General features: G+C 35.7%; 1 protein-coding gene and 1 long non-coding RNA gene across 3 annotated transcripts; one reads left to right on the top strand and one right to left on the bottom strand.

The window, feature by feature from the left end:
* Positions 1-16,580: 16,580 nt before the first annotated feature.
* On the top strand, positions 16,581-26,030 carry LOC128548691 (cholinesterase 1-like). Of its 2 annotated transcripts, none has more exons than XM_053524047.1 (3): positions 16,581-16,825; positions 21,862-23,436; positions 24,073-26,030. In XM_053524047.1, the coding sequence occupies exons 1-3, from the start codon at positions 16,770-16,772 to the stop codon at positions 24,317-24,319; spliced, it is 1,878 nt and encodes a 625-aa protein (XP_053380022.1). In that variant the 5' UTR covers positions 16,581-16,769; the 3' UTR covers positions 24,320-26,030. The 2 variants fall into 2 exon arrangements, with proteins under 2 accessions (XP_053380022.1, XP_053380023.1); XM_053524048.1 differs by having other exon boundaries at positions 16,581-16,838.
* A 25,549-nt stretch (positions 26,031-51,579) lies between these two features.
* Positions 51,580-53,146, bottom strand: LOC128549020 (uncharacterized). The gene is made up of 3 exons (XR_008367421.1): positions 53,054-53,146; positions 52,434-52,509; positions 51,580-52,184 (listed from the first exon to the last, which is right to left on the bottom strand). It is a non-coding gene; the product is annotated as an uncharacterized LOC128549020 (long non-coding RNA).
* Positions 53,147-72,089: the final 18,943 nt, after the last annotated feature.

The raw sequence follows: 72,089 nt of genomic DNA, 5'->3' as shown, positions 1-72,089 counted from the left end.
TTAGACAAGAAGATTTTTTAAAGTTTTTTCCTATATAAGCCTCTTTTCACCCCAGGGGCATAATTTGAACAATTTTTATAGAGGACCATAAGATGATGTCACATGCTAAATATCAAGGCTCTAAGCCTTGCGGTTTTAGACAAGAAGATTTGTAAAGTTTTTCCTTTCGGTTGCCACGACAACCAGAGTTCTGCATCGATTTCAATTTTTTTTTAAAATTTGGAAAGAGGGCCACCCAAGGATCATTCCTGTGAAGTTTGGTGTAATTCTGCTCAGAGGTTTTCAAGAAGAAGATTTTTTTAGAAATTGTTGACGGACGCACGACGCACGACCCACGACGGACATTGAGCGGTCACAAAAGCTCACCATGAGCCTTGGGCTCAGGTGAGCTAAAAAGGGAAACATGTCAAATAGGAGAAAAACACGAAATCCTACAGCAGAGTATGCATAGATGTGTAAATAATTTAACTCTCATAATATATAGACATACTATAACGTATATGTAACATAGAAGAAAGAAACAAACAAACATCTGAATGTTGAGATGGCACTGTCAATAGCAAATAAAATCTGTAAAAAGATCCATTGGAAGCAAAGAATGCAACCAAGAAGAATAATAGCAGGCTCGGTTTGATTGAGTCTGTTCATTAGGGGTAATGAAATGTGCAACACCTCAAGCCCTCTAGCACTGGTCTAAGCGGAACTCTGTCACACGTACGTTGAATGGACTCCGTGATCCCAAAAGACCAGAAAATATAACAACACTGAATCCCCGCTGGGGTATAAACCTGTAAGTACACACTAAAAGGTGACAAGGTTGTACCAGTCGTGTGTTATTACCCGCCGCCAGGAGGCGGTGATTTATTGGTATGCTAAATTCGTATGACGTCATCAGTAACCGCGTACATAGCATGTAAACAAATAATCAGCTGTTCCGTGAGCTGATAACCTTTGATAGAGATGAGTAAATTGAAATGTGTTTACATTACTTCTGTTATGATTCTGGTTAGGAAAGTGTGGTTAGTTTGCATAAACTATAGATATTAGATTTTTAGGATATAATTAAATATATTTAGATTGCCATGACCTGCAGAAGACCCCATTTATTTTTGAGATCATTAAAAGGAAATTCATTATGACTGTTCTGAATATACATTTCTGGCGGCGGAAAACTTTTGACTTGTCCCTGTATAGCAAACACTATATATTTAAACTGTCGCTTAACGTATGTCTGGCAGATTATGGAGCTATGCATTCCATGAAGATGTACATTATGGTACGTGCTGAAGCAAATGTTACTTGTGAGGTGTGCGTCAGTTTGTAGCGAACTGAAGCAATCTTTAGTAGGCATTGATCATTTACTAAGTTTTAACACATTTTTTCTGGTCATCAGCAAGGCTATGTGTATACTCATTTCAAAAGTGTCAGCAGTAACATCAGTTTGATTTAATACACTAGAAAAAGTAGCATCCATATTGATCAACATATGAAAATTTTATATACTTATATATTTAATATTATCTAAAATAAATGGTCTGTCGGAAGACATATTTGAATATGTACCATTGTAAAATATGAAAACATTACTTAGAAACAAACATCATTTTAAAATTAGCAGTTAAAAGTGTTAATTCAAATCGCAAACATCCATAGAGGATTAGTAATCCAAACCGGTATACACTTGCTACTAGTATCCAAACCGTTACATTCATGTTTTCACAACACTATACGTTTTGAGTCCTTTTTAAGTTTAGGTGCTATGTACGTATCACAGATTATGCATGCTTATACTAGAGATTATCTTATAGTACATATTCATCCATTTAGTCCAAATACTTTGATTCTATAGATAATAAAAATGAAATTTGGAAACATCTGACGCGAAAATGAACAATTTCCATGAGTTTATAAGATATATTTACGCTAAATACGATTCCAATCGACATGTCAGTCCGGTGATTACATTTTTGGACATTACCAGTGTTAGTGAACAGAGTGTGGTAAGGAAACATAGCAAAACGTATTAAATATCTGTAAGAACTTACATGACCTTCCGTTGTTTTTTTGCTTTGACAAATCCAAACACACGGCTACCGTTGAAGTTACCATACAGTGTAAACCGTAATATCATAAATGCGTCCGTGTGTGAAAAATAAAGCGTTTTGTATTTAAACAACAAGTATTTATTGTCCGCCCACTGAGCTCAATAGGGGGATCACAGATCTATTGGATCACAGGGTCTTGGGTTTGATCCTTGGATGAAGTGTATGTTCTCCGTGATGACTGATGAAAGGCCTTGTGTTTAAAAATTATTCGTCATCCACACTGGCACCAAACCAGAAAGAAAATGCCTCTGTACATATTATACCCTACCCCTAGGTATTCTATAAGAACCATGGTCATGAACGGGAAAGTGAACTAACCCATTTCGATCGTATATTTCCCACCTAAAACGCGCAGTTCGGTGAATGGGTACCTAGCATATTGAACAAGCGGTAATTTATCTTCCATCGTAAACCAGTCACATTGTCTCAATATTTCATATTGCAGAGAAACTCAACATATTTTATGCTTTCATCAACGTTACAGAAAAAACTTGCGTGAACTCCCCTAATGAACATCTGGTCTAGAGGTTACAGTTTGGCGAAACGTAAACAAACAAAAAACAGAATTCAAAATATTCAAAGTTTTACAATAAAACCTTATTTTTTATTTTGAATTTCAAGTCATTTGTTGGTATACACCTGTACTGTTTATTTATTTATTTATTTCATATTTCACACTTACGCTGCATATAAAAATCTTAGCGTACATGTGTAGTTAAATGACGACTGACATACATTTTCACATCAGACAGTCAGAATGGTTTTGTAATCTAGACCGGAACTTCACCAGGGAAGTTCAACCGAGTTTTTTGTGTAACGTTAAAAAAAACTATAAACTACGCGTTGTTTCTCTAAGATAAGAAATATTGAAGAAATGTGACCGGTACACAATGGAAGATAAATTACCACTCGTTCAATATCCATAGTACACATTTACCGACCTGTGCTTTTTAGGTATGAAATGCGCGATTGAAATGGGTAAGTATATTGCCCGTTCATGACCCCGGTTCTTATAGAATACCTACGGGTAGGGTATAACATGTACAGAGGTAGGCATCTTCTTTCTGGTCTGGTGCCAGTGGTCCTCCACCTCTGATCCATGTGGGGAAATTGGCAGTTTCTTTCGGAGAACAGGTTAGTACTGTAAATGAATCCAGGAAAACAGGTTAAGTTAACTTCCGCTTTTACATAACTAAAGTACCTTTGACAAGTGCGGTAAACCCCCAAACAAACCAACAAAAGCATGTATTTAATCACAGTTCGAGTGATATCCTGCTAGTACAATGGATTTCTAATTTGTATAGATATTTTAGGCTATGATAGTTACACTTTGAATGAAAGAAAAATTAAAGTATAGTGAGTGTATGGGGGAAGTAGTGGGAATGGTGGGAGTGGGGATTTTCCATATTTCATAGAGGCAGACTTGTTTATTTCCAAATTTGAATGGATGCATGTCACACGAACTATATAGTTCATGTCCTGAAATTTACCCCCTAAAATTGCTTGTTTATGTAATGATGCAGAAAGTTTTTAAATAATAAAATTCATGTAAATGTCTTTTTGAAGCACAGAACACAAGGACACAACAAATCAGCAGACCTGGTTTGATTGAGTCGGTTCATGAGAGGTGAAGAAATTTACAACACCCGTCACGTCCCCACATACTGGCTTTAATAAAAATGAATGTACGTCATGATCCCAAATGACTAGAAAATATAACAACACTGAGTCAAAGTACAAAGATAACAACACTGAGTCAAAGTACAAAGATAACAACACTGAGTCAAAGTACAAAGAGACCTTTTACAGCCGTCACAAGGCACTTAAAGACAGCTGTTGTGATTGTTAATAAAATCTGTGAAAAAAGTCCTTTGGAAGCACAGAACGCAACCAAGCTACACAATAGCAGATTCTGTCTGATTAAATCTGTTCAGGAGAGGTAATTAAACGTGCAACAGCCCTCAGAATTCTGTTGTAATAAAAATGGATGACCTTCATGATATCAAAGCACCAGAAAATATAACAGTACTGAGTTTAATTTTAAAAAATGAAAAACTATTACTGTGAATTCATGTTGCCCTAAACGTATCATTTTCTGCATCGGTTATTACACTATCATGTTTTGTTGTTTTCCTGTGTTGGCTTTTGGAAATTAAAGTTAAACCCTTACAGGTTAAGAGCGTTCTATGTTAAGTGAAACACTTTTTTTTTTGAAAAATTGAAGTACGTGAAGAGCTATGGTACGGTCTCTACAACCTCGAGTGAAGATTTATCAGCTGACAATCGCTTAGACCACGTGATTTATTATAGCTTTCCATTTTATAAAACATGCTTAATTCCAATAAAAAGCTGCACAAAACGGTAAATGTATTTAGTTGTTTAACTAGTATTTGACAAAATAGCCATGATTTGCCCGTGCAATCCATATCTGTTCACGAACACGTGGTATATGAAAGTAAAATACTTACACAATTTAAAAACGGCTCTTGATTAAAGCAGCATATGTACTGACGACTTGATAACTGTGACGCAGTTGGATTGTATACAAACTCAGGACTTAGTTCTAGTGACTGTAACAAAAAACAGACGATTTGAAAATATCAGTGTTGAAAATGACAAGTCAATACAGAAGCGTGAAATTGAACGCTTACCGCAAAATACAAGAAAGCAGAATTTTTTGGGCAACAAAGTGGCGCAAAAGCCAGACTGAAATACTTTTGGGGGATCAAGGACTTGTACCTGAAAATCTTCATATTAAATCTGCTATGACCTTCAAGGTTTGTTGTAGAATGCAGAAGAAAGGACAGGAACCCGTATCCCCATAATACACTATACAATTTGTCAGCATCGATTCAACGAACTTTTAGGGAAAACTATGGACGCCATGATGTCAAACTTCTTGATACCAAGGACAACCAGTTTGCAGAATTCCGAAGATCTTTAGATGGTCGCATGAAGGAGCTGACTTGTCAAGGTAGGTGAAGTTTATTTATAGCATTATTATCATTCACTCATAGCCGAAACTTGATTTATTCGCCCCCGCTGAGTTTGACGTTGTCCGTCACGTTCACTCCAGTCCGTACCGTCCGCCCGAAGACATACCGCTATATCAGAAACGGTTTGGGGGAGTGATTGTGTGGGGGTTAAAGTGCAAAACTCAACCCCGAGGTTGCGGGTTCGAACCCTACTGGGATAATCTTTCACAGTTGAACATATTCCTGTAGCTGAAGTTTTCAAAAAAAAAGAGTAATAAGACAGCCAACACAATAATGCATCGCTTCAATCAAAGAGCACAACTTTCCACCAAAGTAAAGTAATGTAGTATAAACATTTTCACAACACACTAATAATATGGCAGTCACTGTAATATTGTACGAATAATACAAGAGCTCACACTATCAAAGCACGGCCAAAGTAAAAGCAACATAGCTAACGTTTTGGTTACTTTCTTCCCGTTACAATGCGAAATGTTAAAACAAATACTAAATTTTCATCGCAGTTCTCACCAATTCTGAATACTCCTTCATTGCATATCAACAAACGATCTCTACAGTATGCTAATCGCTAATAATTTATCTCAAAAATCCGTAAAGAGAGAGCACTCTAAGGTGACTAGTGGTACAAACTTATTGACATAAGATTTGTGCAAGATACTCTTATAAATAACCAAAAATTATTGTGCAGAAGGTAGCAAACCGTTGCAACACTTTCAGATAAATGCAGAAAATTTACATTATTTTTTCCAAAACCTAACTTTAATTTTCATCCACATCATCATTTTTCAGTGACACATATATTTATTTATTTTTTTTGTTGTGTTAATTTAACGTCGCACCCGCACAATAATATTAAATATGGAGACTTTCCAGCTTTGATGGTGGAGGAAGACCCCAGGTGCCTTTATTTCATCACGAGCGGGGAACCAGGTAGAACCAACGACCTTCCGTAAGCCAGCTTGATAGCAGTGTCATATATACATTCATTTCAAACATGACGGAAATGAACATGTTTAAAATTTTCAACTAAATTAAGGGCGAGTAGCTTTAAAAACCAAAATTATTTAAACATATACATGTACTTATCTTTTTCTTGAAAAACATATCCATCACATGGTCTACATTTAAGCAAATCAAGGCTTTTGTGCTAATCACAACATCACGCGATTCAAAATCAATCTAATTACAACATCTTTCTACCGTTGTTTTCTCTGATTGTGCTAAAAACTAATAGCATCATCTGAAAAAGAATAGGTAAAAGACGACCGAGCTAAAACTACTGAAGCATTTACGCTGGATAAAATATGCAAACCATTTATTTACTAGTTCATCAGTATATTTATATACTTTATAAGTTTATATATAAGTTTATATATATATATATATGTTTATATATATATAAACTTGACAATGAAAAGACTCGGCACAAGATGGAAGTCTATAAATCAAATAAATAAAATGACTTCACATGCCTTTCCAACTGTATTTAATTATAAAAATACAAACTAGTTTCGCCTATCGGCTCATCAGTGTACATACAATGTAACGTGACGTTACTATGGTAATGACGCGACGTCAATATAAAGGGACGTAATTCTGACGTTATTTTCTCAAAGGGGCGTTATAAACGTTGTTATTTATTTATTCAGTATATAACTGTTACTGTAGGCTGTTAAGTTTTGGTTTAAAGCATTTTATAAAATAATTTTCTTTCGCTAACCTAGCTGAAGTACTATCTACTTTCATTTTAAAAAATGGGAACATTTGAAACTTTGGATCTTTATTACTGCAAATATCTATATGATTGATCGCGGCCGAGGCCGCGATCATATTGAATAGGTAAAGTATATGCGCGCTGGGGAAAATATTTCATGATGGACCTGTGAATTCTTTACTTATGGGTGAAACAGGTCTCATAAGCGTAAATACGACTAGTAAATCCTCAAGTAATAAGTAAGTAGACTCGCCCAGTTTAATCAATCTAGACGCATAATCTAACTCTATACATAGAGCGCCTACTTCACCTGATTTACATTCGGAACATTTTCACGCGTTTCAGGCTTTATCGTATGTTTAACATTGGATTTTTGAACCGTCCAAAGATGTTGGAAATGTTTGTCTCATTGTTTATTTTTTTAACAAGATTTAGCTTACCAAAAGGTTCCTTCTAGCGCATATAAAATATTCTTTTTAAGGGATATTGTTTTAGCATAATGTTACAAATGTTTAATAATGCAATGAGAAAAATATGTGCTGTCATTATTGGTGCAAACTTAATTAAGAACTAATCTAAGTATTAACAGTTTTATCATAACCCAAAATTGTTTTTTTAATATAAGCAAGTGCAGTACATATTCTGCTATTTGGAAGCATTTGTCTTGCAGTCTGTGTTCCGGATATTTTCATCACGCGACTACACCAGCGAGTACCTGCACACTTAACACAAAGAAATTTAATACATGCACTTACGATTCGAAAAACAAATCAGGAAGAGTAAAAAAAGTACGCAAAAGAAAGCACCTGCAAATCCGAAACGTTAGAAGCTAAAAAAATCACGTGACCAGGGACAATTTCATTACGTAAATTTTTTTTTGGCGGGAGTCTATTTTTAGATGATGCGTTTTCATATTCATTTCATTAATCTCGATTCTTTACTATAATATATTCAATTGAGGAGTTACATGATTTAAATTTTATTATTGTGTCTTGTTGTTATGTTATTTTAGTAGTTGTATTGCACTATAAAGACTGAAATAAAGATTGATTATGCGTAAACATATATTGGGCTAGAGGCTATTTGTAATGAATATGCGTGAGTCCAAGATGGCGGCGCCCTACGGGAAATCGGATTTCTTTGATGATACCCTGGCATCCATTACATGCTCAGTCAAGTGTGACATATTCACCATAAGTGTTCCTTCTCTTGAGAAGGAACAATAAAACTGTTACTGCTTTCATTGTCTACCACTTCTTTTCTACCCTTGCCTGAAAAAACAGTAATGAGTTTGTACACTGTTCAGACAATTGTGCTCTGTTGAAATTTAACCAAACATAAGTTTACCTGCATAAACAGAAAGCATGATATGTCACCATGCGCGGATCCAGAGAGGTCCGGACCCCCTCTGGAAAATCTTTAAAAAAGGAAAGAAGACAAGAAGGAAAGAAAATGTTTTTCGAAAAAGGCAACATTAGGACTGCATGTAAAGTATATGCGGCTACTGCTACATACGACCCCGACATAATTCATATTATTTATCTAAAAGAAACTAAGAATTTTACCTTCAAGAAAGCTTGATTTTATCATTTTCCCAAATTTAACAGGTTAGTCCGTAATACTGTCCCAGAATGCAAAAAATGAAGTGCTAAATTTCAAAATTATCAGGGTGTGTGTGTGTGTGGGGGGGGGGGGGGGGGGGGGGGCAGGGGATCCGACCCCCTCTGAGAAAATTGGCTGTGTCCGTGCATGGTCACTATACCTGTCCAGTACTGGACATTATGGTAAACGCTTCTTTCCTGCACAAATGACAATTTCGCAACTTCTGTCCGGTTTGTACAAATGTCTGGCCGCGATAAACCATTTGAACTTGTTACTTAGTGGACATTTGTTAGTTAAGTCTCGTATTTGTTGTGCGGGTATTTTCTGTCTATCATATTATCCCATTTGCCGAATATAATATTCTTGAGGTTAGCATGATTAAAAAAGTTCTGTGTCAAAAAGCTAATTGCACAATAAGACTGAAATAAACGGAAATTTTCATCCGTAAAAAATGCTAGAGGCCAAATTTGGAAGAATATGCGATCACAAATGCCTCCCTACGTGTTTTATATACCCTGGCATTCTATAACATGTCGTGAACGGAATATTCAACCCTGTTTCCAATCGCGAGAAGGTCATACTAAAACGACTGCTTCATTGGTAAATCTTTCTACTGCTGAACAAACAAAGTGAGTTGTACTGTCCAATTGTGTCGTTGAATTTAATACCAACATAATTTATCATAAAAAAACGCATGATATAGTAATTCACCGTACCAAGAAGACCGCTGAACTTCCCTGGAAATCCGTTCTAGAAAAAAAAGATATGAAATGTTTTCGAAAAATGGCAACATTTACTACAGTAAGTTCGCTACAATGTGAAAACGCCGCAATAATTCATATATTATTAAAAAATAAGAACAGACTTCAGACACTGTACATTTTCCAAATTTAATCAGTATCAGATGAATTCTCATAATTGCAATTAGTGAAAGTTGTGAATTTGAAAATTTTATGTTGTTGGTTGGGGTTGGGCGAATGTGGCGCACTGGGGATCGACCCTCTAGACGATGGCTGTGGGAATGGTCAATACCTGTTCCTGTACTGACAAGATAAAATCGTTTTTCTCGCCAAATGAGAATTTGCATCGTCCGTTGACAGTGTACTGGCTGCGATAAACATTATGCTTGTTAATATGAATTTGTCCCTAGTTCGAATGGTCTCGTTTAGTGTTGAGATAGTTACGTTAATACCGGGTTAATGCACTTTGCACCGTATGCAGGTATTAAAAATATACGGCTAGGATCACATACGATAAAACATTTTCCCTAAGATAATGCCAGTGGACCCAACTGTAGTTTATGCAAACATATAAACGAAAGCAATTACTACAACATTAACGGCAAAAGATTTTACGTAAATGAAAATATGTCCTGTGATGTAAAAAATGTACTGTATGTAATCACCTGCAACGGATGCAAAGAATATTATATTGGCCAAGCTGGCGATAAATTAAGAACAAGAAGAACTATCCACGCACAACAAATACGAGACCCTTCAACTAGACAAATTCCACTAAGTAATCATATAGATATTTGCAGTAATAAAGATCCAAAGTTTCAAATGTTCTCATTTTTTAAAATGAAAGTAGATAGTACTTCAGCTGGGTTAGCGAAAGGAAATTATTTTATAAAATGCTTTAAACCAAAACTTAACAGCCTACAGTAACAGTTATATTCTGAATAATTAAATAACAACGTTTATTACGCCCCTTTGAGAAAATAACGTCAGAATTACGTCCCTTTATATTGACGTCGTGTCATTACCATAGTAACGTCACGTTACATTGTATGTACACTGATGAGCCGATAGGCGAAACTAGTTTGTAATTTTATAATTAAATACAGCTGGAAAGGCATGTGAAGTCATTTTATTTATTTGATTAAAATATATATATATATATGTATATATATATATATATATATAACCAGTTTACCCACTTATTAAGTTTCATTCAATAGCATGTTGTTTTTATTTTCGTGGTGAATTTATATTAAACAATATTAACAAATAAAATAACACATTAAGCAAGAAGCACCTGCATAGTCAGAAAGAAAAAACAAATAAACGCATTTGACCTGACACTACCAAAATCATCACTGTGGTTACACGAACCAAATCACAAAGGATTATGTAGTTCGTCACGTGCAATTTTGCTATATCACTAACGATATTCAAAATGTTAAATTGTTGTGCCCCCCCCCCCCCATGAGTGGTGGGGGCATATAGATTTGGTCTTGTCCGTGCATCCGTGCGTCCGTCCGTCTGTCCGTCCGTCCGTGCGTCCGTGCCCGCGAAATGATGGTTAAGTGACTGCATAACGGTACTTTCTCTTTGATGTCATTCATTCCGTTCTGTTTATGTGACTATTTTTCTTTTTATGTGACTGTTAGAACAATAGAGAGAACAGTTGGGGAGTCACATAAAGACCGTTTCGTTAGAACGTCCGTCCGTCCGTCCGTCCGAAGTTCGTGACGCACCTAGCTCGAAAAGTATTTGATATAAATTGATGAAACCTTGCATGAGTCTTTATCATGATATGAACTTGCGCACCTCCTATTTTTCGTCTGGCTCCGCCTCCTATTTTCAGTTATGGCCCCTGAAATAGTCAAAAATGCACATTTTTACCTTCTGACACGCCTAGCTCAAAAAGTATTTGATATAGATTCATGAAACCTTGCATGAGTCTTAATCATGATATAAACTTGCGCACCTCCTATTTTTCGTCTGGCTCCGCCCCCTATTTTCAGAGTTATGGCCCCTGAAATAGTCAAAAATGCACATTTTTACCTTGTGACACGCCTAGCTCAAAAAGTATTTGATATAGATTCATGAAACCTTGCATGAGTCTTAATCATGATATGAACTTGCGCACCTCCTATTTTTCATCTGGCTCCACGCCCCTATTTTCAGAGTTATGGCCCCTGAAATAGTCAAAAATGCACATTTTCACCTTGTGACAGCCTAGCTCAAAAAGTATTTGATATGATTCATGAAACCTTGCATCAGTCTTAATCATGATATGAACTTGCGCACCTCCTATTTTTCATCTGGCTCCGTCCCCTATTTTCAGAGTTATGGCCCCTGAAATAGTCAAACATGCACATTTTCACCTTGTGACACGCCTAGCTCAAAAAATATTTGATATAGATTCATGAAACCTTGCATGAGTCTTAATCATGATATGAACTTGCGCACCTCCTATTTTTCATCTGGCTCCGCCCCTATTTTCAGAGTTATGGCCCCTGAAATAGTCAAAAATGCACATTTTTACCTTGTGACACCTAGCTCAAAAAGTATTTGATATAGATTCATGAAACCTTGCATGAGTCTTAATCATGATATGAACTTGCGCACTCCTATTTTTCATTCGGTCTGCCCCCCTATTTTCAGAGTTATGGCCCCTGAAATAGTCAAAAATGCACATTTTCACCTTGTGACATGCCTAGCTCAAAAAATTTGATATAGATTCAATGAAACCCTTGATGAGTCTTAATCATGATATGAACTTGCGCATCTCCTATTTTTCATCTGGCTCGCCCCTACTCAGAGTTATGACCCCTGAAATAGTCAAGAATGCACATTTTCACCTTGTGACATGCCTAGCTCAAAAAGTATTTGATATAGATTCATGAAACCTTGCATGAGTCTTAATCATGATATGAACTTGCGCACCTCCTATTTTTTATTTGGGTCCAGAGTTATGGCCCCTGAAATAGTCAAAAATGTACATTTTCACCTTGTGACACACCTAGCTCAAAAAGTATTTAATATAAATGGTTGAAAACTTGCATAAGTCTTTATTATGATATAAACTTCCACACTTTTAATTTTTTGGCTGGCTCCACCCCCTTTTTTTATAGTTATGGCCTCTGAAATAGTAAAAAATGCACTTTTTCACCTAATTATGTGCCTAGCTCAAAAAGTATTTAGATGTAAATTCAGGAAACCTTGCTGGAGTCTTTATCGTGATGTGACCTTGCACACTTGGCATTCTTCTTAAGAATCTTAGCTCTTATTACAGAGTTCTGGCCCTTGAAATAGCCAAAATAGTGGATTTTTGTTTGTGATGCTCATAGCTCAAAATTAATGAATCCTTTGCATAAAATGTTTGTTGAGGCTTTACCCCATTAAGACTGCAAACATTTGAATTATTGCCCCTTATTTGTGACATATGTACCAGTGGGGGCACACCCTGTGTCCTACAGACACATTCTAGTTTCAAATTCTTCAGCGATCATTATCACTAATAGCCTAGCCAAAATTAAAACTTTAAACAATATGAAATGTCTCATTTTTTGGAAACAGTATGTTGATAAATTCTAAGACATTTCCGTTACATTCGCCTAAATTTCAAACTCAAAATATTCACTTTGACAAAATATTACGGAATGTATATATACAAAAAATGTAATCAGTCTTTACCTTAGCGAAATTGCCACCTTTTTTGTTGAGTATCAGATTGAATGTCCCTTTCTGCTGTCCAAAAGCTGAATATTCATCTGATAAGGCTTTGTCAATTTTTATTATGAGAATAAACAAATAATCAAAATACTTGTTATGCTGTGAAATATTCAACCTCGAGTGAAGATTTATCATTAGACCACGATAATCCGTAAATAGCCAATCAGTCTAAGGAATCTTGGTCAGATACAGAAAATATCTGTGGTTTGCTGCCCAGCATGTTGTCTCATTATCACTGACAAGCTAACTGACCACAGTGAATTATGGCCCAACTGGAGGCTGATATAATGTTGAGCATCTTGGTAAATTGTAATCTAAAAATCTGTAACACATTAACTTTCTATGTTTTTTTTTCTGGATCAAAACTTGAAACCCTTTTATTGGACATGCTAGACAGAAGGAAGGGAAGGGGAGCATCAGACCAGGGCTTGGGGGAGTGTGTAGTTTGCCCCCAACAAGTTTAATGTTAATATTATGTAAGCTCAGCATCTAACTTGCTTATACTAATTTCGTCTGTGGATGTACTTAATTGTATTATAAGTTTGAACCCATACTTCAAGACTCATATTTGTGTCCTCCCCGATCCCCATGATAATAGGACCCCCGCCCTCCTTGTTGAAATGGCTTCTACGTGGGTATGTATGTAATTAACATATTACATATTTATACATGTACAAATTGTATACATGTAATTGTTAGGTTTTATTAATTTATTTTAGCTTGATTGTAAAGAAAGCTTGTAGCTTATTATAAGTCACTCGCGAGTCCGCTTCCTGGAAGAAAAAACAGTACTTGTGTCTTTTGATGAGATGCGATCAGCACCTTTTGAGGGTTCAAACTCGCACCTCACGGATCAGCGGCTGACACCTTATCCCCTACACCACCGCATGTTTGATGTCATGCTTACTGATTTACATATGAGAATATTATAAAACTGTAAACACATAAATTATTGTTCAAGCAAGGTCAGAAGTTCAAAAATATGTACTTCAAATAATTTTAACTCTAAATCATTATGCTAGCCGCAATTGTAGTGGCAATTGTTTAAGCCTCTGCGACCATTGCAGATCAAGATCATGATCTGCAATGTTTGCAATTCAGTCAGTAAGTTTTCAATTAATACCCCTATAAACTATAAATGGTACTGTCCAAATTGAAAGATGGACAAGTTTATATTGTAGAAACTTAGCAAGGTACATTTGTAAGAGTTATTTAAAGCTTCAAAAGATTCGAATAAAAATTTTAAGAAATCATGATCATTAATTCTACAGTTGAATATAGAAAAAAATTGTGTTTTGTGTTTGCTAAATTTAAAACATACTTTAATTATCATTGTTACTTATTTTTACTTTTTTATTCTAAAAACATGAAAAGCCGTTTTTTTATATTGTTTTTGAGGTCAGAATGTTAAAATTAATGTCGACCAGGAGACTCAAAAACACCGAATTCATTTCTTTCCCTTCTGACGTTATACATGTATAAAAAACATTATAAGATATGTACATCCTTCTTATAATGCCTATTCAAATGTATTTGATATCAATATATATATTTTGTTACAGAAACTCTACATATTATAATTAAAAACTATAACTATTTAGGGCCTTTGATTGTTAGCAATGTTTTTCCTATATTTGACATTGAAAAAAAACTGAAATTAAAATATAACAAAATTTAGAATGATAATTTAAAATTATACTTTGATTTTGACACCCTATTTTTAAGCATCAGAATCATTTATTAGCAATAACTGTTTATGCAAAAACAATCTTCAAATAAAGAAACCATGAGATAATTGTTGCTTAACTGATGTGTAAATTATGCCCATAGGTCTTCTTTAGCATTGTTTAGCTTCTGCTATTGTGCTTGTAATTCTTATCAGCCCCACTTTATCCCTCAGATTGCTGACCACCAGCTAGCTGGTCACAGTATATTAGATCAAAGGGTGTGTAGAGTAATTATAACTGTATTCCTGCTGAGGTGTTACTGCTCAGAGCTGAGCAGTTTCTTGCCAAGATTCCTCTGACTGCAATCGCAAAGCAGACTTGTACCCGTCTATATTTCATATACAACGGTAGCGTTGTATGTATATATCGGGGGAAACTTGGGCAAAAAACGCGTGAATTTCGTGTCAGTTTACCATCTAACAATACAGGCTAACGCCGGAGTTAAATGACCTTGCAATATTCTTACCAGTTATCAATGAGATAAAAAAGATAAGATTGACTTGGAGGTAAATTCAGTTGACAACGTCTAAATATTAATATCTTAAAAATGAGCCCTTGTAATTGGATATCAATAAAAGGGTTCACATGACTGAAATACAATACTGGAAATACTATGCATATAAAAATCAAATTGAATTACAAGAAACTCCATATTTGTAGTGTAGAACCAACTGGGTAAATACGTAATTTACACATTCACTGAAACGTTTCCAACAGTTGTAACTTTTTATGTTCACTTGTTATAAAATAGACATGTCAGCACGATCCTTACATTTGCAAACAACTGGATCCAGTTGTTTGAAACTTAAACAGGCGATTGAGCTAACGGTCGATTAACTTTATAAGTATATTAGTTTAACAGCTTAATGCAGGGGTCGTGGGTTCGAGCATCATTGGGGCCACGACCATGACTTTTAATATGACACCAGTACTGGTTTTCGCAGGAAATGGACTCGAGAGTGGTTACAATAAGCTTAAAGATTTCATCACAATCGAGCTAAAACAAATTAGTATAAACTAAACTAAACTAAACTAATAGCCCGTTAAAGTTTCGAACTGGGCCCTGTGAGATAGTAGAACAACTACATCATTCTTACAAGAAAGGCACGATATAGTAAAAAGTTTTCATAGTACTACGAGCATCTACGCACTAACAATATCATGATAAACAAAATTAATAAATAAATAAACACCGACACTGGTTCCTGTTTTTATAAGAATAAAAAATGAATATAACCATAATTATTTTGTCACTTTATACCGATTGTTGAAAAAGGATTTCTAATAGAATCTGATAATTTGTATGTGTTTATGTATATTACCAGTAAGCACTAGTCCTTACTTAAAATACCAGATTACTTCAAACAACAGTAATTTTTTTATCCAACATGTTTACCTCCGATTTGCTGTCAGCCTTTTTTGCAGTTTCGGAACCTGGCTATCTTCTTGAATCAACGTATCTGTCATCGTGTTTTGCCAACATGCAAACTCCTCACAAAAAGTAATTGTTCAGCAGTTCAGTTTTGAGTATTTTTGAGAAATCCATATTTAACTGTTTAGCATTTTCGATTGCAACTGACACAAAGTGTTAATGAACGTCAAATTTTAGTAAATCCGGTATTTGAGTAAAACTGAATTTATACAAAATATCCTGCATTCTTTCATATGCCCTACTGACAAATAAGCGCTAACGGTACAATGATAATATCACTGTTATAAAAACACGTTAATCCTAATTTCTATAGAACGCGTGGGACAGTTTTCAATAATTGCAGTTTTTATATCACGTGGTCTAAGTCGGATAGACAACTCGTGCCGTTGTCTACGGGATATATACAACTCGCTTTGCTCGTTGTATATATCCCGTAGACAACGGCACGAGTTGTCTATCCTATACGTAAACGATCACTTACATAGTGCATTGGAAACATGAGAAAATCTTGAATTGCAAGAAGAAAACGCGGTAAAGTAACTATCCGGGAACTGGAGCAGGTGATGGATACGTGAATAATTTCATTCGCGGGTAAACCGTATAGATTATGAATAAAGGGTTATATTTAGTACAGCCTGTTCACAGTATTAACTTAGCGTGAAGGTTATTTGAATCTGTGTGAAGGCAAATCATCCATTATACATTCGAATCTTATCATTTTAACCAGTTTATGCGTATCTGTGCAAAGTTGGACTTAAAGCTTGTGGCCGTGGTTTGCATACTGAGGTAATGCAATCAGGTATATTTATATTATTTTATAACAACTTATTAAAATCTTTAATCAATCTATAAGACTGTTAACCATTATTTGCACGAAAGTATGAGATTGTAGAGAACCATATCACTAGCGGATTTTGGAGGGGGGCGCACCCGGCGCGCGCCCCCTCTAAAATCGCCGGAGCTTAGGTAATTTGTCTTAGGTCTGGGTAAAATAAGTTCAAAATATACATTTTTCTCGCTCGCTACGCTCGCATAGATAATTTATCTTTTGTTCTGGGTAAAAAATATCGGACAAAGTTTGCACGAGCTCCTATAAAGTTCTTTACAATTTTATGTTAAATAGTCCTAGGTAAACCCTCCCCAAAATAATCCTCAGAAATCGGCTTAGAAATTCCGAAATACTTGTGCAATTGATAAAATGTGACTATAGTTTGCATGCATGTTATTTGTGTTAATTTTGTCACAAAACCAGTCACTTGTCAATACAAAATGAAGTACGTCAGAACACCCACAATGCACCAGATGGATCCTTTGTTTTCAAAATTTTCCGTGGGAACATGCCCCCGGACATCACCCCCCCCCCCCCACCCCCCTACTTGCCATACACTACAAAGAGTTTACGCCCCCTCTAACACCAAATCCTGTGTCCGCCCCTGCATATCAAAATTCGTTCTGAAATTAAGGTACTATTGCACGTTTGATAACCGGGAGTAATAGCGTAACGTGATTTATCCGGATACAGTTCAATAAAATCTGGACTCAGTATACAGAAACGAAAATTGTTTTATATATTAATGGCAGCCCGTGAGTAAATTTATTTAAATGGCAAAGTTTTTAATCTTACTAAAGAAAAAATATCATTTTAAAACATTTGACACATAAAATGAGTCCACATAAATTAGCGTGTAATGAGCAGATCTCTTTATAGTCATGAGGAAATATCTAAAAATAAAAATTAGCACACAGATATATTCATTACGAAAAGTGTGAGGTACAAATTGTGCAAATAAGTCTAGTCAAAATAAATCAAGCACACGACCCTACCTTCTTTATTTACGTATATTCTGGAGTTTTGAAAAATAAGTGTTTAATCAAATTCTACTTTGTAGAAAATGATGATCCGAACGTCATGGAGTACCTTAAACGAGGGTTTCAATCTAAGATTGCAGACCAGCTACAACACTTTTATATTCGACTTTTTTTATAACACAGTGCGGCCAAAAGTCGTATCCAAAACGCGATTTGAAATACAGACTTCTTAGCCTTACATTTCAGGAAAAAAGATTTAAACAATGCCAAATCATAGAAAGAAAGAGTTATTTAAAATGTATAGAACCTTTATATTACTCTACAAAGCAGTTGTCAGTAAATAGATATATCTATTTAGTTCCGAAAAAATGCCTGCATAATGGAGTCGCACTTCCGGACAGTTTAGCGCCTTTAAAAAACTCACCATTTTCAAAGAACTGTTACTTAGATTCGTTTTGATTCATTTTCAAAAGTCTATACTTTTCGGTTCCAAACACAAGGTCAAGTCTTTGCCTTATCTTGTTGTCACTTGTAAAGGTCATCCTATTGAGTCTAAGGACACGGTTAAATATCTAGGTGCAAACCTTGACCAGAGTTTGTCATTTGAGTCTATGGTTATGTCTGTAATTAAGAAGGCCAATGCAAGATTGAAGTTTCTTTATGGAATACGTAATTTTTCTTACCCAGCATTCCAAGAAGTTATTGGTTATGACCCTTATACAGTGTCATTTTGACTACGCATCATCTGTTTGGTTTTATTCTGTTACGCAAGAATTCAGGAACAAATTGCAGGTCAGGCAGAATAAAGTTAAGATTTGCTATTTATCTTGATTCCAGGAGCAGTTTTCTAGCCGGGATTGGTTACCTGTGGCCTGTAGAGTTGACTATAACTTAAGGTATCTTCTAATACTGCCCCATCTTGTATGATAGAACAGTTTAACTCTGCTGCTTCGGTTCACAATTATAATACTATAGGTTTATAGTAATATCCGCATCATCCAATGATGATCTATCTCGTACTTTCACTGACAGTAGTCGTTTCCTGTGTACCCAAAGTAATGGGTTTTTGTAAAACGTCATTCACTTACCTTGGGTGTTCATTATGGAATAAGCTTCCACAACATATTTAGTATTTAGTTTTAAGTCCTGTGTAAAGAAGTACTTGTTGGACTAAGCCTTTCCTTCTATCTTTTTTTTTTTTTTTTTTTTTTTTTTTTCATTTTCTAGTCATGTTTTGATTATAGATAGATTTATCATTTTAATATTGTAGTGATTATCTAAATTCTTTGATACATGAAAAAGTCCATGTCTAGCATTTGATAGTGCACCATACTTTTTCCCTGCCTACCTACCTACCTACCTTAGATACGTAGATAGAGCCTTGGTCTACGGATCGCGGGGTCGTGAGTTCGATCCTCGGGCGGGGCGTATGTTCTCCGTGACGATTTGATAAATGACATTGTGTCTGAAATCATTCGTCTTCCACCTCTGATTCATGTGGGGAAGTTGGCAGTTACTTGTGGAGAAAAGGTGTGTACTGGTACAGAATCCAGGAACACTGGTTAGGTTAACTGCCCGCCGTTACATGACTGAACTACTGTTGAGAAACGGCGTTAAACCAAACACAAACAAACAAAAAAAAACAACATACCTACCTACCTTATAATGTTTTTATGCCCCCGAAGGGAGACAAATTAGTTTTCAACTGTCCGTCCGTTCGTCACAACGTTAACTTTTTGCATGAAGGCAACGTTAACTTTTTGCATGAAGGCACTTTACTCGCGAACCACTGCACCCAGGACCTTCAAACTTCACATGCTGATAGTACTTATTGAGTACACGACCCCTATTGACTTTGAATGCCATTTGTAAAACGTGCATATTTAACAGTTGTTTGAAAATGGTGAGTTTTTAAAGGCGTTTAATTGTCCGGAAGTGTGGCTCCTATATGCAGTCTTTTTCTGGAATTCAATGTTTACATCAGTATACTAAAGAAATGAAATGATTATTTTCGAATTTCATGCGAAATGAACGACAAAATAGGATCGTTCATACCGAAAAAAATAGTTTCATTTCTTATACATGTATTTTCGTTATAATTTCCTTCCCATTTGTAAACAAGTTAATATTATAAATTGCACATATTTTGTGGCATTTAACATTAAAATCAGCTTCCCGGCCAATTTGTTCACCACACGGAACAACTGCGACGTCATCTAAGGAACGTTCTCCCTGACTGTACGCGGACATCGTCAAAACAGCGGTCGGTTATCACTAAGCAGCGATGATGTAAATTTCGCGCCTTTCCTTTTGCTGTTCATACGAAATGAACGTCATAATTTTCAATGGAAAAGAATAGGGCGAATGAGAATATTGACATTTGTTTCGTAGAATAATATACATGTTTTACATGCTGATCATTTTTCATGAACAGCTCTTTTTTTCTATGATTTGGTATTGTTTGATTACGTAATGCTAGGCGTTAACTAAGCGGAATGTAGTGTTCAGCAATGTTGTATTTGTTTTTATTTCTTTACAAATGACAATTATGTTTAAAGGGGAACAACTTTCTTTGCCCCTGAAGTTGGGGCATATTAAAATCGCACTGTCCGTCCATCCGCGCGTACGTGCGTCCATGTGTAGGCTACGTCCGTGTATGCGTCCGTTTAAATTCTTGTCCAGGCTTTAACTCTGCTATCCATAAAGTGATTTTAAAATAATGTAGCACAAATGTTCACCATAATGAGACGACATGTCTTGCATAAGACCCAGACCCTAACTCCAAGGTCAAGGTCACACTCAGATGTCAAAGGTTAACAGGGTCTGTTTCGTATTCGGTCCATAGCTCTGCCATCCATGAAGGGATTTTAAAATAACTTGTCATAAATGTTTACCATAATAAGACAATATGCCATGCGCAAGACCCAGACCCCTAGCTCTAAGGTCAAGGTCACACTTAGAAGTCAAAGGTTAACAGGTTTCCTGTTCATAACTCTGCCATTCGTCAAGGGATTTTGAGATTACTTGGCATAAATGTTTCTCGTAATGAGACAACGTGTCATGTGCAAGAGCCAGATCCCTAGGTCTAGGTCCCACATAGAGGTTAAAGGTTAACTTGATCTGTTTCTTGTCCGATCCATAACTCTGCCATCACTGAAGGGATTTTAAAATTACTTGGCATAAATGTTCCCTATAATGGATAATACATGTGTGTCATGCGCAAGACCCAGGTCCCTAGCCCTAAGGTCAAGGTCACACTTAGGAGTCAAATGTTAACATGGTCTTTTTTCTTGTCTAGACATTAACTCTGCCATTTGTCAAGGGATTTGAAAATAATTTGACACAAATGTTATCCATATTGAGAAGGTGTGTCACGCTTATGACCCCGGTCTCTCAGGTCAAGGTCAAGGTCACAAAATAATTCATACCTTAACTATTCGGGCCTATTTTGTGCAGACAACTGCAGCATTCTTGGGCACGCATCAGGGGCATTTTTCACCAATAGTGACAGCTCTTGTTTAGAAGATTTCAAGTATCCCTCGTACGGGACAGTACGACAGAACATGTAATGGTCAGGATATAATGTTGGTACACATGTTGTTCGTTTATAAAATATTTCTGCGTCTCGATGATATACTCCTAAACCTTAACTTGAATGCCAATGTGCTGCTAAACTTTCAATTTTGCCATACTGCAAGATGGCGACTGTATGGCAATTAGTCTTATAAAGGTGAGAATATAAAGAGGCATGGGACTGAATTCTACTGAACAAAGGATACTTCAAAGGGAAAAACAACATCATGTAGGAGCGAAAAACATTTAAGATGAAATAACTAAACTGTATGGGCGAGCACGCGAAATAGTCTATTAGCAGGTATTAAACGTCGTGTCAAGTCCTTTAATCATGCTTTGTGCGAAGACACGAAGACACGACAAATCAATAGTTTTATTCAGTGCTATAACTGATGCCAGTACATATGAATTGTTGATAAGTACAGGGCTTTATTTTACAGATCAGCAAGCAAAAAGCAGTGTGCAATGGATGTTAAAACATTATGTCTTCTCCCGGTACTCTCCATTGTTATAGGGATGTCAGAACAATTTGAAACAGTCTCCGTGGACACAAACATTGGGATTATCAATGGATTAGTGGAAGACGTAACATTTCTTGGTAAATCTTTCAGAATTCACAAATTTCTTGGTATACCTTACGCTGAACCACCAATAGGAAAATTGCGATTCCAAAATCCAGTTCCGAAGTCTCCACTTGAAGAACCTTTAGACGCCTTTAAACACAATAACGTATGTCTTCAAATGCTAGGACTATTCGATAGCAAAAGATTAACATATGATGAGGATTGCCTGTATCTAAATATCTACGCACCTGAAAGAAAACCAGAAGATGAGTTGTTGCCAGTTATGGTTTGGATTTATGGAGGTGGTTTTACTTTTGGCTTCGCTGACATGTACATAGGAGACCACTTGGCTACTCATGGAAATGTAATAGTGGTAACACTCAATTATAGATTGTCTGTTTGGGGGTTTCTTGCGACTGGGGACAAAAATGCACCGGGAAATTATGGCTTATGGGACCAGCATATGGCTATAAAATGGGTACATGATAACATCGCCGCGTTTGGGGGAGATACGGAAAAGGTAACGCTATTTGGGGAGTCAGCCGGATCGGCCAGTGTGATGCATCAAGCCTTATATCCTGGAAATAAAGGACTTTTTCAGAGAGTTATAGGTCAAAGCGGAAGTGTTGGTAATTTTTGGGGAAATAATGAAAAGTATTCTGAAAATGCAAAACATCTCGGAGCTCTCGCTGAATGTGAAACAGAAGACTCGGAAGCATTAGTTTCTTGTCTGCGAGAGGTATCCACTGATCAGTTAGTAGAGTTCGTTACCAATGCAACATATGGATTGATATCGTGTCCATTTCCTTTCTTACCAACAGTTGATGGCAGATTTGTTTCTACCGATCCTAAACACATTTTTGACAAAAACACAGATATCCCGAGCGAAATCGCAGACTTCTTTTCAAGCTTGGATATAATGTCAGGCGTTAATTCGGGAGAGGGTAGCTTAGGTTTAAGTCCATTTACAGGAGTGATTAATGCCGAGGAATTTTCTCCGAACAGAACATTCTTTGAAGAAATTTTAGTTCCCTTGATGATAAAAGTCTGCATCAGAGAAAACATACCTCGAATTGCTATAGATGGTGTGATACAGGAATATACAAACTGGGAAAATCCAGATGATGGTGACAGGGTTAAAGACGAATTTGTGTCAATGTGGGGCGATGTATCGTTTACCAGAGACTTGTACAAGACCCTGGATACGCATTCAAATGTGTCCACCAATCAACGTACTTACATGTATATGTTTGATTTTGAACCTGAACATAAGAGTTCTTTCAGGCCAGCTTCTTGGTTTAAGAAGCTTGGACATGGGCAAGATCTTCCTTTTACGTTTGGGTTTAAGAACCCTGAAGAGCTAGAAGAGATGTTTCATGCGTCACCGCGGAGATGGGAAGAACGTCTTTCTGCAGATATCATGACGTTATGGACAAATTTTGCAAAAACTGGGTAGGGTGTATATATTTATAGACATTTAATTTAAACATATCTAGAAAACATGGTCTCTCAGAATTATAACGAATGGCGTCGTCAATAATAATCTAATGATGTGTTAATTATGCAAAGTACGATGAAAAGTATGTAATTAACAGTCATTATTCTTTAACCACTTTTACATAATTTTATCTTCTGATATTTTCTAGATTTTATACAGCTTTCATAGTACTGCATACTGTTTATGCCACTAAGGATTAATTTGTCCAATATACGTTATTTCAAATATTGTCTTTTACTTCACTGTCTATGTTACATACTTAGGATGAATTTTTACATTATTATGTTCGAGGACCATATGTTAGACCGGCTGTAGCCAAATATGTTAACCTCTTTAAATAAAGTTGTTATTATTATTATCATTATTATTATCATTGTTATCATTATTATTATTATTGTGAAAATGAATGCATTTTACAAGAAACTTAATTGCATTTCAATACATCGGAAAACATTTCTCATAATCTTCTTTTCCTAAACGGCATTTTGACGGGCTCTTGTATATGCAAGACACAATGCTCTATGTTGTAATGAATGAATGTATTTATTTTCAGTCCAAGTATAATACCATCACCTTTGTTCTCTTTTCAGAAATCCGAATTCGCCTGAAGACCTCGGGCTTGACTGGATTCCATACACCCTGAAACATCAACATTATCTGCAGATATCACGTGACATGACATCATCAAATGTGAAACAACGCTGGAACACGCGAAGAGCAAATTTCTGGGCAAATCTGTTGCCACAAATGATTAAATCGGCAAGATGTGAAGAATCTAAATATGATGAACGTCAAAATCAAGGAACGTGCCCTAAGGACCAAAACTGTTCTCCCTAATTCCCTCATTAAAACGACATCAACACAGAACAATGCACAACACAATATAAGATTGGCTACAGTGACAGTGGTAAGATTGTGTGTAACTATGACGACAGTTCAAAGTTACAAAAGTAGCCGGTGAGAATGTATACATTTCTTTACTCACATACTGAAAATTGTACACATAATAACGTTATTCGTTATTTCGATTATAACACTTGTCATGTCAAAATTATTCGTAATGAAAAATGATGTCATTTAATTGATTTATAACCGCAGCTAGTGTCAAAATTGTCATATGAGAAAACCAACATAATGCATTTGCGACCAGCATGGATCAAGACCAGCCCGAGCATCTGCGCAGTCTGGTCAGGATCCTGGTGATGCCGTGCGCTTTCAAAGATTATTGCATTTAGAGAAACCGTTAGCAAACAGCATGGATCCTGACCAGACTGCGCGGATGCCCAGGCTGGTCTGGATCCATGCTGCTCGCCAGTGCACTATGTTGGTTTTCTCATGATGCGGCTAAAAATGTCATTAAATTGATATATAACCGCATCTAGTGTCAAAATTGTCGTACCGTAATTAGAAGCGAAGGACCCTGTTTTCAATAATGAAAATGTTATATGACAGTGCACTCGAGTAAATGACGGTTAAAATGAGTATTATTTACATCATAGGTAGGTGAGTCCGTCAGGTGCAACGGCTATACGTGGAAACGTTTAAACGTACTTGATCATGCTGAATTCAAGCTCTCTTTATGTAGCAGATGCCAGTTTTGGGCTTTCCGAAAGCCAGGCGGAGAACGTCTTCCTTTGATTCAGCAGAAGTCACATAAACACAGAGACCCGAAAACTATTAGTAATTATGTATAGATGCAACACAATAATTTGATGTTATCCCTTTTGGGAATATGCCGAAAATAGTAATTGCACATTTATGATGAAATGATTTTGCTATTTTTGTAAGTATTGTGAAATATAAATATAAAGTTAAGATCATTTTCACTGGTATGACCTTTTTCGTAATTATGACTTGGCAGACATTGTTTGTCAATAATATCATATTACCAAATTTTCACTATCTAAAATCCATACACAATATCTACCATTTACAAGACCCTGTAGTCCATACAACTTACATGAAAGAAAAATTTCAAAGTGCAAATCTAAGACACAACCGAAACCTAAGATCTGTTGTTAATTCAGAACTAGTTGCTCCAAAACCAAAAATGGAATTCTTTCGGAAATCTCTGTCTTACTCAGGTCCAAAAAATATGGAATGTTCTACCTGCAAATATCCGCAAGTGTGAGACACTAAGGACATTTCAAACATCTTATGTCAAATGGCATTTCTCCTCAGTATCCTAAATCAGTGTACCAAAGTATGTTGTAGCATATTTTCAGTTTGTATGATAGTAGTAATATATAAAATATTCGTATGTTTTTCTATATATGTAATTGTACTATGTAGTTGTTCTTTGGTTTTTGTTTTCGTAATTTATGTAAATCTTGTGTATCATTGTATTGTTGAATGTTTTATCATCTGTATATTATGTATATATTCTGAGACCCACATGGAAGATTGGGAAACCAAATGTGTAGCCTCATTAAATAAAGTCTTTACTTACTTACTTACTTATACATAGCTGATAGGGAAAACTCGGAGCTAATTTCTAAAATATTACCACATTTGGCGTGGTGGCAAAAAGCAGGAGTCTTGTAATGCACATTCCCTTGTACACCAACTTCTCCCCTAGCTATTCAGCATGACAAATCTACCTGTCAACCCAGAAAAAAACTGTACTTTTTTAAGTTAATGCCATAAAGGATGTAATTTTAAAGGAATGTAGTTTTACAGCTTTTTGTATGAATCAACATAATGTAAATGTTCCAATATGAATCGCCTATTGTAAAATGTTACGATATGGTCACACTGTCATTTTTTAAAATCTTTTAACAATTATAACGTTGTAGTTAACAAAACATGTTTTACCTCGCTAAAATGCCACAAGTGGAAAGCTAACGCAAGGTTGTATGTCTTCAAAAGTTTCCACACAGTTGAAATAAATTAAATAGGAGTACTTAAGTACAAATTAATCACAACGTTTCTTTCAAGAGTAACACACAGTTTAAATAAAATAAAGCGAGGTATTTTCAGTTAATCATAATGTTCTAACACACAGTTAAAACCATCACTTAGAAACGTAGCTTGTTTAAATATTTTTCCTGTATTTTATACATGTTTTACACACAAAAAGAAAAAACCGTGATATTTAAATACTAGACTTCAAAACAACACTTCAGATGGTGTTTGCCTCACTCAGATTATGATAAAGACGTGATTGACACTACCGATTTCAAAAGTTTCTAACTCAAAGGTGTAATAAAATTGTAATAAAATTGCAATAAGACTGCGACCAACCAATCTGTCAATATTTAAATTTAATAATATATACCGGCTGAAAAACATTATGAAAAAGAAAATACAAAAAAAAAATGTGCATGATGACAAGAACAATAGAAATACGTCATTGAAAATAATATCAAAGTTATTTTCTATTTAATATCTGATTTTAGTTTGTGGCGATGGACATTGTATAATGTTTATGCCTAATAAATTAATCTCGAAATCTTGATCAAGGCGAGACATGGTAAAATCTGCCGAATCATTGATTTAATAACAATAAATGTGGTCACAAAGAAATACAGGAACCCTAAAATTATACAAAAGATGAAACACAAAGAATGAATAATTTTCACATAGAAACCAGACTTTTTACAGCATGAATAGTTAAGCGAAAAATTGTATAAATGCTGTCTATATTTGTGGCATAATAAGAAAATCGATGAGTTCAATAACATTTTCAACTATGTTTATTAATATTCAAGTCTTGGATAATTATATGAGAAAACACTTATACAGAAAAAAAGATTTATAAAGGCATAGACATATTTGATGTTCATAACAAAAATGTGGCATCCACATTATAAACAAAGGCAGTATTAAAACGAGAATGACTTCCGTTAACACAAGGTACCATTTGTACTTAAAGGTTCTTCAACCTATGCAGTTTCAAAAACAACACAAATATTTGAATCGAATGTTCAAAAGTGCACAGAGCACTGCAGCTACAACAAACCGAAGATCATAGACCTCACGAAATGCTCCTTTATTCTGCAATGCGTCAATTTTGTACATCCGGGAGTCTTCGATGCAAATTCTCGCGCGAACGCCTACGTATGTGTTACTCGATACTAGTATAAACTGGCCGTCAAACATGACACGCTGTGTTAAAGAATTAAAAAGTGCTGTCTTGTCATTGCTCAGAATAAAATCAGACTGATTCAGTTCGACTTGGTCACATAAATAAAGTCTTGTGACCAAATGTGTTTCTGACAATGTCAATATTTTCAAGTCAATGTGAACTTTTCGGTACTTTGGCTTTCGGAAAATTATGGTACGATTGCCAAAAACCGGCTGTGCTGTTATATCATTAAATGACATAAAGTTTGCCTTTAGAACGGTTGTGGTATTGTTACGTTCTAATAACCATTCTCGCGTGACCATATTTTTTATGTTTTGCACAATATTTCTCGGTTCTATCCTTGATATTTCTTTCCAAATTATCACTAATAATGCGGTAGACATTTCACTTCCATTTATTACTTCATGATATATCTGTGCGATTGTCCAGTCTGCAGGCCATGGTGATTTCAGAGCAACAGGTATATCGTGTGTATAATATCCAGGTGTTATCTTAAAAAGTTCAGAAACATTAAATGCCTCCTCCGAAGTAAGGTTGACATATACAGTGTACGTTCGATCATACCAAATCTTGCTTACGTATGTGCATTTACCGGTTCTGTCTCGTAGCTGTCCTGATGCGCAAAAGACTGGTCGGCATATGTTTTTCTGAATAAGATAAGTGGATATCATTTAGTAGTTGTATTTGTACACTCCGCTTAAAACTAACCCAAATATTACATTGTATTCAATTAATTTGCTATAATATATTCGTAAAGTTTCTATGTAAAACTATGCGTCGATGAAAAAGATGTTTGAAAAAGAATCTACCCGCATCGATATTTTAGCAATATATTTCAAATTTCTTACAGCGCATTTATGAAACTCACACGTTAAGAACAAGGTAAAGATTGCATACATCAATGTTGCCATTAGAGGCAATAAAAAGGCTGTATTTCAGATTTACAGCAAAACATGCTTCAGTATTATCCAATTTTATTCATAAATTTACTTTCGTTTACAGGTTATTTTGATATGTGATTCCCCACAGGGAGTATTGCTATGGAGTTACTTATCCTGAAAAGGTCTGCAGTATAACTGCTTATACATGCACTCCTTGCATATCAAGTTCTCATCCCTGGAAGTTCAGTAGTATAACGGAAAATACAGTATTAAAAATTTCATTTAAACTACATTTTATTAGATTGTTTAATTTTAATATATTCTGATAGAAAATGATTTAGGAAATAAAAATGGCTATTACATAAAGTTATATCCCAATCAAATTAAGAGACAACAGTAATGCTGTTTCTAATACTGTAAAAATCAATAATAGTATTGCCGATACTTTTTGCAGAGACAACAGTTATGTTGTTTTTAATCCTGTAAGAATCGGCAGTGTTATTGCTGATGCTCTTGGCAGTGACAACAGTAATGCGGTTTCTAATACTGTAACAATCCGCGGTACTATTTCCGATACTCTTTGCAGAGACAACAGTAATGCTGTTTCTAATCCTGTAAGAATCAGCCGTGTTATTGCCGATACTCTTGGCAGAGACAACAGTAATGCTGTTTCTAATCCTGTAATAATCAGCAATATTATTGCAGGTACTCCTGGCAGAGACAACAGTAATGCAGTTTCTAATCCTGTAAGAATCAGCCGTATTATTGCCGATACTTTAGGCAGAGACAACAGAATTGCGGTTTCTAACCCTGTATGAATCAGACAGAGGCGACAGTAATGCTATGTCTAATCCTGGAAGAATAAGCAGTATTATTGCTGATACTCTTTGCAGAGACAACAGTAATGCGGTTTCTCATCCTAAAAAAATCAGCACTATTATTGCCAATACTCCTGACAGAAACAACAGTAATGATGTTTCTAATCCAGCAAAATCAGCGGTAGTATTGCCGATACTCTTTGCAGAGACAACAGTAATGCGGTCTCTGGAGGGGATTACTTTTATTTACACTGTCCCGTGTCTTTGGAAAATGAGTTGGGGGGGGGGGGGGGGGGGGGAGTAAGAGTGACGTTGGGTGCGCACCATAAACCGGTTTTAGCTCCCCAGTGGTGTTTTTGCCACTGACCGTTCCAAGGCGGTGCCCCACTGTGTTCCTTTGTTTGTTCGTTTTGTGCTAATGTGTTGGCTTTGTGTATGCGCGTGTATGTGTGTGTGTTTGTGGTGTATTGGCCTTGTGTGTGCGCGTGTATGTGTGTATGTGCGGGTGGTGTGCACGTCTGCGTGCTGTAGGTTTCGTTTTGGGGAGGCTGCGTTTGTGGTGCGTGGCATTCCCTGTTTTATATTTGTCTTTGTTTTCTAATCCTGTAAGAATCAACAGTAGTATTGCCGATACTCTTAGCAGAGACAACGGTAATGCAGTTTTTAATCCTGTAAAAATCAGCAGTATTATTGCCGATAATCTTGGCAGAGACAACAGTAATGCAGTTTCTAATCATGTATGAATCAGCAGTGTTATTGCCTATGCTATCGGCAGAGACAACCGTAATGCGATTTCTAATCCTGTAGGAATCAAAAGTGATATTGTGGATGCTCTCGGCAGAGAAAACAGTAATGTGGTTTCTAATCGTGTAAGAATCAGCAGTAGTATTGCCGATAATCCTGACAGGGACAACAGTAATGCTGTTTCTAATCCTGTAAGGATCAGGAGGATTATTGCTGATACTCCTGGAAGAGACAAAAGTAATACGGTTTCTAATCCTGTAAGAATCAGCAGTATTATTGGCATTACTCTTGGCAGATACAACGGTCATGTGGTTTCCAATCCTGTAAGAATCAGTGTTATTATTGGCGATACTCTTGGCAGAGACAAAAGTAATACGGTTCCTAATCAAATAAGAATCAGCAGTATTATTGCCGATACTCTTTGCAGAGACAACAGAAATGCGTTTCTAATCCTGTAAGAATCAGCAGTGTTTTTTTTTATTGCCGATGCTCTTTGCAGAGACAACAGTAATGCGGTTTTTAATCCGGTAAGAACCCGCAGTTAGAATCAGTTATATAATTGCCGATACTCCTGACAGGGACAACAGTAATGTTTTTTCTAATCCTGTAAGGATCAGGAGGATTATTGCTGATACTCCTTGAAGAGACAAAAGTAATACGGTTTCTAATCCTGTAAGAATCAGCAGTGTTATTGCCGATACTCTTTGCAGAGACAACAGTAATGCGGTTCCTAATCCAGTAAGAATCAGCAGTATTATTGCCTATGCTCTCGGCAGAGACAACAGTAATGCAGTGTCTAGTCCTGTAGGAATCAGCAGTGTTATTGTCGGTGCTCTCTGCAGAGAAAACAGTTATGCAGTTTCTAATCCTGTAAGAATAAGCGGTATTTTTGCTGAGACTCTTGTCAGAGACAATAGTAATGCGGTTTCTAATCCTGTAAGAATCAACAGTGTTATTGACGATGCTCCTGGCAGGGACAACAGTAATGCGGTTTCTAATCCTGTAAGAATCAGCAGTAGTATTGCCGATACTCCTGGCAGAGGCAACAGTAATGCAGTTTCGTATACTGTAAGAATCAGCAGTAGTATTGCCGATACTCCTGGCAGAGGCAACAGTAATGCAGTTTCTAATCCTGTAAGAATCAGCAGTAGTATTGCCGATACTCCTGGCAGAGGCAACAGAATTGCGGTTTCTAACCCTGTAAGAATCAGCAGTATTATTTCCGATACTCCTGGCAGAGGCAACAGTAATGCGGTTTCTAGGCCTGTAAGAATCAGCAGTAGTATTGCCGATACTCCTGGCAGAGGCAACAGTAATGCGGTTTCTAGTCCTGTAAGAACCAGCAGTATTATTGCCGACGCTCCTGGCAGGAACAACAGTAATGCGGGTTTTAGTCCTGTAAGAACCAGCAGTATTATTGCCGATGCTCCTGGCAGGGACAACAGTAATGCGGTTTCTAATCCTGTAAGAATGAGCAGTATTATTGCCGATACTCCTGGCAGAGGCAACAGTAATGCTATGTCTAATCCTGTAAGAACCAGCAGTATTACTGCTGATACTCTTGACAGAGACAACAGTAATGCGGTTTCTAATCCTGTAAAAATCAGCAGTAGTATTGCTGATACTCTTGACGGAGACAACAGTAAATCGGTTTCTAATCCTGTAAGAATTAGCAGTAGTATTGCCGATACTCTTGGTAGAGACAACAGTAATGCGGTTTCTAATCCTGTAAGGATCGGCAGTAGCATTTCCGATACTCCTGGCAGAGTCAACAGTAATGCTATTTCTAATCGTGTAAGAATCAGCAGTAGTATTGCCGATACTCCTATTTCTAATCGTGTAAGAATCAGCAGTAGTATTGCCGATACTCCTGACAGGGACAACAGTAATGCTGTTTCTAATCCTGTAAGGATCAGGAGGATTATTGCTGATACTCCTGGCAGAGACCAACTTTTTATTGTTACTTTACTTCGTAGTGCTGCTGCATATAATCATGGCGGGAGAGCCAATAAGCTCTTTCTTGCACAGTTTTAAATGACGGGAACAATAAATCAAATAGATTGGAATTATAAATCAAATAGATAAAAACTGAAACTTTGAAAAATATGTTTGTTAAATGCAACTGGGAATCTGAAATAGGTATGTTTGTATGTAAGCTTATTTATAGTCGCCACCGGTACCCAGTATGGGCGACTCTTCCAGAAGACTGTCAGTGATGTGTTCAGGAGGGTTTTGCAGCAAGATACAGAAGACGCTTCTATAGTTCTTTAACGTGCCAGGTGTAAAGCACCCATACACAAAACTCTTATCCCAATATCAGTAAGTTTTAATTAGAGGAGCGGGGTCTCAAACACACGACCCCTTGTTTCTTAGTCAGACAGTGTTGCCATTGGACCATTGCGTCCGCTCTAAGAAATAGGTAAAAGGTAAAACTGCGGTTTGATAGCGGTCAAATCGGATTCGTCAGTAATATTGAATACATTTTTGCGAAAATTATATAGTACATGTCATACTGAATACGCCTGTATTGATTATGTAGGAAAAAAACATGTATTAATATTACCTCTATACTTTAGAAATCATATCTATCTACCTAATTTAGTGGTCATTTTAAAGTTGCCAGCTATGTAAGAACATTTTAATATGAGTCTATTCCAGTTTTTTTCTGTTGGATTATATTCATCAATTGTACCCGTCTACTACTCACTCAATGTATTCACCTTTTACAACACCTTGCAGCATTAAACAGAGAGGGATTAAACTTTAAACTGCTTTGCAAAGCTGGCAGTATCATTATTTAAATCTGTTGGTCAACTGTTAGTCAAGCTGGGAGAAATTAAAGAATGTAGTGTTATTTCCCACAAACATATATTGGGGCAAACAGTCTTTTGCACTTACATTCGGGCTGCGAGAAAAATAGGAATCAGTTTTAATGCTATAACTGTGGTACTGCTTATGTCACTAAAATAATTATAAAAGCAATTCATTTACATTTGTAATATTGCATGCCACTTGAATGTCTGGTGCCTCTCCAAGCTTTTTCTTTAGACCATCTTTCAAAAATTTCATATCAATTAGTCCAGTAAACCCGCCTGTATAGAACGATTTGCCTCCGGCGTTATCACTCTTTCTGCAACTATGGCCCTTCTCGAAGTACTTGAAATAACAAATTCGACAAAACACGTTGGCATACATTGTCGTATCTCGAAAAGGCGATAGAAGCCCGCTTGTACACCACGTTACAATATCATCTATTGACAGACCTATCCCATCTGGAATCTGGAATTCTGACGGGCAGGTATTTACTAGAGATACATAACATTTAAATGGTTTTAAATCATCAAGATTACCTGGATAGATGAAACTTACAGCGCAGGTATCGGGAAATGAATTTGAATCTGGTCCTAATACAATACTGCTTAAAACTGACGTTATACTTATGCCTGGGGGACAATTTACAATAGGCTCCCAAAGTGTACCGTCAGTTAAACAATTGTCAGGTGCACATGCCGCATTCACATATATTTGTTTGCATTTTGCCGAGTAAATAGGGTAAAAACTGCCCCAAGGAGCCACCTTTTCATCCCCACAAGAAATATTTGAAACGGATGTTCTAACAATTTGGTCTTTTTCAGGAAACGATGAAACCATGTAGTACGACTGGTAATACACGCGTTCTCTTTGTCCCGGCTGTTTTGTCGAAGGAAAAAGGCAGGAACGGCTATTTTGTAAAGCGCCCAAACCAGCGCCATCGTGTTGATTGAACGGAAAACAACAGTTACCGTTTTCACCACAACCTGACGAACATGAGCATCCTGAAAATGTTGAAAGTATGAGATAAATATCTTCTTCATTTTTTGGTGTCTTGACATTTTAAAGCTATCAAGTTTCTTGAAGACGTACACAACTTTAAACATAAGCTAACATCTTTGTAAAATAAATAGTTGTTTGACGTGATGATCATTGAATATTTCTACTGCTAAAATGTTAATTATTTTGCTGTGTCATCATATTTGTTAATGTTTGTATAATGAAAAATAAATTATGAAAAAACAAGTGGGAAATATGCTGCATGGACACATTATTTAAAGAGAATGATTAAGTCAGAAGTTCACAAATTTTCAAATTGATAATTTATTAATTATACCATATTTCCATTTTATCTTAATTTTCTGATGATTTTATTTATGCACAAACAATTAAGATACATTTAGCGACTATTCTGGTTTTTAACATGTTACTCAGGGTCCAGAAATATGTATATTTTATTAATGTTTGCTTTAAGAGTTACGTCCATGTTTCGGAGAATAAAGTTCGAATATCACCAAATCATAGTAAAAAAGCATTGTTTTACATGAAAGTTAAACAGCATATAAAACATGTATATTATTCTACTAAACCATTGTCAATTTACTCATATATGTATTGAATTCTGGAAAGGGATTGTATGAAGGGGCCACACTTCTGGACAGTTCAGCGCCTTTAAAAACTCATCCTTTTTAAAAAGCTGTTATATTTCTTCGTTTTGATGCATTTGCAACAATGTACCAGTGTTTAAACTTAACATAACTATGTTAAACATCGTTTTTGACAATTGTTTACATTTATTTCTTTACAAATGGCATTCTTTTTTTTAAAGGAGGACAACTCCTTTAGAATATTTTAAGTATCCGATTCTATGGGACAGAACAGTAAATCATGTATTGGACAGATAAGTTGTTTGTCAAGATGTTGTTCGTTTACTAAAAAGTTCTGTTGTTTTGTGATATACTAATAAACCTTAATTATAGGCGACCTAAATGAATTTATCAAACGAATGTAGAGAGTGGATTGTTGTTTTTTGTTGTTGGTGTTGTTTTTTCTCCCAATATAATCCTGCTTTTGCAGGTTATTTTGTTACAATAATGTGCAAGCTTGTCTTCGAATATTCTGAATTCATTGTGTAAATAATATATCTTCCATGAGTCCTGTATGGAGCAAAGCACAAGGACAATAGATAATTTTATTTTATTGCACTTGCTTCTAGTGCCCCCGTTGTCGTACACCAGGGAGGTATATAGTCTTTGAACCGTCTGTCAGCCTGTCCGTCACTCAACATTTCCTACCGTTTCCATCAAATTCAAAAGAAACACGTCTACCCCTTCTGCATGAAGCAGACATGCGCATATTTGTCGGTAGTCTCATATCAGATTTTGTTTCGTTCTGCCACTTTTGGACTTTTCTAAATATTACAACTATAAATATATTATGTACATTGTATACTCAACTCTACTACATTTTCCATTCAATTTACATGAAGCTTGATCTCAGTGTTGTTTAATTTTCTTATCCTTTTGGACAGTGGAGTCCTTTCAATGTGTCTTGTGCAATAACATTCTACTAAAACCGATGCTTCAAAGGGGTATGAGGGGCGTTGCACATTTCATTACCTCTCATGAACAGAATCGTACCTGCTTGTGCTTTCTTGGTTATGTTATATGCCTCTAAAGTTTAGTTTAAACATATTTTATTGCTCAATCAATATTTACAAGAATATATAACGAATATACAAAAACAAATAAATAAGCAAATTGGTCGTGCCACAAGTTCTTACAACATCAGGTGACGGCCCTACCCAACGGAAATATATGAAGTAAATTGGTGGGAAAATTCTGGAAAGTTTTGGAAATATGAAAAATGAAATATGACACTAATGAGAGAAAGAAAGAGAGAGAGAGATCTTGTCTAGTATGTGTGTATAATTTTAAAGGACCTTCTTATATATTATAAATGTATACATTATTTCTGTCAAATGGACATTAGCATATATATTGGCATATTGGCATTAGAAGTCTCATGTCCGATAAATGATTTTTAGTTCAGCCCCTTTTAGAGTTTATAATATTTTTCTGTCAATCATTTTCACATCGGGGTAGGGGCGCGTGTCAAACCATGCTGACATTACTTTTGTTCTAGTTTGACTTCTTCCTTTCATCATTTTATTTAAAATGTGTTACAGTTCTACAAGAATCTGATTTTGACACTATGCATGCCATTGTTGCTAAGAATTATGTTTGTTTATAAAAGAAAACAAGACTTGATATTGCGTCAGACCAATTTTACAAAACTGCGATTTTCTATAAATAAAACGGAAAATACGTGCAGGCAAACGCAGTGTCCTTGGTTTGTGTACTGATACGTTATTTGAAAGCATTTAGAAATCAAGTCGGCAGCCAGAGGAAGTCAGAAGAAATATTGCTTTGAATAATATAATAATAAGAGTGCCAAAATCTTACCCGTGCAACAAGACTCGTATCCAGTTTCAAACAAAACCTCTGGTGCTTCAGATGTCTGGTTCTCACGACACACGTTAACGCCGGGACACATTTCTTGCAAGGCGTCTGGTAGGCGTGTCAGAATGGACGGATCTGCAGCAGAATCACCTCCCTCCCAACACAAACAGGTCACAAATAAAATAACGTGGAGCATCTTCTCTGCATTATACAGTAAACAATACATGTAAATGTAAGAATAAATTACTTCAGTGCCTTTAAAAAAATATATATACTTGGTATAGATCTAAATCTACATTCAGTATAAAATTAAACATCGTAATCTCATGGACATAACATCAGCATTGTTAATACATATATCCTTTATGTCTGTCGTTCAGTTATAGGGGAAGTCTGGGGTAATAACGGAACTAATGAGGATATGCTGCAATGTTTCCAGGGCCCAATTTTTGATTGGTCGGTTACTTTACTGGTGGGAGCAAGTATTTTTTACACAACAGCCTACACTTCTCTAGTTCCGATGTGAACTTGCCCTTGGTGTATACCTAAGATAAACTAAAATGACCCTCGTGAACTTTTACAACCACAAGGGAAAATAATAATTTTTAAATAAGAATATATCATTTTCGTTACATTGGTTCTCTGTTTCACATCACCAATATTTCATTAGTTCGGGATTAAGTGGGTTGAGTTGTGTAGCTGTATGAGCATGTAATTCCCGTGCAATTATACAACAATTTACCTATTCATCACACCTTTGAAAGCCACATGAGAGCAGCTTTTCACACTTTCCAGCATGGATACAAGCGATTTAAATATGATACACTCTTACTTCAACTTTTGTCTACACACAAAATATACAGTGTGTTAAAAATGTCAAAGTTTTCGCCATAACGTAGCTCACGCAAACGTGTCTGACTTTGTCATATAAAGACCTTTGAGAAGATTCTCTCTATAATAGACGATTCGAAAATTTTATTGAACTTGAATGCGACCGACATGGAAGATTTACCCCCTGAACTTGTGGAGATATACAAACTGAAAATGTCCGGTGTAGGGTGATGGATGTGAAACTTTTTGCATGGAAATCAAAATGATAAGAATGAGTGTAATTTTTGAAAAAGAGATTTTTTCTTATTTGGAAAGGCCCTACTAAACGTAGGGTGGAAATAATGACAGTTAATCCTTCAATAATTTACAAATACTAGTTTAAAAATAACATGTATCCACATATAGATTATTGTAGTAATATCCCAACAATATTGTGGTTTCTCTATTACCTCCAACTAACTGACAATAGTTCGTTAAAAATGAATTCTGGATAGTTATTTTCCAATTTGAAGGCATTCTGAAGACTTAGTTTTGAAAGCCTTAAATATCTTTTACAAACACCTATATATATGGACAAATAAAGTTCAGATTGAAATAGGAAGACTATAATATGTAGAATGTCTACAGACAAAATATTAAATAAGATTTGGTTACAATGTCAAGTTTTTATATTCAACAAAATTATTCAATGAATGATAAATGTAAGGGTAGATTTCTCGGAAGCACAGAACACCCCAAACACAGCCACAACAAAAAGAAGCTGTAACGGAAAAATACTGTTGACGGGTTGCTTCAAAAATCCAACAGCAAGTACATTTTAATTACATGTATATGCAAAATACAGAAAAATGGTGGGTGGGTGGGGGGGGGGGGTGTAAGGGGTAGATAAAATGGTCGGGTGCTGGGGGTAAAGTAGAGCAAGTATGAATATTCAACAGGGAAAGCCACGTTCCTTAAACGCAGTCTCCCTACACTGCGCGCGCAGGAAAAAAAAACAGTCGGGCACCGCCTAAGGACGGTCGGCGGCCAAAATTATGGTGGGCACGATAACCTACTCATAGTAAAAAGGAGAGGGGGTGCAAATGCAAGGGAGCGCAAATGCAAGGGGAAGGGATGGGAAGGAGCGATGGGGTAGCGAGGAGAAAGAGGAAAGAAACTCCAACAACAAACAAGACAACATACGCAACGCAAAATACGAGACGGACAAAAAACAAGTTGAAAATAGGGACACCGCCCTGGAACGGTCAGTAACCCATATAAAGGAAACTCGGGGTTAAAACGCGTTTTAGGGCACGCCAACCTCGTACTTACCCTATTTTCAACAAGTTAGACAAGACAGTGTATACAAAATCACTCCCCGCTGAGAAAGGCTCTAACATTAGTGACAAAATACCAGATCATATAAAGTAAAACATAAAAATAGGATCAGACTAAGGTAAAATTACACCAATATACTCAATACTAATTTTGTTCACTGCCGGTCTGAGAATAAAATATAAAACATAAGCCCTAAACTCTAACCAAACCTCTAAACCCTATACATTATATTGATACAGCCAGGGATATTTCTCAAAGAAATCTGTTTTATTTGTACATTTACATTTAAAATGTCTTACATTATTTATGAAAAATATAGATAAAGCAAAAATAGTGTAGAGACAGGTGTACCTCATCCAAAACAAAGAAAACAGTACAACATTTAATAAACCTCTTCCCGGAATATGATCAGCACATTGTTTCAAACGTTTACTTTTATCAATAGTTGACGGTGATATAAACTGCATTAAATTTTGTACAATTAATAAGAAAAACGGTATTTACAGTTTTCAAATATTAATAAAATTTAAGACTTTACTTTGAATATGTAGTAAACAGGTGTACTTATATGAGTATATTTTCAGATTGAATATATCAACTCAACTGAACGTGTTGAATTAAATAATAAAATGCAACACTCTGCTGACCATTTTATCATTTTTATTCAATGAGTATTATAATTTTAATTTGAAAAGGCACAAATCCAAGATTCTTTTTATCACATATATAAGTTTTTTTTCTTGTGAATCATCGATATTTCGTCTTTCCATTATAAACAAAGCCATCTGGTATAATACCAAAACTATGACATGGCGTTATTTGACTCCAACAACGCAAGACATGTGATAAAAAAGAAACAAGGACAAAAGTCCAACAGAAAAAGCAACATTCAAAGGGTGCAGCCGCCCATACAGCACTCCACATAGCCTGGTACCCGACTGTATTTCGAGAATCATTCTCTCCAAACATATGGAACATAGAGAGTAAACACGGGCACCAGTCTACACTCCACATGGATATAGGGTTATGTCTAAATGTTTACCAGTAAATCTTTCTATACCTTTGTATGACAGACGAGTCTGTCCTTGAAAATATTTTATCAGAAAGTTAAGAAGACATACCTCAATTTTATCTATGTCTTCCCTACGTTCCAACACCACTGCAAAATCCTACCAGACTATGTGTTGAATACCTCAACAGTATAATGATGAGACGAATGAATTTGTCTGTATTGGAAAAATGCCTTAAGGATCCATATATATACCACAGCTAGGTTTATACTGGCGCATGCGCACATAACTACCTTTATTCATTGGCCGGGGAGTGTTCTTGTGAATGCCTTAAGGCAGATAATTAGCGAAATAGATGTCTGGAAAATTTCGTCTTATCAAAACTCTCGTCCACGAGCTGGTAGCAGGGAAACGTTTGATCCGTTAACCTCATTTATTTATGTTGTTTGACAAAAAGATCATCACATAGAATGAAACATGAAACATGAAATGAGATTCATAACAATTTATTACGATAAAGTGTTCTCTTGTATGCATCCGAAATGAAATACAGGTTCCTTAAACAAATTAGTAGGGTTATTTTGAAAAAAAAAAAAAACACTAAATCTACCAAAAAAAAAAGAAAAAAAAGAGAGAGAACTTGATGCAACACATCTAAGCAGGGATGCAGTTTACAAAATGCGCCGTGTTACTATATCGCTGGTGTTAATTTGACGCCAACGGGAAGACCGAGTCTATTTTGAAATATTGTGTGGTAGGTTTTGTTTTGAGGACAATATCAGATACATAAGAAATATGTAATATATTTTCATTGAAAATATGAGTAGAGTACATTGTGTAAAAAACGTTTGTTTTTTAACATTTAGCCTATTGAAATATGGCAAAAAATATTCAAATAATTTATATTAAGTTCTCAAACCAAAAACACAGGTTGAGTAGCATCTCCATAAAACGGATAACCACTGAAAGCAGAAATTCAGAAACATATGAATTATGAATAAAATACATACAATATTTGAACACTGCATAAAAGAAGTATTTTTTAATACAAAGTCGGAATCATTACATATGCATTTAAATAATACATTCTCCTTAGAATCGAAGATCAGGTCAATTTGAAAACGTCTGCCTAAGATGTCGAATATTCCATTTTTAATACGTATTGTTCAAACTGAACATTTATAATGCAGTCAATGTACGTGGCAATACCAAAAGGAACATCTTATGAAATTGAACGGATACATTTTGTTACTTTGTGTTCGTGAAAACATTTTGACTGTAATAAGTACAGCAACTTTCTTTAGATTTTGGTCAGGTATCCGGTCTACAAAATGCCACAATATGTTTTATACATCAAAATGTGTGTGAGGGTCTGTAGTTTTTGGAAAGGCTAAGCTAGCAGATATCTTTCACATTTTCTACCTCAGAATTGGAGAATCGCATCTGACACCATCTAATATATTTGTAGAACTGATTTGACATTTAAAGCCGGAATGAATTCAAATGATTAAAGTTATAGGCGAAAATGATACACATACAGTAAACTAAACTCAAAACAGTCTCTGTGGGACATATTTTTCTCCATGAATGATAGTGACATGTTTAACTTTCTGAGCATGCAATAAACAATTATAGAATTTACACAAGTGTGTGTTGTATCCTATTTTCGCAAATCAGAGGTCTGCCATGGTTTCGGTGTTGAAATTTCGAAACTATGTAACTTTGTCAACTTGATTTTTATCATCAGTGGCTGAAAGTACTCATCTTGCTTGAACGTATACAGATTATGGGCCACCAATAATCCTCTCGACAGGGAATTTCAGTTTTCTGGGCTTTTGGGCGCTTGACAGTAACATACACATTACATATTTCTATATGACAGTAAAAGGCAAAAATATATATCACGAAAACCTAATAATAAATCACAAGCATTTTTTTTTCAAATGTGGACAAATTCACAGCGTACTGCCGTGGTCGGAGTACTTAGTTTGACATTCATATTTTTACAAGACCATATTAGAGCTGAATCTTTCAATTGTTCCACTCAAGTGTTCTATCTGACTAACATATTAGATGTTAGATATAATGCTAGTTATATTATCTTTTACGTTTTGTAAAGTTATAATTTATTTGTCTTCCAAAAACTAAACTACTTGTACACCACTGTTATTAACTGTATATGCTTGTTCCTTTATTTTCAACAATATGCCAGCTTAGCTTACCGAGACATTTTATAGCGGGATATCTCTTTACAAAACCTATATTAGTGTATGGTTATTGCATAATAAATAATTTAAAATACTGGAAATTATTGAATTTGCCATGTTCTTAAAGAATCTAAACTAATATAATGTAATTTAGTTAAACTAATATAATGTAATTTAGCTATCCACGAGAAAGAAAATTCTAAGACGTTTTGAAATAAATATTATCTGTGTTTTCCTCGCAATTTCTTGAGATTTGAAAAATAACATGTGAGAGTGTAGTTTTAGACCAGAAAGCAAGACTCTCCATCGACACTAGTCCCAATCCGTGATTCTAGTTACCTCCCCAGACTGAAATGAAATGAAAGTGATAATTACGTAACAAGTTGGACTACATCCACACATGCAATTCCATATGCCGATTTTCGCGAACAGAATTTATTCTACAAAATAGATTTTAATGAAACTTTCCCAAATTATAAGTTTACTTATGGTCTATAATATGGCGAAATAAAATGTACAGGTCCGTGTGCTTGCAATTAATTAACGTGTCAAACTTTTCAATATCATATCTTATTCTTTAAAGATACAAACATTTTAATAAATTTTCTCACGGTCTGCAATTAAATCATAAAATGAACTTCGTTTCAGTATGTCGAGTCCAAGCATTATTCTACGTTATCCGGATATATACCGTCACGCAACCAGGTATTCGAACATGCAGAACTACCATAATTTCATGCTTTAGGATTAGTTTTAAACACCAGCAAGTCGACTTGCATTAAATAAAATATTTCTGTGCATTTGTAAAAAAAGAATTATAAAATGCAATGTCGCAAGAATTTGCAGCGTCATTCCATGCTTTTCTCTGCTGAATACAATGCATGAATCGGAACGTTTATAAATGTACACAAACACGTTATTCTTTCATAACAAAGATGTCGCATTATTAGTTTAGTCTGAATAGATATTGCCAAATTAATGTGCTCATATATATGCTATTTCAAACAGGTCCCAAGTGTTACTATTTCTAATTAAAACTAAATAGGGAAAAGATGAGAAGAAAATTGCTTTTACCTTTCTTTAAATTAACTACCTCTTTAAATATTACAACATGAGGAAGCAAAAAGGATTATTAAAATCATGTGTCATAGGTTTTCAGTTTTGTTATATTTTCTGGTCCTTTGGGATCATGGAGTCCATTCAACATGTGTAATAGAGTTCCGCATAAGCCACTGCTAGGGGCGTGAGAGTTTTTGCACATTTCCTCTCATGAACAGACTCAATCAAACCGAATCTGCTATTATTCTTATTGGTTGCATTCTTTGCTTCCATAGGAGCTTTTTACAGATTATATTTATCATGCTTCGGGTCATATATGTAACTAAAGTCTATATGCAACTGAAAGCATACATTTGTAACGACGACAGGACACTAATGTAACAATTTGGACACAACTGTAACTATTTAATCTAGGGCCAGTTTCACAAAAAGTCAAAAGTTTACCTTAAGTTCTCCTCTAAAATCCATTTATTTCATAGAATATAGCTTGTATCTTTTTAAAAAGGTGTCGTTAATTCAATTTTAGGATATATCTATCTAAGAATAGTCGAATAATTAAAATGGATCTTCTTAACATTATATTCGTGAAGCACCACACTCCTAAGTTCTAACTTTGTCCTAGTCGGTTTTGTAAAATGGGCCCCTGATATGGAATAGAATATTTAACTAATAACTAAACATATTAGATTTTTGACGAACAACATGCATTTAACTGGGTGCACCATACTTTGCGATTTTAATATGCAGTTGTGATAGTATCCAATATATGTTGAAAATAATGATATTGTTAGCCTAGTGTATGTATGCTGACCAAAAGAGCTAACTAACACTCATTATTTATATATATATATATACTTACACCGTGTTGTCCTAGGTTGTGATCCGGACTGCATGCTGAACATTCTTTGACATAAGTATGAAAAATGTAGTTTAAGTGCATAGTAAGATATGTACTAGAGGTATTTATTCAACCACGAAAATCTTCAAAACGACCCTGTTAAGGTTTAAATATTACCTAAATATTCGTTTGTTGAAGTAATATGCTTGACTTAAAGTGCATTTTGCATTCACTGGCGCATTGGTATCCCGGAAAATAACTTTAGCTCTTTACTTTTTCGGCAATAAGTTCAATCAATCTCAGCAATTTGATAGCAAATATTTTCGAATTAGGCATTTTTCTAGATTCTAAAAGTGATGTAATGTCCGCGTAAATGGGAGCAGGAAGTATTTCGCGACCTTGCAACATAATTGAAATATTGAACGTAGATTCGATTAAAATTTAGAAAAAAGGCAGAAGACTGATTGGTCGACGAACTATTTAATCTGCACTTCAGAGTTATCAACTTTGTACATATTTTACTAAGGCATGATATAGCATCTAGCTCCGTCTGGTCTGGCCTGGCCTGGCTTGGATAGGTAATAGTAATTTCAATAGCATCTTTAAAATCTGACTTCAGGGATGCAGTTAATTCATTGCGGAATAAGTTTAAATATTTCAGACATGATATAAATGCATTATGAGTAAAGGGTGTTTGGATGTTAGTATTTTTTCACTGAGCAAAATTACTCATCCGGGAATAAGTTTTGTGTTATTAAAATGTGGTTAACACAACTATTAAATCTAATCTAAAGGTGATGCATAGATTAATGTTTATGACTTATATAAGGGGATCACAATGTTTACCAAAATTTGATAATCTAACTGATAATTATTATTTTGTGTATTGGAGATTACAAAGTAACTTTTTCATGGCAGCAATCAAGTGTTGAATAAGTCTTGCCATATTACCCATTGAACTAACCGTTATCTTCGGGGATCTGCGATAGTATGATTTGAAGAAGTGTTTTTTAAATGTTGTATGTAAGGTTCTACACTTACTAAATATTTTTGTAAGACTGCTTTTATATTGTTAGAAATATGTGAACAAAATTCTACAAAGTTTTGAAACAGGCCCAAGAGCATCCTTAAGCATTAAACATATCAATACGAAATGATATAAAAGAAAATAACAAGACTTGTCAGCAGACTCTGAATGGCGGTTATCTTTGAGTGTGGAATGTGTGGTGGCTGAGGGCTGGATGAGAAAGGAACAATACTGAAAAACACAGTAAATTAAAACAGTGACAAAACTTGTTGTTTAAAAGAGAATAACCTGTCTTGAAAGTTTCTTCTTCTTACTATGTCAGTATAGTTTATAGTTTTTTTTAAGCTATACACTCACCTGTGCATTGACTACACCCAGTTTATATAATTCAGAAATAGACTATACTTTCAGAAGCAAACAATACCATATAAATGTAACTAGTTTTTCAAAAAAATGTTTCTGTCAGTAAAGTAACTGTACGGGCTTAAACAAGCAATACGTTTTTCGGGGAAAGAAATACACACAGTATATTACACGCCAGTTTTATGAGGGCAAGGGACAGTAAATTTTAAAAGTCCAAAAATCTGCGCTGATACCAGTGCAAATAAAATCATAAAGGAAGTTTTGAACGGATGTATTGCATATATTTAGCACTTCATCGTGTGATAGTGTCAGCCTGTCGATTCCGTTGAACGAGTAAAACTCCGGTTTTAGGACACTAAATTTTATGGCAAAAATGCACAATTGCGTGACCTGTACCGTGTTATCTGCAAATGACTGACCTAAAACATATGTATGTTTTAAAGCATGTGACCAGACGAGAATAATGGTAGGAAGAAAAGTGTATCATAACCGTTTACTTTTTCCGCAGTTTTGAATGTATGGATACATAGATTGGTGACCGTTTCCATTTCGTCTGAATTCCGTTACCTCAGGTAAGAGTTTAGACAAATAAAGGTTATAGTCATTTTACAAAATAATTACTCGTGCGTAGGAATCCTTAGCTCTATAAACATCATAAATAACCAGCTGAATATAAATGCCTTTAAAGTACATCTACCTGTTTTATTTAAAAAACGTACCCGGGCCACAATACAATACGAAACTGACCCCTGCCACCTAAGTACAAATCAATCAGCAAAACCCATAATACTGCTAAGTCGAAAAAATTAGGACCAAGGTCCGTGAATTAATCTATGATTTTTTATCGTAGGGACGTATTTTGTAAGTTACTGTGGGAATTAACAGTTATGTAAGTTGAAGACAAACGACCTAGCTTTACTTTACTTTAAAAAAATGATTTTGCAGCCAAAACCTATTAAAAATCATATAGAATAATCTATGGAATTTGGAATGTGTAGGTAGAAATATTGGTAAAAAAAATGTAATCATTAGATAGTAGATTAAAAAATTTTGCAACCTACTATTTTTCGGTACATTAAAGAAGCTAATTGTTATTTACTAGATGAGTATCTGATTCACGGCAACTAAATCCTAGCGCCACAACCAAAAGGTGGTGATAAGGAAAACAACTATCGACATTTCCGTGGTGCAGCTATCACCGGTTTCAAAATGTAAACAGGTGAGTAAAATTTATATTTTACGTTAGATTTTCGTTGATATGACTTATTAAAAAAATCGGCGAATGTAGTTCCGCGTAAGAACATTTTTACTACAGGTTGACTGTAATTTCATTAAGATATTATGTAAATTGTGGTGTCAAGAGCTTTTCTCCTGATTCCGACGTTTGTAAATTTTGACATCTGTGTGCATTCCAACGAAGTTTTGATGCATAGACACACTATATGAACATTATCGCGTATGTTAATGGTTCAAATGTGTAGGATACTCATACAGACATACATTAGTATTATAAAGAATCTCCCGTAAAAGAAATACACCAGCATTTTTAAAAGTGGTGGAGCTTTCGCATCAGTGATGGCGCTATACAGTAGTGGTGGCGCTGTGGCGGACGGTCAGCGTTAGAACGTCTCTGACTACAAATAATTAGTTTTATTCATGAAAAATAATGATTACAGGGATTGTCATTTACCTTTTTAAATTTAATGTCTTAAAGTTATTTTAGAATTAAGAGAAACATGTGTGTAAATTATGATTGAACGACATCTTTAATCACATTATAATACTTTTATATATTCACTATCATGCATACACTGTTTATTAGTTGCAGATGGGAAGTCTCAAGCGAAAGGGGAAAAGGGGAAAAGTGGACCTCTCCTAACAACTCAAAAAAGAACAACATCTTGCCAAGCCTTTTTCTCCGAAGGAATTAATTCAAATTATCACAATAATCCGACTGAAGGCAAGTTCTACAACAAGAACACATACTCCTCCAAAATATATACCGTCATTCAAAAGGGCTTAATTTGTTCACCTATCAAAAAAAAGATTATAAAACTGAAATCACATTCCAAATAAAATAAAATGTTTGACAAGTCAGTCACTTTCAAATCAAGAAACACTTTAAGATATTAGACGATTCTAAGGATGACAATGAATATGGAGAAGTACTTGAAAATATTAGCGAAATGGAGGAATGTGACACTTAATTGTTTTAATTTAGTGCACGTGAAGACTCTGTCATTAATTAGGCAGATCAGTCGATTGATTAAATCATTTCTTTTTACCAAAGAGAAAACCATTTCAGAAGTATTAATAGATGTTCTGAAAATATTAGAGTAGCGGCAATGAAACTTGATTTCACATGCTGATGTTACATGTATACATGTTGTTTCTAGATGTAATAAAATGATTAAATGCAGATGGAGTCTAGCAGGTTAGATATGTATAACGATACATTTCTCGGGGGGAAATGGTCAAAGGAAATATTATGTGATGGACACTTTTATTTCGGAAATGGTTAGCTACGAAATGTTGTCTTTTCTGTGTTTTTATTTTTTGGAAATTACTGGGATATTTGTTTTAAAGGAAATTTCTTTTTTACTGATAATGTTTGCCTGTGTAAGAATCATACATATTTGCATGCGCGATAATGTTTTTATAGTGTGTCTATGCATCAAATTACAGCTCGAATACAAACAGATATCAAAATATACAATTGTGCGAATCAGGAGAAAAGCTGTTGACACCACAATTTTTATAATATATTAATGAAATTACAGTCATCCTGTAGTAAAAGTTTTCCTACACGGCACTACATTCTCCGATTTTTAAAATAAATTTTATCATTAGAAATATTAGACAGAATGTAAACATTTACAGTTTGAAAGTGGTGATAGCTGCACCACGGAAATGTCGATAGCTCTTTTCATTATCACCACTGTTTGGTGGCGGTGCTAATGTTTAGTAGCCGTGTGATTGTGTATCATGCTTTAGTTCAACGGAAATAAGTGAACTCTTTTATGAAAAAATAACTAAAATCAGTTACAAGGAGAGTAGCTCAATGAATTCTAGTCCGGATGTCATAAATCACCTCAAATATCACAGAGAAAAGCTAAAATAACGATTTTTAGTTTTAATGCTACCTTGCTACTGGTCAGTTTAAAATCAAATGTTACTGTTTAGATTTTGATTGAGTCTGTTATACATCACTGATTCCTGTTTAACTAAGGGTTATTTTAATCGAAAAAGTTAACTGACGCTATTTTTATTTTCTGATGGTCGCGACCAGTAAGTTATGGCTTGCCTAACCAGTGTCGAACCGCAACATCCGGGCACTGGTTCTCGTGAGAAACCTGAAAACGCAACGCGAAGCTCGTAGCGCATGGTTATTTTGATTTTATTTGGCAATAATTTATTGCCTATATATACATGTAAATAAATTCACCAAATTGTAACAAAACAAATGAGTTGGGCAACAAGTTCTAACAACATTACATTTAGCCCTTCCCAGGTTATTTCTCAATATCAAGATCAACAATTTTAATAATTATGAATTTAATTAATTTATAGATGATAGCATTTCCAACATAATTCATAAAAACATACCGTAGGAAGTTTAAATTCACAAAAAGGTAACTCAAAACCGCCATTAAACTTCTTACCTCGATCACATGACAACTGCAATGGTGGGCAAATTATTGCAGTCTGTGATACCCATTCGAAGTGTCTGTTAATAATTCGTCTTCAAATGGTGTTGCATGGTTCATGTCATGTCATGTCAAAAGAAGAACTGATTAAAATATGTTGGAATGAAATGTGAATCCGTAGCATTTGAACTGATAAAAGTGACAGATTTCTGGCACGATATTTCGTGTAAGGTTTCAATACGAAGTTCGTCTGCAACGGTATATAAACAACCCTGAAACTTTTTTCAGCTACAGTTACTACACACACATATATATATATGATTAAAACTAGCATGAAAAGAATTGCAGGAAACATACAGTATTTAAACCTCAACATGAATACACAGGGTCGAACAGATCTCGCAAAATTGCAAAAAACATTTAAATTCAGTTTCCGGAACGCAAATGTTTCTGTTGTCTCTAGTAAAGTTCCAAGCAAATGGAACAAATTTGTAGATTTTCTGAATATTACAATGTTTCTTTTCAAGGCAATGTCTTACATGATGTTATAATACAGCCGCAGGAAAACAAAAACAAAAAACAATATACAAAGGAAAAGTGGCCCTGGTTTAAAAGACAACTGCCAGGATTGTTCTTGCAGCTCCTTACATAATGGTAATTTTGTAGGACTCAAGAGTGCCGAACTGACTGGCTGAATACTGAATGCTTGAAAACTTGTGTCAATGACGTCATCAGGTTCTCTCTTAAATATAACGATATCTCTCGTGTGACATGATTCATATATTGTTTCCTGGCCGTGTTGCATTTCACGTTCAAACCTTAGCTGCTTTAAAAATTCGTAATATCTCTCAAACAACGGTGTAACCGAGATAGATTTTGACTCATTCTTTAAATTTTCCAGTTCATATATAAAACTGGACAGACAGCTTTGAAAAAATTCAATGTGATTTCTTTCAGCATAAAACAATGTCTGGTAGGGATCGAATTCACCAGGTGTCCAGACAAGACGTTTTATCTTAATTCTACACATGTCACTGCTTCTGGGATAATTTGACACTTTCTTTAAGATCCATTTTAAGATTGTTACTATACAATGTGACACGGGCGAGTCAGTGAGTTCAGTACACTTGTAATGGTGATGAATGATTACAGTTTTGATATCATATGATGATATCCAATGTTTTCTCTCCGTACCTTTATGGAGCGTTATTGCTGGATGTCGACATATATCTCTAATTTCATCTTCAGACAGTTTTCCTTTAATTAGGTATTTTAACAGCCTGTATACCTTCCTGTGCTTATTGGATAATATACGTTTCATGAAACGTACTTCTGTCTCGATAAAAGAATTTTTTGTGTATGTGCATTCGTATCGTAGTAAAACGAGAAAGCTTCCAGTTTCAAGTACTTCTCTTCCAAATACTTCGGATGGACAAATAGTGCGTAAATACTTTGACATACTTGAATCTTTTACTTTTATTGCAGGGACAATATCTACATTGATTTCTTTAATATATTGTTTATTTTCCTTTCTGATTTCAAAGCTGAAGTGTAGTGTGATGTTTGGGCCATTACCTTTAGCCCAAATTGCATCGACAAGTTGTAAAATATAAAACGCGGATCTGACATATTTTTCAACAGTATACTTTTCCTCGCTTTTTACATGTTGGCCGATTCTCCATATAACAGTCTTTAAGAGTTGATTATTGTAAAGGAAATGCTTGAGGCAGATGTTTTTTTTTTAAATATTGGCTTTCTTGTGTGTAGAATAACCAAAACAAAGTCGAATTCGTCTGGGAAAGTGTTCTTTGTGCCATCATAAAAACTTCCCACTTTAAGTATTTTAGGGGACAAACTGTCTATAAACGTGTCATGTCCACACTCAGTCTTCAGTTCTTTGATACCATCTTGCACTTGTTCGTCTCTTATAACAAACTTGCGTAAACCTTTCACAATTTTTTCTATTCCAGTTTGAATGAAACTCACTACATCTTTCCCAACTGCAAGTTTGACATCATTCTCAAATACTTTTTCCAGATATGTATCCAGATTTGATGGTTTTGAACCACGATGTGAAATATGATTGCGCATTTGTTGAAATTTGAACTATTTGTCCCTTCAGTATTGTCACTTGTATCTATATTTAACAGGAATGTTTGCAGAATTTCTGACAGTGAAATTATTATTTATACTGTTTCCTTGTGTTCTGTATAAATGTTCCGAATATATTACGCACGCGTTCAATTAATATCTCTTTTTGTAATGTTTTCCTCTAAATCAGTTAAATGTAAAAAGTTAACATCCTTATGCAATTTTGGCATGTGTCCCTAAAACCAAGTGATTTCGCGTTGTATCGATTAACAAATACGTACAGCTCGTTTAAATGGGTCAACCGTGTTGTTGCACTTATAAAATAGACTGGCCCGGTTTATAGGTTGGTCAGGGCTACGGATATATATTGTATTTTGCCATTAATATGTTTCTATAAAATGCTTCTTCCCCTTCCGTTTGGATTCGTCCATGTTTACAGACACGCTTGTTTATTTTATGGACTGTATGGGACAGCATGTTTATATTATTGTATGATGGTTATGTTTCTCATGCATCGTTGAACTCAAAAAGGTTGTCGTGATAGAAGTTAAGTGTATTGTAATGTTATACAAAAATATTTTCTGTATTGAAACGTTTTAATGAAGAAAAATCATACTTATCAAACATGTTATCGTTTGAGTTATCGTGCGGGATTTATAACTGACAAACATATAGCTGGTTATTCAGTATTGCTTTTAAAGCCCTGCTCTGTGGCTATTCAAATTCTATTGTGTGTATTACAATAGGTAGCAGTTAACGGCCACGCACCACACTTTAGCACGCAAAACCACAGGTATTTTATATTGAATTTTATATGACTCTATTTTGACAGGCGTCACTGTTCATAGTCAGGATTTTCATGCTTTCTCAATGACAATTTAAGGTTAAAAGGTAGGACTGGAGCAAGTCTTTAAATGTACAGTTGAGAGTTCAACTGATAGACTTGTTCGTCGATTAGGGAGATCAACATGATTTGCTTTGCCTTATTTGTATTAGAGTCACTACTAGTTATAACTACTTAAAATGGTCAAGCGGTCGGGTGGTAGCCTGTCACATACGCGACTGGGATTCAACACTCCGACGACTCTTTTATTTTAGTGAAAACTTTAGGGGTATAATTATATCAATTTCATAATTTCATTTTTTATTTTTTTTATTTTTTTAATGCCATGTACAAGCACCTTTCTTTTTAACGCTAAATGCTGTTTCATGAGCGATGAGTTTCGCCAGCTGTGACAGTAGATTCATGGAGTCAAATTCCACTCGTCAATATATTATAGGTTATTTAACATTGTTCTGTACAATACGGAGATATATTTGGACGAGTACCTGTTACGGGGGTGGTATCGGCGCTATATTTATAACAATAGTCCGAAGCCCTAAGGATCTATGAGTTTAATAATGTCTACTTGTGTAATTGGATGGTTATGCTATAGGATAATACGACTAGGTCAAACTCTTCTATATCCAATTTATTCAACCGTTTACTAAAGTAGTACAGCAACACATTCTGAAAACAAAGGTTAAAAGATATTCAATACATGGTCAGTCATATTAAAAGCAATACACAATACACAATACATATGATCTCGTAATTACCGTACATTCGCATTTAGAACATATCAACAAACGCGTCTAGTGGCCAAATAACCTATTTGTCCTACAACGTATAGAATACTTATAAACACATATAGTTACATATACAACATAAAGTTACACATATAGTTACACATAACACATATTACATCTTGTAACTTACCATCTAAGGGATGAATGATCTGTAACTGTACAATTCTCAAACAGGCTTCATTCACACCAGTGACTGTTACTTGATACTGCAAAGTTATATGTTAGCAGTGAATAAAAGACAGAAATGTGATTGCAGAAATACAAGTGTCACTCTGAAACTCACTTCTTTATAAATCATGAAATTCACAATTCTAAAGTTACTAAACTCAAAGTGAACCTAATACAAAGACTTAATTCCCTGTACAATAAATCAATCAATAAGCAACAACAGGACAAATACAAACCATTGGAAATACATTTTCTGACCACTGGTAAAAACACATCTTTCCAACAAAGACTAAAATCACAGACACTTGGGGCTCAGACAAGCTTATAGTTGTATATTATCATCACACATACGTATCTGACGAATATGAACAGGTTTCATAAGTTTCTACTAATATTTAAAAAATGCCCCCATATACTATCAAGCCTTAAAATACTGAAGATACCAAACTTTTCCTCATTGTTTACATGTAGTGACCTTGTTTGGGACGATCTTATTTAACTTAATCCGACACAAACACACATACTATTGGTGTGCATCCACTCAGCGCTTAATAATCTTTCCGGTCATATACATATTATTACCTGTCATGGACTTAAAACAGCAAATTTCTTCTTTATTTCCATCTCACGCAAGTAACTTTTCGTTTGCCACATCAACTCTCCGTTGAATTGTCCGTGGTACCCGGCTGACAAGCACATGTATCGACAACGCAGAGTGAGGGGAACCAATAATGCATATGTGTAAACACATTACTCAATGAACTCGCGTAAAATCTTTTGCGCCACTCAATCGAGAATAAGTTCCCATTTTTTTGACCAGTCGCTGGCTGCTGCAAATGAGCAGCGTGTCACTCAAAAGAACAAAATGCTTATTTGCATTTGGAAATGCGGATAAATTGACACGTCAGTCACCGCGATATTTTATTAGGAATGCAAAAAGAATATGACGCAGTAGAAAGTGCTGATAAAGTAACCAGTATGTACGTGCATATAATGTAATTGTGCACCTGCTTGTCTGAGACTGATGACATGTCATTCTCGGTGTAAATTTATTTTGAGTATTCTAATTTTTTCAGTATGAGATAATTCACGGAGAGGTTATACTGACCAAAACGGTTGAAAAAAACGTTGCAGCTGAGAAATGTGACAATTTTACAAATTTTGCGCCTCATTAACGCACAAATTAAAACATGTTTTATTTATTAATCTTAAGCATATATAATAGCTTATCGACATCAGAAATAATTTAGAAAGAAAACATATTTATTGTAATATATGGCTCATGATCTCGTGCTGTATCCTTCTTCCACCTGTGCTTTGAATGGGCAATACAGCTATCTTTTTTAATATTACATGTTAATGGTGAGATAGATATTAGTACTGATATAAAGCTTGAAAAGGACTGAAAGTGAATAACAATAATTTTTCAAATGCAAGCTGAATAGGACTTAAAGGGACTGACATTAATATGGAATACTTAAAGGATGAAGTAGCTGTACACTATGGTATCAGTTACGCATAATAACCAGCAGCTATACCTATTCAATGACAACAAACCTGGCAAGTTTACACAAATTTATTCTATAGGTCCTTTGTAAAACAATTTATATAAAGAATTCTTCTCACCCAGTTTTCATTGTAATAATGGCAGGAAGGTTTTGAAGGAAGAGGAGTCATTTTTCATCTTAATACTGAGCGCCAAGCAAAGGAGCTATTGGTAGGATTATGTAAAGTCTTTGGTAGGACACTGCCAGTAAACGAACCCATGACCTTTGGCACCCAAATATGACGCTCAAATGTTTCGAAGCGCTACATGTATGCCAAAACGACAATGCAATATAACTTTTGAATTGTTGAACTCTTACATGTTTGGGTAGTAGTACAGTTGTATAAAGGATAGGATTTTTTGTACTTGAAATGGGTGAATATGGTTTTATTCTCACTTTTGCCGTAGCACCCATAAGGGGCTGATCACGTGTTCTTTCTTTCATGGGCCCAAAAACAAAGCAAACTGTATGTTAGATCACTTATAATTAGTAGGAAAGTTGCGTCACTCAATATAATTATGTAGTACAGAAAAAAACCCACACACACAATTAAGCAAACGTATTATAGAATATTTCACGGAGTAATATTACAAGTATTTTAAGGTGTAAGGGTAAAACTTGTGCGCAATCTTTTAAAATGGCAACAATCTTTGCATAACATAGCAGTCGCCTATAGGGTGACTATAATGTAGTGTTTATTTTATGATACTTCCTCTGTGAACATAAGGTGAAACTAAACGATGATCGCCTTTTAAATAATAATCTCTCAACAACAGCACGATCACATAAAATTTGTGAATGTTGCATTATGCTATAAACATCTATTATTCAATATCTCGATAATATCTGTATGTGTTGAAAAAAAAACTTCATGTCATGTTATACTGTAAACATTTTGCTGATTAGAAACTGTATGCAAGTTTTATTAATCATATTATTTCAAGGCTTTTCCATGAAATTATTTACATATAAGGTAATGAAATTATTTACAGTTAAGGTAAATTATTGTAGTATGCGATCGGTAATAATGTACCTGGTATAAGAAAAAAGAAAAATAAATACCTTTATTCTTGCTGCCGTTTCTTACACTTATGAGTACAACCAGTTACTTTCTGAAACTAGAAATTATGAGTGTTTAAAGTGCACTGAACCTAACCTATTATATTTTGGCACTGCACTTACCATGAAAATTCAAATTGAGTTTTGAGGAAATTTAGATATTTTTAGCATTAGACAGGTATCTCTGGGCGTATATTCGTAGAAACCTTTAGTTTATGATACAAGTTTACATATTTTTAAATATTTTGGTTAAAGTACTAATGAAAATGTACTGAAACTTACCATACGATTTTATTTACATTTTCCCTTAATTGGAATCCTATGACCAACATTTTGGGAAAACTACAACAGCTTTTGCTTATCAACAAAGACTTGTATGTTCCAAAAAGTGTATTGGAGGATTATATCTAGGAGATTTTCTCCAGCATGTTTAAAACACACAATATTTAGGAAAAACACCTTTTCGTATAGTGCTGAAATCTTTGTCCCCCGAAAACGATTGTAACGGGCGCAAGTAACTCGATTAATTATTTGTAGCACATGCCGTGAAAAACGTGCAAAAGATTCATAACACTGCCAAACTACCCTAATAAAGAGTTGAAAATCAACAATTATCTGAAACCGACATTTTTCAAGAAGAAAACAGAAGAATACATGGAAACCAAGCTTTTGTACATCTTGGTATGTATTGGTGATTATGTAATTATGTCTCTCCACCTCCCCTAACCACACAGGGTAGGGGTATATATTGTTCTTGCCCTGTCCGTCCGTCAATGACACATCATTTCCTATCAATACTGGAGAACCATTCTACATAGAACATTCAAACTTTATAGAGTGACATGGCTTATGACATACCCTTTTGTTTTAGGTCGCTCCATAAATGGTGAAGGTCACAGGGGCCTGAAGCTGGAAAGCTATTTCTGATCAATAACTGGAAAACCAGTTGACTGAGAATGTTGAAACTTCATAGGCTGACTGATCATGCAGAGTGGACGACCATTATTGATTTTGGGGTCATTCTCTTAAAGGTCAATGTCACAGGGGCCTGAACATGGAAAACATTTTCCGATCAATCACTTGAAAAAAATTTGACGAAGAATTTGAAACTTCATAGGATGATTGGTCATATTGTCCCTATGTAGAGTAGATGATTCCCGTCGAGTTTGGGGTCACTCTGTTAAAGGTCAAGGTCACATGGGCCTGAACATGAAATACTATTTCCAATCAATTACTTGAGAATCACTTGACATAGACTGTTGAAACTTCATAGCATGACTGGACATGCAGAGTAGATTACCCCATCGAGTTTGGGATCACTCTATTAAAGTTCACGGTCACATGGGTCTGAACATTGAAAACCATTTCCAATCAGTAACATGAGATGAGAACAATTTCACCCAGAATGTTCAAACTTCATAGGATGATTGGACATGCAAAGTAGATGACCCCTATTGTTTTTGGGGGTCACTCCATCGAAGGTCAAGGTCACAGAGGTCTGAATATAGAAACCATTTTTCAAGAAGTATCTTCAGAACCACTTGACTCAGAATGTTGAAATTTCTGTGGATGATTCGTCATGCAGAATATATGACCACTATCTAGTTTAGGGTCACTCTGTTAAAGGTCAAGGCCACATGGGCCTAAACATGAAATACCATTTCCAATCAACTACTTGAGAACCACTTGACCTAGAATGTTGAAACTTCATGGCATGATTGGACATGCAGAGTAGATTATCCCTATTGAGTTTGGAATCACTCTATTAAAGTTCAAGGTCACATGGGTCTGAACATGAAAAACCATTTTCAATCAGTAACTTGAGAACCACTTGATCCAGAATGTTGAAATTTCATAGGATGATTGGAAATGCAAAGTAGATGACATCTATTGTTTTTGGGGTCACTCTTTCAAAGGTCAAGGTCACAGGGGGCTGAATATAGAAAACTGTTTTCAATAATAACTTCAGAACCACTTCACCAAGACTGTTGAAACTTCAAAGGATGATTGGTCATGCAGAATAGATGACCCCTATCGAGTTTAGGGTCACTCTGTTAAAGGTGAAAGTCACAAGGGCCCGAACATGAAAAAACATTTCTAATCAATAACTTGAAAACCACTTGACCTTGAATGTTGAAACTTCATAGGGTAAGTAGACATGCAGAGTAGATGACCAGTATTATATTTTTGGTCACTCCATCAAAGGTCAAGGTCACAGGGGGCGGAACATAGAAAACTCTTTCCAGTCAATAACTTGACAACTACTTAACCCAGAATGTTGAAACTCAATAGGATGATTGGACATGCAGAGTAGATGACCCCTATGTTAGTTGTTACTGAATGAATGAAACTGTTGTGTCAAGTGATTAGCCAATTGATACAGCACATAAAGAATTGCTCTTGCAGAAATTTTCAATGAATTATGTATCTTTATACTAAGTAAATGTTTTGATACACTTAACATTTATGTCTGATACTACTAAATATATTTGACACATGCTTAATGTATTATTCAATATCTTCATCCTTACTGGAGTCATTCTACACTCCAGAGATAGTTCCTGCTTCCTCATATGTGCCAAATTTTACTATTCGGGTTCGAAATGGTGGAGCACGCTGTTTCCTATAACAGCGCGTGTTTCAATATGCATGTAAAGATCACGATCATGAAGTGAGAAACTTTTTTGTTAGGCCATTCATAACAAGTTTTAGGTACAAACATGTTGAATGAAATATTGTTTTATTTTGTAGGTTACAACAGCGTTTTCAGGAAGACGCCACTGCTGAATTAAGCCTAAAGTCGGTTTTTGCTCAATATGCTAACGAAGGCGGAGAACTTAGCAAACTGACTTTGTCAAAATATTCCAAAATATGTTTCCTAGTGTTGAAAGTTGCAAGACATGGTTCACAGAAGATAAGAAATATGGTACAATGTATAAAGGACTTAAAGAAAAAGCCTGTGTACATGAAAGCTGCGTTAGCAATGACTTCAGTGTGATTAAACAGTGGGTTCCCTCGCCGTTCTTTGTGTGTAAGAGCGATTGTGAAAACATAGAATGCGGAATGCTTTGTCAGTTAGTAAATGGAAATCATTTAATGAAAAGAATATGTTTCAAGAAAACTGGGAAATGGGAATTGTATGTTGGGGAAATGCAATTAAACTTAGAAAACTTTTCTATCGAAGACACCTTTGTTGTAAGTAAATCGTCAATTGAAGACGTATGTAGCATTGTCCTTAAACTGCGGACTTGTCAAGGTAAAGAAAAGGAGAATGTTTACGTCAGGCGTGAGAAAAACGTTGTTTTAGAATATATAGGTGAAGAGAAAGTCCCAATATACAGGTCACTGTCTTGTGGTCGGTTAGTTCCTCCAACAGCATACACACTCACTTGCAGAAACTGCCAATATAACATTAGAGCTACTAATGCAGAAACGGATGAGCTTTCGAAGGAAAAGAAAGTTGAAGCGGGTAATCAAAGTTCAACTGCTGCTACATTTGATAGTGAGGACGATTCTAACGATGATCTCACCCTTTCTAATAGTACCCATCAAGACATGAGAGATATTCTAGAAAAGGTCCTTCCAGAAGCGAGTGGCGAAATGCTTGATTTGCTTGTTAACCAGAAGTCAAATTTGGCCCGTAACCCTACAAGAAGACGATGGGACAAGAAAACAATAAGCCTTTGTCTCTCTGGTGCAGAAGCAGAAAGAATTACGAGCAACTTCGTAACAGCAAGGTGCTTATCCTTCCTTCTGGTGAAACTTTACGTCTCTACAAAGGTGTTGTAGACCAACAAGCAGGGTTCAATAAGGACGTGTTTCACTGGATGGAACAAGAAGCCAAAAAGTACAAGCCGTTTGAAAAGAAGCATATTGGTGGGATATGCATCGACGAAATGAGCATACAAGAAGACCTATGTATGGTTAAATCTAACGGGGAGGTACGGCTAATAGGATTTGTGGACATGGGGCCTGATGCTGACAGTTTACGTATACTCTGCACAGGAGACAATGAACGACCCCTTGCTACTCATGTCTTACAATTTCTCTACCTTGGCCTGAATGGATTCAGATTCCCTTTTGCCTGCTTTCCTGTCACACAAACGAAAGTGGGAAACCTGCATTTCCTCTTCTGGCAAGCTGTGAAATTTCTTAATATGTATAACTTTACAGTTTCGTTTGTGTCTATGGATTGTGCTCAAACGAACAGAGATTTTATGAAAATGTTCTTCCAAGAGTCTTCACCTTTACTTGAAAAGTTTTCAACAAAGAACATTTGGTCACCGTTTGATCCCGATATAATATTCATTATGGATTTCTCCCACGTCATTAAACGGGTACGAAATAACATTCTTAAAAGCGGTGACGGAAAAACATATAAGCATCATTTGCGCTTTAATGAACCTATTTATTGGGAACATTGGGTAAACGCATTTAAATGGGATCGCGATACAAATGCGTTTCCACTTCATCGGAAGCTTACCAATGACCATTTGTTCCTAACTCAAGAGTCTAAGATGCGAAATAAACTGGCCGAAGACGCCCTTGATGAAGAGATGCTTAATCTCATGGAAAATTTCAAGACGTCCCTTGGTAGTGATGGCCACATCTTAGACGATAGTATCGCGCTTCTAAAGGCAACTAGTATTCTTATACAAACCTTCCGGGATGGAAGACCAATTGTAGATGTTGAGGACTCACGTCTGGACTGTCTATTAGAAGCACTAGAATGGTTCAACAATTGGGAGTTGCAGGTCAAACAAACAAATGAACTCACAGCGCCTGAAAAAGAAAAGAGGCTTATGTCAGCGCAGACAAGAGAAGACTTAAACTCTTGCATAGTTGGGTTTAATCAGCTTTGCCAAAACACTTTAAAGCAAGACAGGCCATCTATCGTGCCGACACGTGTAAATAGCGACGTAATTGAAAACATTTTTTGCCAACAGAGAGGTATAATAAATGGAAATAACACTAATCCAACATTCTATCAATTCGTCAAAAATGTCAATACTGTCATAATTGGACAAAATACCATGTCAAAAAATGCAAATACCCAACACAGCGGCTGTGAACCGCTTTGTTTTAATATAAAGATGCCGCTTAAGCCCAAAGAAAAGAATGTTAAACAGAGAAAACCATTACCAGATTAAAGCAAATGATCATTGAAATGTACTAGATAGTTTCTGATTGTTGAAACGAATATATGGAAAGTTAACAAGCAGATGGATCCTAGCGCGTGTGGACTGTCCATACAGCTGGTGAAATCTGCTTGGTTATTGTTATTATGTAACTTTTATCATTTCAACAAATGATTGCTAGCATGCAGAATTATTTGCTACATATGGCAAATTTAGGATAGAGGCTTTGATTAAGCGAAAACAGGCAAAATGTTGTATTGTGCACTTGTACAAGACGATAGCGCGTGTGGACTGGCCGTACAGCTATCAGTACAAATGTAACAATCATCATTTAAATTTCAACGTACTGTTTTCATTTTTCATTTAGTAAATTGATTTTCAATAATATACATTTAATATAGAAAGTCATTGAGCACTTTGTAAATACTACAATTTGTTTGTAGTACACATGATGTGTCCCACTGGTACATTTATTACGCATGCACGGACAATACCAAATTGAAGGAATATGTGGAAAATTAAGCACATGGATCCTAGCGCGTGTGGACTGTCAATACAGCTGGTGAAATCTGGTCATTGTAATTATAACTTTAATCATTTCAACAAATGATTGATAGCATGCAAAATTATTTCCTACATATGGCAAATTTAGGATAGAGGCTTTGTTTGAGCGAAAACAGGCAAAATGTTGTATTGTGCATTTGTACAAGACGATAGCGCGTGTGGACTGGCCGTACAGCTATCAGTACAAATGTAACAATCAACATTTAAATTTCAACGTACTGTTTTCATTTTCATTAAGTAAATTGTTTTCAATAATGTTCATTTAATATAGAAAGTCATTGAGCACTGTATATACTGCAATTTATTTGTAGTACACATGGTGTGTCCCACTGTTACATTTGTTACGCACGCACGGACAATACCAAATTTACATGTCCCACCACACATATTAGGCACACAAAAATATCTGTAGTTAATGTGCGTGAAATTAGCCAGAGCAGCCAGAGTAGCCAGAGTAGCCAGAGTTCAGCCAGAGTTTAGCCATAGTAGCCAGAGTTTAGCCAGAGTTGCCAGAGAAGTCAGAACTCTGGTTACTCTGGCTGGCCAGAGTAGCCAGAGTTCAGTCAGAGTAGCCAGAGTTCAGCCAAAGAAGTCATAACTCTGGTTACTCTGGCTGGCCAAAGTTCAGCCAGAGAAGTCAGAACTCTGGTTACTCTGGCTGGCCAGAGTAGCCAGAGTTCAGCCAGAGAAGTCATAACTCTGGTTACTCCAGCTAGCCAGAGTTCAGCCAGAGAAGTTGTAACTCTGGCTACTCTGGCTAGCCAGAGTAACCAGAGTTCTGGCTACGCTGGCTTCTCTGGCTAAACTCTGTCTACTCTGGCCAGCCATAGTGACCAGAGTTCTGGCTACTCTGGCTACTCTAAATAGCCACTTGAAAATAGTTATTAACTTGAAATTCAGTTTTAAATATGCTATTTAGATAGAAATGACATATGAGTCGCGCCATGAGAAAACCAACATAGTGGGTTTGAGACCAGAATGGATCCAGACCAGCCTGCGCATCCGCGCTGGCTGGTCAGGATCCGTGCTGTTCGCTAACAGTTTATTCAAGTCCAATACGCTTTAAAGGCGAACAGCATGGATCCTAACCAGACTGCGCCGATGCGCAGGCTGGTCTGGATCCATGCTGTTCGCAAAGCCACTATGTATGTTTTCTCATGGCACGGCTCAATTATTAGATTTCATAATCAAATTCAGCTAAGGCTGAAAAACCTATGTTAATATTGGACCGGGTTACTCTGGCTATTCTGGCTGAACAGAGTAGCAAAAACATGTTAAAATCCTAAAAACTCTGGCTACTCTGGCCAGCCAAAGTAACCAGAGCAAATGAAATCCTGGTGACTCGGGCTACTCCGGATACTCTGGCCGACCAGAGTAGTCAGAACATGTTAAATTCCTAGAAACTCTTGCTACTCTGGCTGAACTCTGGCTAATCTGGCTGAACTCTGGTTACTCTGGCTAAACTCTGGCTACTCTGGCCAGCCAGAGTAACAGGAGTTCTGGCTACTCTGGCTACTCCAGAGTAACCAGAGTTCTGGCTACTCTGGCTACTCTAAATAGCCACTTGAAAATAATAATTAACTTGAAATTCAGTCTAAGCATTTAGATAGAAATGACATATTAAGTTTCATAATCAAACTCAGCTAAGACGGAAAATGTTTTGTTAACCAGGTTACTCTGGCTACTCTTAAAATCCTAGAAACTCTGGCTGCTCTGGTCAGCCAGACTAACCAGAGCAAGTAAAATCAAGGTGACTCGGGCTATTCTGGATACTATGGCTGACCAGAGTAGCCAGAACATTTTAACATCCTAGAAACTCTGGCTTTTCTTGCTGAACTCTGGCTGAACTCTGGCTACGCTGGCCAGCCAGAGTAACCAGAGTTATGACTTCTCTGGCTGAACTCTGGCTACTCTGGCTGAATTCTGGCTACTCTGGCTGAACTCTGGCCAGCCAGAGTAACCAGAGTTCTGACTTCTCTGGCTACTCTGGCTAAACTCTGGCTGAACTCTGGCTACTCTGGCTAAACTCTGGCTGAACTCTGGTTGAACGCTGGCTACTCTGGCTACTCTGGCTGCTCTGGCTAATTTCACGCACATCTGTAGTTACTACATTCATATTTAATCTGACAAAATAATGAATGCATTCAACTTTGTAGCATTTCCTCAATCTGATATTTTATATATATTTTAAAAAAAAACACATCGATCCGTACTTATCTTGTTATTTTGATAATGCGTAAATTATTGTAAATACGCAAATGAGATTTTCAAGAAAAATGGAATGAAAATTATAACTTACCGTCAATGGAAGAAAGAAATAACTTCAATCTGTTATCATCGTCAATACTGGAGTTGTGGGTAACTTCTGGTGTAACATGTGTGCCGATTGACCATTTACGAAAACATTCAAGTTTTTTTTTCACGAGTCAAAGCCTTATGTTTTTGATAATTAACATCTTCCAGATATCCTTTTACATTGGACATTTTACATAAGTATTGTGTAAATACAGGAAACACTACATTGATAACTTATAAGTAAAACTAAAACCATAAAATCAATGATAATTGTGCACATGTTTATCTATTTTCAATAGAGAGGCATTACAAAAAAGCTAACACTTTAGTCAGAAATGGACAATAACATACTATTTTTTTTTTTTTTTTTTTTTTTTTTTTTTTTCTCGGCGATATATGACCATTTTGTGTCGATTCGCCGTAAAACCCAACTCACTCACTCACTATTTTTTTCACTCGTGAAAATTTCAAAATTACAACTTTGGAACCTTTTATCATATACTCAAAGTTTCATAATTACGTAAGAAATTTAGTACTATAACAACTATATGTTCACAGTTTAATTATCTGCGCGTCAAGTCCGCTTGCGCAATAATAAACTGATAATTAAAACAATTTCTACTTCTGCAACTTTAAAATAACTAGATTATGTTTGTAGGACACAGGGTGCACCCCAACTGGCACATTTGTCACAAAATAAGGGGTAATAATTCAAATTTTTGCAGTCTTAAGGGGGTAATATAGCCCCAATAAACATTTTACGAAAAGGATTCATTATTGTAGGCAATATACTTTTTGAGCTATGAGCACCTCAAATAAAGAATCCACTATTTTGGCTATTTTAAGGGCCGTAACTCTCTAATAAGCACTAAAATTCTCAAAAAGAATGCCAAGTGTGCAAGGTCATCTCATGATAAGACACAAGCAATGTTTCATGAATTTACATCAACTTCCTTTTTGAGCTGGTCAAATTATTAGGAGGAAATGTGCATTTTTGACTATTTCAAGGGCCATAACTTTAAACATAGGGTGTGGAGCCAGCCAAAAAAATAAGAGGTGCGCAAGTTTATATCATGATAAACACTCATGCAAGTTTTCATCCATTTATATCATATACTTTTCGAGATAGGTGCGTCACTGAAAATGTGCATTTTTAACTATTTCAGGGGCAATAACTCTAGAAATAGGGACGGAGGCAGACAAAAAATAGGAGGTGCGCAATTTCATATCATGATAAAGACTCTTGCAAGGTAGCATTCATTTATATGAAACGCTTTTTGAGTTAGATGCGTCACAAGGTAAAAAATATGCATTTTTAATTATTTCAGGGGCCATAACTCTATAAATATGGGGCAGAGCCAGATAAAAAATAGTAGGTGCGCAAGTTCATATCATGATTAAGATTCATGCAAGGTTTCATGAATCTATATAAAATACTTTGTGAGCTAGGCTTGTCACAAAGTGAAAATATGCATTTTTGACTATTTCAGGGGCCATAACTCTAAAACTAGGGGGTGAAGCCTGATAAAAATAGGAGTTGCGCAAGTTCTTATCATGATAAAGACTCATGCAGGGTTTCATCAAATTATATCAAATTCACTTTGAGCTAGGCGCGTCACAATGTGAAAATATGCATTTTTGACTAATTCAGGGGCCATTACTCTTAAAATAGGGGGCGGAGCCAGACGAAAAATAGATGGTGCGCAAGTTCATATGATAAAGACTCATGCATGTTTTCATCAATTTATATCATACACTTTTTGAGCTAGGCGTGTCACGAACTTCAGACGGACGGACGCACTTCCGGACGGACGCACGGGCAAGACAGAATCTATATGCCCCCACCACTCATGGAGGGCACAAAAAGTTGAAACTTCACATCTTCATCTATTTCAAATGAGAACTACTCGTTCTCGTTATACAGTTTACGTTTTCTATGACTGTTAAAAGTATACAGATATTAAACTGTACGGCTAGTCCGCACACGCAATAATAAACTGGAAAAAAAAGTACATTGAAAAAATGTATTTCTAGTTTTGCAACTTCATATTTGCTTGTAAGAAGTTACACATAAATAATCAAATCAGATTTTTCAAAAGAGTACTGCTTTTTGTCGTATTACATTTTACGAAGTGTTACACAGTTTATTAAGCTGTACGGACCGTCCGCACGCGCAATAATAAACTGATAATTAACAGTACATTGAAAAAAATATGTATTTGTAGTTCACCAACTTCATACTTGCTTGTAAGAAGTTACAAATTTACATAATCAAATGAGATATTTCAAAAGAGTACTGCTCTTTGTTGTAAAACATTTTACGAAGTGTTGCACAGTTTATTAAGCTGTACGGCCAGTCCGCACGCGCAATAATAAACTGATAATTAAAACTATTTCTAGTTCTGCAACTTAAAAATAACTATCTCAGTGATAAAAGTTTACATGATCGATTCACTTATTTCAAAAGAATACTGCTCTTTCTCGTAAAACTTTTATGAAGTCGAACACTCAAACTATGGCAATTATGAATATACAGTTTTAAAGGTGTACGGCCAGTCCGCACACGCAACAATAAGCAGATATTTAAACTATTTCAAGTTCTGCAACTTAAAACTAACTTTTACAATGATACAACTTAAGATGACCAATTCAGCAACATTTCTTTTTGTATTTCAAATGAGTACTGCTCTTTATCATAATACAGTTTACTAAGTGTTCTACTCAAACTATGACAATTATGGGCATATACAGTTTTATTAAGATGTACGGCCAGTCCGCACTTGCAATTAAAACTGTTTCTAGTTCTGGAGCTTAAAACTACCTTCTTAGTTTCAACTTTAGATAATCAATTCAGCTATTTGAAATGACTACTGCTCTGTCTCGTAATACATTTTACGAAATCTTACACTCAAACTATGACAATTTATGTGCACAGTTTATTAAGCTGTACGACCAGTCCGCACGCGCATGAATTAACTATTAATTAAAACTATTTCTAGTTTTGCTACTCAAAACTAAATTGTACAATCAAACAATGTTGGATAACCAATTCAGCTATATCAAAAGCGTACTGCTGTTTCTTATTATACATTAAAAGAAATCTTACACTCAAACTGTGACAATTTATGTACACATTTTATTAAGCTGTACTGTCAGTCCGCACTCGCAATAATAAACTGATGATTAAAAATTTTCCTGAAACTTCAAACTGGCTGTCTCAATGATAAAGCTTTAGAAGGTCAATTCAACTATTTCAAAAGAGCACTGCTCTTTCTCGTAAAACTTTTAGACAATGACAATTATAAACTAGAAATTGCTTTTGTAAAAAAGCACATGTCTCCCCCAATGCAAAGTCCTATAGGCAAGAAGTCAATAGGGGTCAGGAGCGAAAGTCAAAGAGACACTGATGGTTGGTTGCAATAGGGATCATCAACTTGGCATGTCCAGTCATTCCGCTAAATTTCTACACTATAGGCCTAGTGGTTCTTAAGTCACTGTTCAGGCTCCTGTGACCCTGACCTTTGATCAAGTGACCTCAAAATAAATAGGGGTCATCTACTCTGCATGTCCAATCATCCTATTAAGTTTCAACATTCTAGGTCAAGTGGTTCTCAAGTTATTCTCCAGAAATGATTTTACATGACCAGGCCCCTGTGACCTTGAACTTTAATAGACTGACCCCAAAATCAATAGGGATCATCTACTCTGCATGTTCAATCATCCTATGAAGTTTCAACATTCTGGGTCAAGTGGTTCTCAAGTTATTGATCGGAAATTGTTTTCCATGTTCAGGCTCCTGTGACCTTGACCTTTAACAGAGTGACCCCAAAATTGATAGGAGTCATCTACGCTGCATGTTCAATCATCCTATGAAGTTTCAACATTCTGGACCAAGAGGTTCTGAAGTTATTGATCGGAAATGGTTATCAATGTTCAGGCCCCTGTGACCTTGACCTTTAACGGAGTGAACCCAAAAACAATAGGGGATATTTATTCTGCATGAACAATCATCCTATGAAGTTTCAACATTCTGGGTCGAGTGGTTCTCAAGTTACTGACCGGAAATGGTTTTCAATGTTCAGTCCCCTGTGACCTTGACCTTTAACAGAGTGACTCCAAAATCAACAGGAGTCATCTACTTTGCATGTACAATCATCCTATGAAGTTTTAATATTCTGGGTCAAGTGGTACTCAAGTTATTGATCGGAAATGGTTTTCAATGTTCAGGCCCCTGTGACCTTGACCTTTGACGGAGTGACCCCAAAAACAATAGGAGTCATTTACTCTACATGACCAATCATTCTATGAAGTTACAACATTCTGGGTCAAGTGGTTCTCTAGTTATTGATCGGAAATGGTTTTCAATGGTCAGGCCCCTGTGACCTTGACCTTTGACGGAGTGACCCCAAAATCAATAGGGGTTATCTACTCTTCGTGATCAATCATCCTACTAAGTTTCAACATTTTGGGTCAAGTGGTTATCTAGTTATTGATCGGAAATGGTTTTCAAATTTCAGGCCCCTGTGACCTTGACCTTTGACGGTGTAACCCCAAAAACAATAGGGATCATTTACTCTTCAATGTTCAGGCCCCTGTGACCTTGACCTTTGACAGAGTGACCCCAAAATCAATAGGGGTTATCTACTCTTCATGATCAATCATCCTATGAAGTTTCAACATTCTGGGTTAAGTGGTTCTCTAGTTATTGATCGGAAATGGTTTTCAATGTTCAGAGCCCTGTGACCTTGACCTTTGACGGAGTGACACCATAAACAATAGGGGTCGTCTACTCCAGCAGCCCTACAACCCTATGAAGTTTGAAGGTTCTAGGTCAAATGGTTCTCCAGTTATTGCTCAGAAATGAAGTGTGACGTACGGACGGACGTCCGGACGGACGGACGGACGGACAGAGCAAAAACAATATGTCTCCCCCAGAGGGGGGTGGGGGGACATAATTATACAGATTTGAGGTTGTACGGCCAGTCCGCACGCACAATAAGATAATCAAAATTATTTCTAGTTTTTCATCGTAAGGGTAACTTGTAAATGTTACAAATTTAGATTATCAATTGAGCTTTTTCAAAAGGGAACTGTTATTTCTTGTACTACATTTCTATGAATCTTATACACAAACTATGACAATTATAAACAAGAGTCATTAAATTTTGCCATTAGTACGCACGCGCAATGATAAACTGATTAAAACTATTTCTACATTTGCAACTTTAAACTGACATGTAATAAGTTACAGCTTAGATCATCAACCAGCTTCTTCAAAGGAGCGTTGCTTTTTTGTTAATACATTTTATGAAATATTACACTCAAACTATGATAAAAAAATTGTAAAAGAGTTACAAACGTCTCCCGCCTAATGCTTTTTAGCTCACCAGAGCACGAAGTGCTCAAGGTGAGCTATTGTGACCAGTCATTGTCCGGCGTCCGTCGGCGTTCGTCGTGCGTCGTGCGTCAACATTTGCCTTGTGAACACTCTAGGGGCCACATTTGTAACCCAACCTTTATGAAACTTGGTCAGAATGTAAGTCTTGATAATATCTAGGTCAAGTTTGAATCTGGGTCATGTGGGGTCAAAAACTAGATCACCCGGTCAAATCAAAGGGAAAGCCTGTGAACACTCAAGAGGCAATAGTTGTGACTCAATCTTTATGAAACTTTGTCAGAATGTATTTCTTGATGATTTCTAGGTCAAGTTGGAATCTGGATCATGTGGGGTTAAAACCTAGGTCAGTATGCCAGATCAAAGGAAAGCCTTGTGAACACTCTAGAAGCCACAGTTGTGACCCAATATTTATGAAACTGTCAGAATGTTTGTCTTGAAGATTTGTAGGAAACTTGTGAAACTGGGTTATGCGGGATTAAAAAGTAGGTCAGTATACCAGATCAAAGGAAAAGCTTGTGAACACTCTATAAGCCATAGTTGTGACCCGATATTTATGAAAATTGGTCAGAATGTTTGTCTTGATGATGTCTAGGTCAAGGTCGAACCGGGTTATGTGGGGTCAAAAACTAAATCAGTAGGCAATATAAAAGGAAAAGCTTGTGAACACTGTAGAGACCACAGTTGTAACTCAATCTTTATGAAACTTGGTCAGAATGTTTTTCTGGATGATTTCTAGGTCATGTTTGAATCTGGGTCATGTGGGGTAAAAATATGCCACATGGTCAAATGAAAGGAAAAGTGTGTGAACACTCTAAAGGCAACAGTTGTGACCCAATATTATGAAACTAAATCAGAATGTTTGTCCTGATGATTTCTAGGTCCAGTTTAAAACTGGGTCATATAGGGTTAAAAAAAAGGTCACCTGGTCATATCAAGTGAAAAGCTTTTGAACACTCTAGAGGTCGCAGTTGTTAACAATATTATGAAACTAAATCAGAATGTTTGTATTGATGATCTCTATGTCAAATTCGAAACTGGGTCATATATGGTCAAAACTAGGTCAGTAGGCCAGATGAACTCTGGTGAGCGATATAGGGTCATCATGTCATCTTGTTTATTGATACATATTGCATGACAATACAACATTTCTCCTACGAAAAGGGCTAATTGTAATTAGGAAAGAAAATAGAAAGTATGATGTAAATTTTCATATCATTAAAGAGAATTAATTAATAAATATAATTACATCATACTTATGAAACTTGTTTTAGCTTGTTTTAAGAAGAAGTAGAGCTATTGCCCTCGCCACAGTGTCTGCGTCAGCGTCGCCGTTCTTTAAAGTTTCGGATAAACTTGAAACTTAAATCATTTCATACTACCAAAGTATACACCTGGGGCCGTATTCATAAAGCATCTTAAGTATAAGTAAAAGAAATTGATTATTTACTTAAGTATTACTTAGGTTAGAAATTTATTTTACTTGAGTATATTTGTTATTCATAAAACAACTTAATAAGTAATTCTTGTTTTTTATTGTGGACGAAAACGTTAAACAAACAACATTAATTTCAGACAGATACAACATGCACAACTATGTTTAAAGTGCTTTTATTTGAAAACAACACTTCAATCGTACTCACCACGCTATTTTATTTTCTGACTTAAGTCATTTCTTACGTATCTTACGTTTTAGCTGTTTATGACTAGGACTTAAGTTTTTACTTAGACTTAAGTTGAAATCACCACAAACTTAAGTAAAATCTTAAACTTAAGTCAAAACTTATACTTAAGATGCTTTATGAATACGGCCCCAGGACAAACAATTCCTATAATTCTGATTTGAATTTTGATAGAGTCATGTCCCTTTTTAACTCAGATATTGTTGGTTAAAGTTTTACATAATGTCAAATATCACTGTTTAATTCAGGGGTGTAAAATTCCACTCGCCCGCTCGCATTGGCGAGTTAAAGTCTGTATAGGACGAGTGGATCTCGCTGTATACTCGACCGATCGGGCGAGTGGTTTTTACGTCGTAGCTTTAATGAAATTCAGAAATTACATCTTGAAAAACGTCAACAAACTTTGAGATGGTTCAGTTGCTACTTTGATTGACTGGAATTTACCCGCGAATCGTAAAGATATCAAAACGTCAATCATGCCGGTAATTTTCCATTCCGAGAGCACGTGCGACCTGCGTAATATCAAATTTACATCTCCGTTACTTTTGTTTATCGACCAGTACACAAAAAAACGCGCGTAGTGCATTCATTTTTTAACATTATCGCTTCAGTTTTTCAACATCGCTTGAGAAGTAATACAATTTGAATTATACTAAGATTTCAATAAAATATCGACGGAAATGTAAGCAAATTTGTATGAAAACGGTCGAATTTTCATATAATCATTTGTTAAATTTCAAACAGCGAGATCTTAATTACTGATTTCTTTCTAAGAGAAAATAAGTGATACATACTATGGGCATGAAATTCGGACTTTTGACCAGAAAGAACAAAAAACAGAATTAAAAAATCTTAAATAATGAAAAAGCGGCAGTAATTTTAATACATTGAGTGAAACGATTTTTTTGGTGAAAAGGTTTCTGTTAGTGCGGCGGAATAGGTTACGTGACCTCGTGGACGTAAATAGAAATGTGGTTTTAAAATAAAACAAAATAATGTTGTTACGGTTTTTAATAAGTTTTAAATGAATCTTTGTACATGTATTTTTTTTTATAAAATATTCTTCTCAAACGATAATGTAAATTCCTTGAGGGCAAATAGGTCACATGGCGCGAAAAACTGTAATATGACGTAATGCCATGACAATCTCGTGCAACAATACCGCTTTGATCTCCACTTCAGATGTCATGATGCCGACACACTTTTAGCTCTTTGAGTGGATGTTAATTGATGATGAAAACAGGCCAATTACTTAGTTTATCAACAGAATAATTACCGATGATCGTCAACTCCTTTTTTTTTCGCTTTCAAGACGGGTAGGTGGATGATGAATATTGTGTCCATATTTTTAGGACACTTTTTAAAATAATTATTTTTCGGGAAATATGTCTTGAGAAAAGGAAAATAACTGATGTCTAATACTTTCCTGACACTTTGGGAAACTACGGTAGGGGTTAGACTGTGATTATTTTTACTATCGATGCAGTTATTATGGAGAGCAACTTGATGGTGGAGATCACAAAATTAGTGAAAGAAAAATGTCTGGTGTGAAAAAGAAATTTAAGAGTAACAGAAATGAATAATCAAAAAGGAAACGTAGTGTACGAGCTATGTGTTATGTTTGAAATTTGCTTGTTGTACATAATACTCATTCCTTACTACGTGAGTTTTAAAAATGTTAATTATTAGGGCGAGTGACTGTCCACTAAGGGCGAGTAGATTTTACTAGCTACTAGTCCTGCAGGGCGAGTGGTGTGAAAAAGAATTTTACACCCCTGCCTGTTACTATCGGAGCTTTTGACTTGAAACTTAAAATAGTTGTTTTATATGAAAGTCTTTACCATGATACAATACCCATCACTCTAATTTGAAGACAGTCTAATTTTGACAGATTTAAGCCACTATTTTAATTACAGCTGTTTGGTTAAAGTTTTACAT

The sequence above is a fragment of the Mercenaria mercenaria genome, chromosome 15 (genome assembly GCF_021730395.1).
Source record: "Mercenaria mercenaria strain notata chromosome 15, MADL_Memer_1, whole genome shotgun sequence".
NCBI classification, from domain to species: Eukaryota; Metazoa; Mollusca; class Bivalvia; order Venerida; family Veneridae; genus Mercenaria; species Mercenaria mercenaria.
The sequence above is the reverse complement of the archived record's forward strand: the minus strand, read 5'-3'. Positions and strand labels throughout refer to the sequence as shown.

Bases quoted from the DNA above. Each gene is read 5' to 3' on its own strand.
- LOC128548691 (XM_053524047.1), top strand. From the start codon at position 16,770: ATGCGTATCTGTGCAAAGTTGGACTTAAAGCTTGTGGCCGTGGTTTGC. The intron at 16,826-21,861 runs GTAATGCAATCA...TTTATTTTACAG, and splicing joins GCCGTGGTTTGCATACTGAG to ATCAGCAAGCAAAAAGCAGT. The intron at 23,437-24,072 runs GTAGGGTGTATA...TTCTCTTTTCAG, and splicing joins ACAAATTTTGCAAAAACTGG to AAATCCGAATTCGCCTGAAG.